This window comes from Anolis sagrei, chromosome 4 (assembly GCF_037176765.1).
Source record: "Anolis sagrei isolate rAnoSag1 chromosome 4, rAnoSag1.mat, whole genome shotgun sequence".
Lineage (NCBI taxonomy): Eukaryota > Metazoa > Chordata > Lepidosauria > Squamata > Dactyloidae > Anolis > Anolis sagrei.
In genome coordinates, this window is record NC_090024.1 from 244,483,710 (window position 1) to 244,555,798 (window position 72,089).

The following is a 72,089-nucleotide window of genomic DNA, read 5'->3' on the forward strand; positions in this document are numbered from 1 at the left end:
TCAATACACAACTGAAGTGGCAAAGTGTCAACCTAATATAGGCCCATTTCAGTCTCCTTGAGGCCAAAAGGTGATATGGATGAGTGGAAGGGCCCTGGGTTACCTGAGTCCACACTGCCATATAACCCATTTCAAAGGTATTATATAGGTATTGTTATTATTATAGATGTATAGGTATTATTATAGGCATATGGATATTATTATAGACACAAATATTATCATTAAAGGCATATAGGTATTATTATTATAGATGTTATTTATTTATGTATTTCGTATCAAAAAGATTGCATAAATTAGTATAAAACTGATAAAAAATAGAAGGAGCACAGGGCTAAATATCTTTCGAGCAAAAACGGGCCACATATGTTTGGGTATTATTACAGACCTATAGATATTATTATTGGCATATCGCTATTATTATTATAGATGTATAATTATACGTATAGACATTATTATTATTATTATTATTATTATAGACATAGATGTTATTATACGTATATATTAGGGCTGGGTGGTTTCGTTTCGTTAATTCGTAATTCGTTAATAATTCATTATTTTTTTCAATTACAAAACGATAATGAACCATTCTGGAGCAATTTTTTTAAAAAACGAATTTTTAAACACGTTTTGTAAATGCTTCGTATTTCGTTATTGTATTCGTTTCGTTATTGTTCTGAGGTCGTTTCGTTATTATTTCCGAATGTCTGGGGCAAGTTTTTTGTTTAATTAGTGAAAAAAAATTATAATATCACACCAACAGTCAACAACAGAGGGAGAGGGAAGCTTCAGAAGGTTTTGGAGGTTTTTTAGCGTATTTCGCGGTCGCGTCCGCCATTAACGAATCAATTTGTTATTGTTTCGGAAATCGATTCGTTAATGTTTTGTAATTTTTTTCACATTTACGAAATTTCGTAAATACCGAACTTTTTTAAGGGAAAATTTTGTAATTATTTTAAATATCGAAACCAAAAAAAACCCCAAATACAAATCGTTTTTAGAAATAAATTTTTCCGTTGTTATCCAGGCCTAGTATATATATATTATTTTTATAGATGTATAGATGTTATTGATAGACAGATATTCTTATAGCCATGTAGATATTATTGTTATAGACATATAGATATTATGTGTATTATGTATATTATATATATAGACTTATAGATATTATTATTTTAGATATTATAGCCCAGAGTTGCTACAAAGTAAAAATGGATGGCCATCTTTCAGGAGTGTTTTGATTGTGCCTTCCTGTTTTTACCCTTTTTTTGAATACTGTACTTCATTTCCCAGATTTCCTTCCCATAACTCAATATGGGTGAGCTTTGTGTGGTTTACCTACTTTGCACGTGCAAAGCATTCAGTATCTCAATCTACGCCACATGATTCTAATTACCGTCCTTGTGCTTTGTTGATTGTGATCATAAAAACCAGTTGAATAAGGAATTGAAGTCTGCTGAATTAAAATGTCATATCTGTAGGAATCACTGGGATGCATGGGATGAGGATGTCTTCTTTGAATGGTCCCGGCAGGACTGTTGCTTCGATTACATTGTTCGGTAATGGTTTCACTGCAAGTCATGTGACATTGAATAATTTTGGCTGGTTGATGTTTCTCAGCATGATATTAGGTTTGGGAGGGTATGGACAATGGATGATGGGATCTGCAGTACCTGCAACTGAATCAGCTATGACTTCCACAGACCACTGAGACCCTGAAAAATGACAAATCTGGACCAAACTTGGTACACAGAGCCCCCATGACAAACAGAAAATACTGGAGGGGTTTGAGAGGAATAGGAAGGGATCTCTGAAGGCCATCCAGTCCAACCCCCTTTTTCTGCCCTCATGCTGGAACGGCACAGTCAAAGCACTCCTGACAGATGGCCATTCAGCCTCTGTTTGATAATAATAGGATCCTAGAGTTGGGAGGGATCCCCAAAGGCCTTCCACAGCAGCACCCTTCTGCCATAATGGAGCACAAATAAAGCCCTCCCATGAAATGACCACCTAGCCTCTGCTTAATAATCTCTTTCATCTCTTCCTTCCTTCCTTCTTTCCCTTCTTCCTCTCTCTCTCATCTTTCTCTCCCTTCCTCCTCTCTTTCCCCATTTATTACCTTCATGCCTTCCCTTCCTCTCCTCCCTCTTTCCTCTCTCCCTCATCCTTCCCCTCTTTCCTTCTCTCTTTCCTCTTTCCTTTCTTCCTCTCCTTCCCTTCTATCGTTCCTCCTTCCCTTCTGCCTCCCTCTTCAGCTCTAGCCTTGGGTGCTGCCATCGTGGGACTCCAGTAAGCACTGCCCCTAATGAGGACGAGGAGGAGAAGTTGTTCATCTGGAGAGCACTGTGAACCCAAAAACAGATGGATCTGGACCAAACTTGGGATGAATACTCAATATGCCCAAATGTCAACTCTGGTGAAGTTTAGGGAAAATAGACCTTGACATTTAGGTGTTGTTTGAATGTACAACTCATTTGCAATCAAGGAGGAATCTGAACTCGGCTCACCCCTACCTTCCTCCCCTGCACACTCTGCTTCATTAGAGGCAAGGCTTACTGGAGCCCCATGATGGGGAAGGAGGGAGGGAGGAGAGGAAGAAGGGAAGGGATGAAGGGGGGAAATGGCGGAAGAGAGAAGGGAGGGAGAGAAGGATGAGGGAGAGAGGAAGAAGGGATAGAAGGAAGGAAGGAAGGAAGGAAGGAAGGAAGGAAGGGAGGGAGGGAGGGAATGAGAGAGGAAAGGTAAAGAGTTTGGTGATAGTATGATAGCTGGGTCCGGAAGCTCCGAGTGTTATGCACATTCTGCAACGGCGGTTGTAAATAAGGAAAAGAGGGAGCAGCACACTGAGGGCGGGAATATACTTTGTAATTTGGTGGAAGGATAGAAAGAAGAGGAGGGTTAGGAAAAGGTTTAGGGTTTGGGGGTAGGGTTAGGGTTAGGGTAAGGGGTTAGGCTTATGTTTAGGGTAACAGTTAGACTTCGGGTTAGGGTAAAGTTTAGGGTAAGGGTTCGGGTTAGGGTTTTATCATTACAGAACTCTTACATTCCTTCTATAATATCTGTGTTCTGTTCTGCATTTTACAAACAGCGCTGCCGAAGGAGCAAAGCGGAAACAGCGTAACGCTCAGAGCTTCCGGACCCAGCTTTCATACTATTACTAAGTGTTGGAACTACAATTTGAATAGCAGAGCATTCAAATGGAAGTTCCTTTCCCTTCCGTTCCATTCCCTTCCTCCCTTCCTGCTGCTAAATTCTACCTCCTCCTCCTCCTCTTTCTCTTCCGGCATGCTGATTCCCAATCTCTACTCCCAAGGGAACGAGGGAGAAGGAGTAAGAAGAGGCCCCTTTGCCTCCACCTCCATTGCTCAGGCTGCTGCATGTCTTTCCTCCCCAGGACAACCGCGAGGAGCCAGGGCTGGCTCACACGCACCCCCCACCCACCCCTCATCCCTTTATGCATGCCCAGTGGCATCTTCTCCTTTTTTAGGATTTGTAAGTTTTTTTAGTTCTTTTTCATTTGCATTGTGAGACATTTTGTTGCCAAACTTGGCATGTTTTGGCCTAGTTGTTTTTTTGTTTTGTTTTTAATGTACTCACGATGCACTGACCATTTTTATTCTGAATATTTCAACTGACCACCTTGATTAGCATATAATGGCCTGACAGTGCCTAGAGCAAACTTTTGTTGAGAGGTTATTAAATGTCCTTGTTTGTTTCCTCTCTGTTGTTGTGCTGTTGTAATTTTAGAGTTTTTTAATACTGGTAGCCAGTATACTGGTCAGTTGAAACATTCACACCTAGCTCCAGCAGACAAGAGTCCTTTGTCCCACCCTGGTCATTCCACAGATATGTAAACCCTTTTTCCTAGTTCCAACAGACCTGACTACCTCTGAGGATGCTTGCCATAGATGCAGGTGAAACGTCAGGAGAGAATGCCTCTAGACCACAGCCATATAGTCCGAAAAAACCTACAACAACCCATTTTTATATAGAGAGAAGATGTAGGGGAACCGTGCAGTAAGGTAATTGCGAGGTAGACTCCAGCAATACATGTAGCGAGAGTTGCCAGACTTACAAGATGGGTTCAGAAAAGTCAGAGGAACGAGAGACCAAATTGCCAATATCCGCTGGATAATGGAGAAAGGCAGGGAGTTTAAGAAAAACATTTATTTCTGTCTTATTGGCTATTCTAAAGCCTTTGACTGTGTGGATCATAATAAATTGTGCCAAGTTCTTGTTGGGATGGGGATACCAAGCCACCTTGTCTGTCTCTTGAAGAATCTGTTTCTCTTCCTTAGGACCACGAGGCAGAACATACGTATCATTCCCTCCAGTCCCTTCAAGGGCCTCCGTCCTGGTGTGGTACGTTCTCCGGAGATCTGGGTTCTCCAGGGCTATTGGTCACTATTTCTTTATTTATTTATTTAGAATATTTATAGCCTGCCTTTCTAAGCCATATGGAGACTCAAGGCGGGTTACAGGTGGGCATCATTCAATGCCATTCATTCATAAAGTGCAGTTAAAACAATCAACATAACAATATAAAACATATATAAAAACCATTAGAACATATAGTCATGGGTGTCATCCTGTTAAAATGTTTTGCAATGCCATCATCTGGCCATTCCATGTTCAGCATTCATAGTTTCATAGAATCATAGAATCCTAGAATCAAAGAGTTGGAAGAGACCTCATGGGCCATCCAGTCCAACCCCATTCTGCCAAGAAGCAGGAATATTGCATTCAAATCACCCCTGACAGATGGCCATGTTATCTATTCTGCTGCATCCTCAAAAGCTACCTCAAAAAGTTAAGTTTTTACTTTTTTACGGAAAGTCAGGAGGTAGGGAGATGATCTAATATCCCTGAGGAGTGAGTTCCATAGCCAGGGGGCCACCACTGAGAAGGCCCTGTCTCTCGTCCCTGCCAATGCTGCCTGAATAAGAGCAGGACCTCCTCCAATGATCTTAAGCTCCTAGATAGTTCATAGGAGGAGATACGTTTGGACAGCTTAGCTGGGCCAGAACCATTTAGGGCTTTATAGGCTAAAGCCGGCACCTTAGCCTCGCAGTGTGTGGAATCCCTATCAACTCCCATCAGAATCCTAGGATTATGGGGAAACCCAGTTAAGAAACCCTGATTTATGAACTTTTCAGATAATTGCCAACATCTAGCTGAATTCTTTCCCTGCTAAAACAGTTTGTAGCAAGCCATAAGGAATATGTGCTGGACAACCTCTCCTTGGTACTGGTCAAGACAGAGCTCCAGTCTAATTGCTAGTCCTAATGTCTGAATCTCTGGACATTTAGACTTCAATCCACCTGCAAACTAAAATAGACCCGTTGGCTGATTTAGCTGGACCCATAAGATAACACTTGCATCAATCCCATTATTTCAGGGGTTGTTATTCTATTAGAGTAGAAATTAGAATTTAGCTTCAAAGGAGGGTGCTTTATTAAATGTGATAGTAAATACAAATAAACGAGGAATGAAGCTCTGTTCCCTCCCACTGATCACCTTCCTTTCTTTTGCAGCAGTCTGAAGCTGTAGACCTTGAAGAAGGTTCAAGTTAGACCAGATCTCCTTTCTGGCTGCTTCACCTGCCATCTTGGCTCCAGGTCTGAACCATGGAAGAAGCCTCCATTGTTTCCTCCTTTCAGTTCCTCCTTGAGCTGTAGACCTGCTGTGGTCCAGGGAAGAAACAAGGCTTGCCTATCCTCTATTTTTTCAGGGAGGGATGTCAACCGTCTCTTCTCCAGTCAATAAAGTATATCATTTTCCAGCATTTACTGTATGTGTATATGCTTTCCCTCTACTTTAATGCATTTTGAACAAGTCCAATCGCAGCATATGTAGTCAGCCCTTCACATTCGCTGGGTCTAAGGGTTAAAGGTGCACGTAGTCATGTCCAACTCTGGGGTTGGTGCTCATCTCCATTTCTAAGCCAAAGAGCCAGCGCCGTTACCTTCCTGCCAAAGCAGTATCTATTGCTCTACTCACATTTGAATGTTTCCGAACTGCTACCTTGGAAGAAGCTGGGTCTAATAGTGGGAGCTCAGCCTGCTCCCCAGAGTTGAACTGCCAACCATTCAGTCAGCAAGTTCAGCAACTCAGCAGTTTCACCTGTTGTGCCACCGGGGTGCAGGACTACCCCCAAAAGTAGGGAAATGCCATTTAAAAGCTCCTCTGTTTTTTTTATCTGTGAGAATCCTTCTTTGGGAATCTGTTGATTTTCCAGCATGAGTCCATGGTCAACATCCCCCAAATTACACCAGGAGAACTAGACTTTCCTAGAGTTTCCTGCAGCAGCAGCACCTCCAGGAGATAAAATAAAAAGTAGTGTACGTTTGCTTCTCTGTATCTTTCTTCACTCGTTTTTCTCCTTTCTTTCTCCACCCCCATGGCCCAAGGCTTGTCCAACCAACCCCATTCTGCCAGGCAGGAAGACACCATCCAAGCCCTCCTAACAGATGTCAATTCAGACTATTTGAAAACCTCCAGAGAAGGGGACTCTACCTGACTCACAGGAAGGATGCACCTCTGTTGAAGTTCTCCTTCCTGTTCAGGTTGCGACTCTATTTCTGGAGTTTGAACCCATTGTGCCATGTCTTTGTTTTTGCTCAGTCTTCAAGATGACAGCCTCTTAGATGTTTAAACATGGCTCTCATGCCCACTCTTCACCTTCTCATCTCCAAGTCAAACACACCTATTTCCAGAAACCTCTTCTCAAAGGGATTCATGGCTTCCAGGCCTTTGCTTTCCTCGAAAAAGATAGTAAAGGAAAACATCCACTGATATCCCCATACCAAGAAAAGGAAACGCTAAAGAATGCTCAAACTTTCATACAGTGGCCCTTATTTCACATGCCATTAAGGTAATGCTCATGATCCTGCAAGGTAGGCTCCAGCAAGACATGGAGCAAGAGTTGCCAGATGTTCAAGCTGGGTTCAGAAAAGGCAGAGGAACGAGAGACCAAATTGCCAATATCCGCTGGATAATGGAGAAAGGCAGGGAGTTTCAGAAAAACATCTATTTCTGTCTTATTGACTATTCTAAAGCCTTTGACTGTGTGGATCATAATAAATTGTGGCAAGCTCTTAGTGGTATGGTGATATCAAGTCACCTTGCCTGTCTCCTGAGGAATCTGTATAAAGACCAAGTAGTAATAGTCAAAACAGACCACGGAAGAACAGACTGGGAAAGGAGTATGGCAGGGCTATCTATTCTCACCATCTCTATTCAACTTGGATGCAGAACACTTCATGCGATGTGCAGGGCTTGATGAATCCAAGGCTGGAGTTAAAATTTCTGGAAGAAACATTAACACCCTTAGATGTGCAGATGATCCCATTTTGATGGCTGAAAGCATGGAGTTGCTGGGGAGGCTTCCAATGTTGTGAAAACCAGCCACCAGGACAAAAGGCCTCTGTGGGCTGTGTGTCTAATTGTTTCTTTGATTGTTGTACATTGCCACAAAATAACTCCATGTCCGATCACTTCAAACCACTCTTGGATCCCAAAATCTTCTTTCCAATGCTGTGAAAAGCCCCAAGGTTGCAGCAGGTGTCTCTGGGCTCTGTGTCTGTCTGTTTGTTTGCTTGTTTGCTGTACATTGCCACAAAAGAACTATATCTCCCATCACCTCAAGCTACTCCTTGACCAAATAATCTCATTTTCAAAGTTGTGAAGCATTACCTGGCTGTCCCATGATTGTTCAGACCCTCATTGTTAATGTTTGGGTCATTCTTAAAAGAAAATGATGCAACCCGGGCCCAGTCCTTTCTTGGCTCCTCCTTTCTCCTCCCTTAGCAAGGACTGCTGTAATTCCCGTGGATTGAAGTGCAGTTTATCGTACTGCTGTTTGTAATACGCTTCACAAGACATCGGATACTTTCACAAGAAATTCATTAAATTTCAGCTATAACCTCCCTCATTCTCTCCTCTCCTGGAGGGGTGCCTCTTTGGCTGCCCTGTAGACCAGTTATCCATGCAGGGTTTCCTTCCCTTCTGCTGTGGCAGAATGTGGTTCCTTTACATGAGGCAGGACTTGACTCCTTGCGGTGGGGCAGGGATTGGTAACTGGAGGGGCATGGTAGAATTTATTTTATTTATTTATTTATTTATTTATTTATTTATTTAGTACACTTGTATACCGCTAATATCTCAGCCTAAAACGGCGACTCATTGCGGTTTACAACAATTAAAACAACAATATTCCGAATATAAAAATATAAAAACACATACATATACAATACACAGTATTGGGCCACCAATACAGGCCAATGCATCTCTTAAATTGGGTCATTCAATGGGCAGTCTAGCAGTCAGTCCTCTGGGGATTCCTCAACATTGTTCCTTTAAATTAGGCTGGTCATGGTTCCTTGCTGTGTGTTCCATTCAATTTCAGCAATAATCTCCCCTCATGGAAGAGTGCCAGATTGTCTGCCCTGTGGAGGCCTGCATTTCTTCTGTAGGTTTCCTCCTGTTGGTGCCGCAAGCCCCATTCCATGTCGCTGGGGAATCCTTCAGGGGCAAGACTTGTTGGAGGTCCTGGTTGGTACGTGTCAAAGGAAACATCTACATTGCATGCACACCTTCGATGTCTTGGAGGGGTGCCCGTTTGTCTGCTCTGTGTAGTGTGAACATCACTTCTCCTCCATCTGGGGGTTTCTTGTGGTATATCAGGACTTTGTTCCTGTGTTTGAGTCCTCCAGTACTTCCAGCATTCCCATCCTTCCACCTTACATTTCTTTCATTATTTACAGCCAACATTTTCTCGAGGACACTTCCTCCTCTCTTGGAGGGGTGCATTTTCAGCCGCCCTGCAGAGGGCAGAGTTTTGTTTTCCCGGACACTTACTGGGTGAACTCCATCATAGTGGGTGGCCAGTAGGCCTGTTTGATCAAGAAAAAATTTGTTTCTAAAATCGATTTGTAATTGGGGTGTTTTTTTGTTTCGATATTTAAAATATTTACAAAACTTTCCAAAAAAATGTTTTGTTATTTACGAAATTTCGTAAATATTTACAAAACATTTTAGAAACAAATTTTTTCTTGATCAAACAGGGAGCCAAGAGGCATGTCGAGAATGCCAAGCAACCGCATACCTTCCTCGCCTCAGCAAGGCTTTCCAACGCGTGCGCGCTCGGATAAAGAGGAACTTTTCCCAACTTTGTACGCGACACACACGAGATCAAACACGAGTGTCAGAGCTGATAAGCGTTGGGGGCAATGCTCACTCCACACCCGATCCATTTCCCATTCACAGGCTCCTTCCACGGTGCCAGGAAAGCCGTGCCAAAAACAAGTTCCCAAACTCCGTGCGTAAAAGCGCACGGCGAGGGCGCAACGGCAAAGGCGCACGGTACCCAACATCCAAGCCCGAAAAGCACCGCTCTTTGCCGGTGGATTGGCTCACCCATCGCCTGAAGTGTAGATCCAACCCAGGACGACCCTCTCCACGGCTCCCATCCGACTCCAAGCCCTTCCCTGCCCTGACTGAGCAAGAAACGGAGCGGCTCCCCGCAGCGCCTGGGTTGGGCTGAGCCCTCCTGATTCTCAAGCCTCCAAAGCCCGGCGCGCTCTTCCCATTCGTGGAGAAGCACGTCGCTCAAAAGGAAGAGGATTTGCCCCGCCCTGGAAGACTGAGGCATGCTGGGAGGTGTAGTTCCTCTAAGAGACCAATGCATGCCTCTTCCTTTTGAGCGACGTGCTTCTCCACGAATGGGAAGAGCGCGCCGGGCTTTGGAGGCTTGAGAATCAGGAGGGCTCAGCCCAACCCAGGCGCTGCGGGGAGCCGCTCCGTTTCTTGCTCAGTCGGGGCAGGGAAGGGCTTGGAGTCGGATGGGAGCCGTGGAGAGGGTCGTCCTGGGTTGGATCTACACTTCAGGCGATGGGTGAGCCAATCCACCGGCAAAGAGCGGTGCTTTTCGGGCTTGGATGTTGGGTACCGTGCGCCTTTGCCGTTGCGCCCTCGCCGTGCGCTTTTACGCACGGAGTTTGGGAACTTGTTTTTGGCACGGCTTTCCTGGCACCGTGGAAGGAGCCTGTGAACGGGAAATGGATCGGGTGTGGAGTGAGCATTGCCCCCAACGCTTATCAGCTCTGACACTCGTGTTTGATCTCGTGTGTGTCGCGTACAAAGTTGGGAAAAGTTCCTCTTTATCCGAGCGCGCGCGCGTTGGAAAGCCTTGCTGAGGCGAGGAAGGTATGCGGTTGCTTGGCATTCTCGACATGCCTCTTGGCTCCCTTCTTTAGGTATCTACAGCGCGCGCCATCCAATCGGCTCCGGCTGCTGCGCCCTCCTCCCAGCTGTGTTGCTCGCGCCGCCCCTTCGCCCCGCCCGCCCCATTTACTGCTGGGGTGCTTGGGAGCGCCGGATTGGCTCCCAGGCACCAGCAGCAAAGCAGCCTCCATCCCATTAACGAGCGGAGCTGAAGCTCGTTAAAAAAATGGGGCTGCTGTTTCGATATTTTTAAACCCTTCCGGGTTTGAAAATATGTTTTGATATCGCGTCGGATATGGTAAAAATAACGATTTAATAACGAAATAACGAATTAACGAACTAAAACCGACAGGCCTAGTGGCCAGCCTTCTTTTTCCTTTTGCACTGTAAGAAGGGGTTGATTTAAGTCAGTTAACTATAATATTTTAACATGGGATTCAAACAATAAACTTATAAATTCAATCAATTTTAACTGCGGTCTCCCTCGTTCTCACCTTTCCTGGAAGGGTGCATTTTTGGCCAACCTTCATAGGGCAGCGTTTTTCCCCCCGACACTTGCTGTGTGATCTCCATCGATGTGGGGTGCCGGCCTTGTTTTTTTTCTTTGTGGGCGATAAGCAGGGGTTGATTTAACTCAGTCAACAGAAAATCAGCTCAGCAGGCTTGACGTAAAAATGGTAACAATAATCTTTTCTCATGTGATTCAATCAATAAACATATTGAGTCAATCAGTTTTAGCTGCACATGCAGACAGTGGTTCCTTTCAGTGAGGCAGAACTTGGTTTCTTTTACTGAGGTAGGACTTGGTTCCTTCTGTTGAGGCCGGACTGGCATGCTACTTTGGGGCCAGGTCTTAGTCTTGGAGGACAGGAGTGTAACACATCAAAAATGAACTCTAAGGAGACATCCACAATCTCAACTGCAGGGGTGCCTGTTTGGCTGCCCTATGTATGCCAATTGTCCTCCATGCAGGGCTTCCATTCATTCTGTTGCAGGACTTTTTCCTTTACCTTGTAGGTATGTGACCTTTCATCTTCTGCAATTTTTGGAACACACAGGAACCTGCTGAACCACACTTTGTGTTATATGCTTTGTCTACTTTTGTGTGAAAACTAGGTTGTTAGGTTGAATCTGAGGCTGGGACTGCATTGCTTTTTTTCGGAAAAATTCAGAACTGAATTTCGAATTGAATCACCAGTGCCTCCTAAATACGAAACGGGTTTTGAACATTATTTTTTTAATCAACCAAGCCCAGTATTGATGGTTGATTGGTACAAATGGTGCCTTCATACAGAACTTCACCAACTGGTCTAACAAAGATCCAGAGATTCACACACCTTTCATAAAGATCTCATAAACTTCCTGAGAAACCAATGCAAATATATCCACACCTTTAATGATAATAATAAAACTTTATTTATATTCTACCCTCTCTCCTCATGGGGATTCCAATACAGTCATTATTTGCTGAATTGTTGCCAATTCCGTTTTGTTTATCTTTTGTTTTGTAACGTTACAGACATCTGACATTTTATCTTCTGTACTTTTTGGAACACCCGGGAACCTGCTGAACCATATTTTGTGTAATAAGCTTTGTCTATTTTGGGTGAAAATTGGGTTGCTAGGTTGAAACTGAGGCTGGAACCACATTCCTTTATATCCCAGGATCAGATCCCAGATTATCTTCTACACTATTATCTGGCAGTGTAGACTCATACCATCCAGTTCAAAGCAGATAACCTGTGATCAGATCCTGGGATATAGGGCAGTGTAGATCCAGACTGGAATGTTCTGTGGCTTTGATATTTAGTAAATCCTTGATCAAGAAGTTGTGTTAAGTTGAACTATGGAACTTTTCCTCCGTCGTCCCTCAGAGTGCTGATCAGTGGACTGTGGTGAACGGCCTTTCCCAAGCCCAGGTCATTGAGTATCCTCTTGCAACGATTCAGGTCCCTCTGGCCTCCCTGTTCAACTCCCTTCTGCTCCCTCATCCCCAAATTCACCAGACCCTGGCCCAGGAACGGAATCAACATCCCTATTCTCTTCATGAACATCAACATGAACATCATCTCCAAACCTATGGATTGTCTGAACATGTTGAAATTTGGTATGCCGACAGAGGAGGATGTTTTCTACCACTGTAGCAAGTTTCATCAGGATTGGTCTAAAAATGAGAGCGAGAGAGAATCCCCTGAAATTTGCCCAGTGCCATTTGCTGTTTTTCGTGTATTGCGCAATCACATCAGCAATTAACGAAGCGATTTGGAAATTTTGGAACATTCGGAATGTTCTGAAAATTTTGTTTTGAAAAACGAGTTTTGAACCATTTTGTTTATTGATCAACCAAGCCTAGTATTGATGGTTGATTGGTACAAATGGTGCCTTCATGCAGAAGTTCACCAACTGGTCAAACAAAGATCCACCGATTCACACACCTTTCATAAAGATCTCAGAAACTTCCTGAGATACCAAAGCAAACATTTCTACAACTTTAATAATAATAGTAATAAAACTTTATTTATATTCCACCCTCTTTCCTCAAGGAGATTCTAATACAGTCATTATTTGCTGAATTGTTGCCAATTCCGTTTTGTTTAGCTTTTGTTTTGTAACATTGTAGGCAGGTGACCTGTCATCTTCTGCACTTTTTGGAACACCCGGGAACCTGCTGAACAATATTTTGTATAATTTGCTTTGTCTATTTTTGTGTGAAATTTTGGTTGCTAGGTTGAATCTGAGGCTGGAACCGTATTCCTTTATATCCCAAGATCAGATCCCAGAGTATCTTCTACACTATTATCTGACAGTGTAGACTCATACCATCCAGTTCAAAGCAGATAATCCGTGATCAGATCCTGGGATATAGGGCAGTGTAGACCCAACCTGGAATGTTCAGTGGCTTTGATAGTTAGCAAATCCTGGATCAAAAAGTTGTGTTAAGTTGAACAAAGGAACTTCTCCTCCATTGTCCCTCAAATCCACCTTTTCTTGGGGATGCCTGGTTGAGGAAGCACCCACCTCCACTTTTAAATTCCTTAACATGACAAATGGCCCAATGACTCCCCTGGTTGTAGGTCTGTTTCCCGTCTAAATACAAAGCGCTCATTATTACCTATAAAGCCCCAAATGGTTTGAGTCCAGGCTACTTGAGAAACCACATCTCCCTTTATAAACCAGCTTGGCCACTGCAATCAGCAGAGGAGGCCATGTTCTTGGTCTCACCTCCGTCTCAAGTGTGGTTGGTGGGAACGAGAGAGGGGGCCTTCTCCATGATCACCTTTGCCTCTGGAACTGTTGCACTCCAGAGCAGAATCACCTCTGTCTTTAAACACCACACCATCTGGGTAATATCAGCAAGCAGTTTATTTAAGAATATATGTAGCCAAAGCTGTAAAAAGTAATCCAAAGTTTAAAAATATGCAGTTTAGTTCATCAGATACAATGGAAGACAGGAACAAAGACTCCAAGAAAATCCATGAACACTTGAATCCATGAACAATACAGCAGCATATCCCATTGACAGAACATGAGCTAGGCAAACCGTTGTGCATGAAACTTGGTGTTGTCCCAACGTTGTCCTGATGATGCCTCAACTGAAGCAATCATCTCTCACACATAATTATAAACTCTTCCCTGACTCGAAAACTACTAGGAATGAATTCTTTCTAAGTTTCAGTTTACTGTCTAACTTCTGTTGAATCTGAGCTGAGTGTCTTAATTGCTGCTTTGACTACCTCTTTTACTAAAACTTCTTTTCCTGTTTAAGGTTTCTGTTAGGTTTTACTATGCACTGAGTCATGCACTGCTAATGAGCTAATGGGTTTCTGTTGGGAATGCTGTGTATGCATTGATTGTATGTGGAGAATCATTTGGGAAGTGTGTTTTTGCCTACTCAGAGTGATTGTCTATGACGCAATCCTGGGTTTGGGTTGGGTCAATTAGTTGGTAACCAATCAAGGAGTAAATGTATTGTAAATGTATTGTATATAAGGAAACCATGTACAATGTATATTCCCCTTTTCCTTTGATGTTGTGCTATTGTGATGTTATTCGTCAAAGACTATAAAAGAACCTGTCTACTTGGACAAGATACTGTGTACTGTGGTGAGTCTGTGAGTCTGTAATATCATCTAAACTGGGGGAAAGACAATGGTAAAAACTGGATAATGGCCGGGCATGTGCTCAAGTGTCTACTTTAGAAGCAGAAGACTGAAAAGTGCTGAGCAGGAGGAAAGCTGCTGGAACGCGCTGAGGCTGTGCGAGTGTGAAGTTAACTCTGGCCATAACAGTTTCATTAACTCCTGAATCTGGTCCGTCCAAGCTACCTTCATTCTCATATAGCTGACCAGGGAACTGTGGTGAAAGGCCTTTCCCAAGCCCAGGACCTTGGGAATCCTCTTGTAACAATTCAGGCCTCTCTGGCCTCTCTGTTCAACTCCATTCAGGTCCCTCGTCCCCAAATTCTCCAGACCCTGGTCCAGGAAACGAATCAACATCCCTATTCTCTTCATGAACATCATCCCCATTCTCATCATGACTATCAACATGAACATCAGACATAATCACAGGATAAACAGGCTGATATGCAACAGGATTTCCCTTCCCAAAGAAATAAAAACGGTTGCTTTCCTCCTCTCCTTTAAAAAAAACTTTTAAAAGTGTACCTCTGCACTTCGGCTTATGGAGAGGAGGAGGCAGGCCTGTAGCGAGGGGGTGGTTTTAGGGGTTCAACCCCCCCCCCCCGAAATGTTTCAGATTTTTTTAAAAAACCTGGTTTACTCATGAATTTTAACTGGTTAACCAAATCCCCATGCTAAGTCTATGAGATGCAAAAAATTAAGAGTCCCTCCAGAACTGTAAGCACTATCTCAAGCAAATATTGACAATTTATTCACACTGTCATTACTTGCAGCAATAGCTGATGTAGTGAAGCAACCAAGTTGGGTGTGTGTGTGTTGAATGCTCTCATTAAGGAGGCCAGACTTGGTGGAGGTGGTTGACAGGGGCGGAGCTACAGGCTATTGAAGGCTGCTCTGCCCCTGCTGTGCTCTTTGCTTCAGCGTGAGCTAGGAGGCAGGTTTCAACCCCACCGCACCCCCAAATTTTCAACCCTCCCCAAAATTTTCAAGCCCCCCCCCCCCGAAATTGTCAACCCTCCCCGAAATTTTTTTCTGGCTACAGCCCTGGGAGGAGGACTAGATCATCTTAAGATCCCACCTCACCTGGAAGCTAGTAATCCACCCTGGCTTGGCAGGCTTTTATAACTTAAATGCATTTTACCTGTTTAAATATTTATTATGGTGTCAAAACTTATTTAATGTGTGTATTAATATGTGCATTTAATAATACTATCACTGTTTGGATGTTTTATGAGTTGTTTTATATATTGTTTGATTTGGCGTGCTTGTATTATTTTTATGGCATTGACTATTTGCCTTCCTTGTTTGGAAGCTGCCCTCAGTCCCTTAGCGGAGATAGGGCGGGTTCTTAATAAAGTTATTTATTTATTTTATCTAAAAGAATGGGCAATACAGTTTTCAAGCCATTGGCTTGGTAAGACTTCAGGTGCATCTCCTCTGCAGAATGAATGTAGTTCTTTACGGGATTTCTATGCTGCCATTCTCAGCCTGAAGGCGATTCAAGGCAGCTTTCAGATTGGCAGCAATTTGATGCCATGACGGACATAAACACAATTAAAAACATTTAACATTTAATATAAAAATCATTAAAAAACATATAAAATCAAGTAGTCACCAGTAACTTCCTGCTAACCCAATTTCCAAAGCATTAGAAATGTATACCTGCAAAGGAGTGAGAGTATGTCTGTCTGTGCCAATAGTCCAAATAGTTCAAATAGTTCAATACGTTCATCATTTGTCTCAAGTCTCATCAGCAATTTTTAATTACAGTCCATGAGTTCTTCACCTCTTTCTTGTAGAACATGGATAAACTGCAACTATCATCATCATCATCTGTATTCATGTGTAAAGATGTGAGAGGAAGCCACAGGGAGGAGGGAGCAAGCTTGTTTTCTGCTTCCTTGGAGACTAGGACACGGAACAATGGTTTCAAACTACAAGAGAGGAGATTCCACCTGAACATGACGAAGAACTTCCTGACTGTGAGAGCCATTCAGCAGTGGAACTCTCTGCCCCGGAGTGTGGTGGAGGAGCCTTCTTTGGAAGCTTTTAAACAGATGCTGGATGGCCATCTGTCAGGGGTGATTTGAATGCAATATTCCTGCTTCTTGGCAGGGGGTTGGACTGGATGGCCCAGGAGGTCTCTTCCAACTCTTTGATTCTATGATTCCATGATTCTATGATCACTATTCAAAGTTGGCCATGTTGGGTATGTACCAACTGTTGTTCTGATCCATTGTTGGTTGAGTTCACAGTGTTATTTGATTGTAGGTGAATTACAGTTTTCTAATTCGTGAGCCAACTCTTCCAAACTTTACTAATATTCAGAGTTGGCCATGTTGGGTCTGCGTGCCAACTTTGGTCCAGATCTCAGTGCTCTCTGAAAGAGGGTGAATGACAACACCCAGAATTGAAGGTGAATTCCCCCTAAACTCTGACCAATATTCAAAGTTGGGTATGTGTGCCAAGTTTAGTCCAGATTAATCATTGGTTACAATTAGTGTTCTTTGATTGTGGGTGAACTAAAATGTCTAAATTTATGGGTCAATCACCCACACACCTCACCAGTATTCAAAGTTGGCCATGTTGGGTATATGTGTCATGTTTGGTACAGTTCTATAGTCAGTTGGGTTCACAGTGGTGAGTTTAGGTAAATTACAATTCCAAGAATTCAAGGTATTCCAAGTTGGGCATGTAGGGTATGTGTGCCAAGTCTGGCTGAGATCTACCATTGGCAGGTTCAGTGTGGTCTCTGGATGTTGTTTAACTATAACTCAGAGAATCTGTCCAAAACCTCTCCAGTGTGTTTTCTTTGTCATGGGGATGGGGGGGGGGGGGGAGTTGTGTGCCAAATTTGGTCAAGATCCATTGTTGTGGAGAGTTACAGTGGTCTCAGAAATTTGGAGCATCTTGGAAAATAATTACATAGAAAGATTTGATGAACACGCGGGGTATGAATTTGTGATTTACCTTGACGACTTGGCTTTATGTAATTATTTAATCTGTATTTTAATGTATATATTAACGTAGTATGATATTAATATGTTTTAGCTTATTGTGTATGAATTCCCTGTTGTCAACCGGCCTGAGTCCCTCTTCAGAGGTCGAGAAGGCCGGGTTATAAAAACTCAAAATAAATAAATAATAAATAAATATTATGGGATAGAGAGGGGGCAGAATCATGCAAATTGAGCACCAACGGAAAGAGTAGAAAACACTGAAATATCCATGGTGGATAAAATATATAAAATCTAGGATTACATTGTCCAGATATGGAAGCATTCACTTGGGTGGTGGGAAGTATTGTGTTTATGGAGCCCACTGGTAGGGATTGCCAATCAAATAGTTTAAAAACCTATCAGGGTGTTTTGACAACGTTCTCTGTCACCTGGAATGTCATTGGAGGGAGGGCCTTTGGTGGATCCAGCAAGATTAAGTCACAGCAAGATTAAGTCACAGTGGCCAGGAAATCAGAAGACGCTTCCTTCTTGGGAGGAGAGCAATGACCCATCTCGATAAAATAGTAAAGAGTAGAGACATCAGACTGGCAACAAAGATCCATTGCCTAGTCAAAGCCATGGTATTCCCTGTAGCCACCTACGGATGTGAGAGCTGGACCTTAGGGAAGGCTGAGCCAAGGAAGAGAGATGCTTTTGAGCTGTGGTGTTGGAGGAAAGTGCTGAGAGTGCCTTGGACTGCGAGAAGATCCAACCAGTCCATCCTCCAGGAAAGAAAGCCCGGCTGCTCACTGGAGGGAAGGAGACTAGAGACAAAGTTGAAGTGCTTTGGCCACATCGTGAGGAGACAGCAAAGCCTGGAGAAGACAATGATGCTGGGGAAAGTAGAAGGCAAAAGGAAGAGGGGCCAACCAAGGGCAAGATGGATGGATGGCATCCTTGAAGTGACTGGACTGACCTTGAAGTAGCTGGGGCTGACAGGGAGCTCTGGCGTGGGCTGGTCCATGAGGTCATGAAGAGTCGGAGACGACTGAACGAATGAACAACAACAACAACAACGTGTGTGGACGTGGGAGCTGATAGGAAATCAGCCAATTGACTACATACATACATACATACATACATACATACATACATACTAGGGATGTGTGATCAATAAAATAAATGTTTCAGAAGTTTTACAAAAGTATTCTTACTGAGGGAGGCAAGGAAAGAAGGGTTTAGGTGGCAAGGGAGGTGAGGAGAAAAGGCTTTTCGTACGAGGGAGGCAAGGAGAAAAGATTTTTGGCAGTGAGGAAGGTGAGGAAAAAAAGACTTTTGGCAGAGAGGGAGATGAGGATAAAAGGCTCTCCTGGCAAGGGAGGTGAGAAAAAAGGGCATTTGGCAGTGAGGGAGGCAAGGGGGAAAGGCTATGGTGGAGAAGGAGGCAAGGAGAAAAGGCATTTGGCAGTAATGGAGGCAAGAAGAAAAGGCTTTGGGTGGTGAGGGCGGTGAGGATGGTGAGGGAGGTTAGGAAAAACATGTTTTTGATAGTGATGGAGGTGGGGATAAAGAGCTATTGGTGGCAAGGGAGGCTAGGATAAAAGGCTTTTGGCAGGGAAGGAGGCAACGGAAAAAGGCTTTCCACAGAGAGGGAGGCAAGGAAAAAAGAAAATATGCCTCTAGAACAGTGTTTCTCAACCTGAGGGTCGGGACCCCTGGAGGGGTCACAAGGGGATGTCAGAGGGGTCACCAAAGACCATCAGAAAAAACAATATTTTCTGTTGGTCATGGGGTTTCTGTGTGTGAAGTTTAGCCCAATTCTATAGTTGGTAGGGTTCAGAATCCTCTTTGATTGTAGGTGAACTATACATCCCAACAACTACAACTCCCAAATGTCAAGTTCTATTTCCCCCAAACCCCACCAGTGTTCCCTTTTGGGTATATTGAGTATTCGTGCCAAGTTTGGTCCTGATCCATCATTGTTTGAGTCCACAATGCTCTCCAGATGTAAGTGAATTACATCTCCCAAACTCAAGGTCAATGCCCACCAAACCCTTCCAGTTTTTTTCCTGTTGCTCATTGAAGTTCTGAGTGCTAAGTTTGGTTCAATTCCATCATTGGTGGAGTTCAGAATGCTCCTTGATTGTAAGTGAACTATAAATCCCAGCAACTACAACTCCCAAATGACAAAATCAACCCCCCCCCCCAACTCCACCGGTATTCAAATTTGTGTGTATTGGATATTTGTGCCAAATTTGGTCCAGTGAATACACATCTTTGCATTACAATTGATAACAGTGGCAAAATTACAGCAACAAAAATGATTTTATGTTTGGGGGTCACCACAACATGAGGAACTGTATTAAGGGGTCGTGGCATTAAGAAGGTTGAGAAACACTGCTCTAGAACATGGCCCTATAGCCCGGAAAAACCTACAACAACCCAAAAAAGATTTTGACGGTGAAAGAAGTGAGGATGGTGATGTTGTTGTTCATTCGTTCAGTCGTCTCCGACTCCTCGTGACCTCATGGACCAGCCCACGCCAGAGCTCCCTGTCGGCCGTTACCACCCCCAGCTCCCTCAAGGTCAGTCCAGTCACTTCAAGGATGCCATCCATCCATCTTGCCCTTGGTCGGCCCCTCTTCGTTTTTCCTTCCACTTTCCCCAGCATCATTCCCTTCTCTAGGCTTTCCTGTCTCCTCATGATGTGGCCAAAGTACTTCAACTTTGTCTCTAGTATCTTTCTCTCCAGTGAGCAGTCGGGCTTTATTTCCTGGAGGATGGACTGGTTGGATCTTCTCGCAGTCCAAGGCACTCTCAGCACTTTCCTCCAACACCACAGCTCAAAAGCATCTCTCTTCCTTCTCTCAGCCTTCCCTAATGTCCATCTCTCACATCCGTAGGTTACTACAGGGAAGACCATGGCCTTGACTAGGCGGATCTTTGTTGCAAGTCTGATGTCTCTACTCTTCACTATTTTATCGAGACTGGACATTGCTCTCCTCCCAAGAAGTAAGCGTCTTCTGATTTCCTGGCCACAGTCTGCATCTGCACTCATCTTTGCACCTAGAAATACAAAGTCTGTCACAGCCTCCACGGTTTCTCCCTCTATTTTCCAGTTGTCAATCATTCTTGTTGCCATAATCTTGGTTTTTTTGATGTTTAGCTGCAACCCGGCTTTTGCGCTTTCTTCTTTCACCTTGATTAGAAGGCTCCTCAGCTCCTCCTCGCTTTCGGCCATCAGAGTGGTGTCATCTGCATATCTGAGGTTGTTAATGTTTCTTCCAGCAATTTTCACCCCAGCTTTGAATTCCTCAAGCCCCGCACATCCTTGCATGATGATAGAGATAGAGGATGGTGATAGAGATAAGTAAAAAAGGGGGATGAGGAGAAAAGGCTTTTGGCAGTGGGGGAGGAGAAACGAAAAGGTTTTTGGTGGTGAGGGAAGTAAAGAGAAAAGGCTTTTGGTGGCCTTTTGAGACTCATACATAATATGCTTCGCAGAACCCCAAGGGCTCCGCAGAGCACACTTTAAGAACCACTGATCCATTGGGTCCACTCTGGGAATAACAATTAGATGTGGGATCCTCTGTGTGAATGTTGCATTACGGATCTGATGGGTTTGATGTGAGTGAACATGATATCAATGGCCAACGTCCATTTCTATACTGAAACTTATCTGCATTAATTCTATCTCTGTTCCAGTCACTGACTGAAGAAAAGCCAAGATCTTGATATTGTTCTGCTTTGTCAATGTCATTGACACTCTCCACTGGAAACTGGCATCCCAGATCAATCCTGGATCAAGTGCCCCTGCTGAGGTGTGTTCCATATGTTCTTGCATAACAATTGGCCAACCTTTTCAAATGTATAAATATTTGCATTGCAGACAGTAATTGCTATTTTATAGCCAAGCAAATGTCATGGGTTTCCCACAAAGAGGGTTTTCCTCATTGCTGATGTATAGATTTACTATATAAGGGACATAGGCTCTTGGCTCTCAATACCTTCCTCCACAGAGGAGAACACCTTGGGGACACCTTGCAAAGCCAACAGGTGAGTAAGGTAAGGATCCAAAGGGACAGGCATGTAGCCAGGGGGGGGGGGGCTCGGGGGGCTTCAGCCCCCCCCCCCGAAATTCTCATGGTGGTTCGCGAAAAGGCCTTACTGGTGCATTATTTAAACTGTTATGTTTATTCATATCATGATCTGATCACCATACTCAATATATCCCATATATATGGGGGTATTGGGGTAATGATACAAAAGGTTTGCTAGGCTAGACCCTCTTTCACTCAGACTCAGCCCCCCCCCCGAAACTCACCCCCCCCAAAACCCCCCCTGAAAATTTTTTAGCCCCCCCCCCCCCCCCCCGAAATGAAATCCTGGCTACGGGCCTGCAAAGGGAGCTCAGGTTGCTTCTCCCAAAACGAACCAATCAGTCTGATTTCCCAACTCTATACTTATCTTTCAAGGGCTAGGTATTAATTTGTGTATATGTTATATTCAACATAATTTGCGTTCAATCTCTTGCTAGATGGTTAAGCAGGAATGGATTTGGATATGAAAATCTGGCTTTGGGTGATCCGGTATAAAATATAATCACAACGGGAGTGAAAATGAACATTTGTGGGATTTTCTTCTCATGTAAATTGCTGGTTCAATGTTGAAAACCCTCATTGTCTCCATGAAATTTACATTTAGGCTTCCTTTACATGGCATAATTCATGCAGATTGACATCGCTTAAACTTGGCTCAATGCTGTGGTATTCTGAGAGTTACTCGCCACAGAATAAAACTCCTTGCAGGATATATTGATCAACCAAGAATAGCTCCACTATCTATGTCCCCTTAGGATCCACCCTTCCAGAAGACGGTTGGTGAATTTCTCACCTTAAAAGTTGAGCTTTTTTTGATGATTTGAACCCAGCCGCCTGACGAAGGCTCTTGTGAGTCGAAACCGGTTGCAGGTTGGAGTCAATTCATGTGACTACTGGAGTTTACTCATATGTAATAAAGAACAGGACATTTTCTCAACAACCACCATGTCAGACTACACAGAGAAGCCATTGAAATCCACAAGCATGTGGACAATTTCAACAGAAAGGAAGAGACCATGAAAATGAACAAAATCTGGCTACCAGTATTAAAAAACTCTAAAATTATAACAGCTAAACAGCAGAGAGGAAAAAACCAGGCACAGATTAACACCTCCCAGCAACAGATTTTCCCAGGCTCAGGCAAGCCTTCAAATGCTAATGAAGGTGATCAGCTAAACATTCACACCTAACTGCAGCAGGGAAGAGCTCCTTGCCCCACCCCAGCCATTCCACAGATATATAAACCCATTTTTCCTAGTTCCAACAGACCTCACACCTCTGAGGATGCTTGCCATAGATGCAGGCGAAACGTCAGGAGAAATGCCTCTAGAACATGGCTCTATAGCCCGAAAAAACCCACAAGAACCTAATGATTCCAGCCATGAAAGCCTTCGACAATACGAAGACTTTGTTGTATACTTCAAGAGAAGAACCAGTTGTTTCTACTTAATGTGAATGTGACAGTTTTTTTGATATGTGTATTTGTAATATATACATGGAGTTAATTTAGTTATTTTTGTATTCTGAGAGTTGACATTTGTTGAAAAACCAGAGATCCTTGGCAGAGAAAGTCCTTGTAAAACTACAGCTTCCATGGTGTTGAGCTACTGCAATTACAGTGGTATCCAACTGCATTTATTCTGCAGTGTAGACACCCCATCTAGTCAGACTGCAGGAAAAAAATCCCAATTGAATATTAGGAAGAGCTTCCTGAGGGTCCAAGGTGTTCTCCAGGGGAATCTAGTCCCTGGGAGCTTGGTGGAGCCTCCTTCCTTCTCTGGAGGTTCATAAGAAGAGGCTGGATAATGGCCATCTGTCGGGAGGGTTGCACTGTGGAATCCTGCCTGGCAGAAGGAGATGGGCTAGGTGGGCCTGGGTACCATTACAACTCCAGGATGCATATTTCCTCAGGTCAAGATGCTCAAGGTTTGGACCGTCTTTCTTCTGTGCAGCCTCCATCACTACCAACAAGCTGTGGCGCAAAAAGCACGCCCCGCGACGGACGAGCTTCGTTACAACCATTTAGCACGTCAGTATTTGTATTTCTTTCATTTTTTATATTGGGAGATGATAGATAGATAGATAGATAGATAGATAGATAGATAGGGTACTCTCTTTCATTAACAAAAATGAAATGTTCATAAAATAATCTTGACATTTTAAAAAAATAATCTCAAGGCAATTGACTATATTTCCAGTGGATGTCTCAGGATCGATCTACACCATAGATTTAATACAACTTGATACCACTTCATCTGCCATGACTCAATCCATGATATCTGCAATTTGGTGAGACGCCCACATTCTTTGTCAGGGAAGGCTAAAGGCCTTCTAAAACTACAACTGCCGTGACTCCATAAGACTGAACCATGGCAGGAAATGTTTTGTTAATCTGCATTCATTCTACAGTATAGATGCACCAAAGCTGTGTGCGTGTTGTGAAATTCCATTTATGACTTACTCAAGCTGCCTTTCAGATCCTCATAGAGATTTCAATGGATCTGCTGTCCAAATGCCCGGGTTGCCATGGCCCGTATCCTATTATGGGTCCCAAGTAGACTTTGTCTTACCAAAATAGGTCTCCTCTAGTTTGCACTCACATTACTTGGACCCATTACAATGTTGATGCTTCTCCTTATGCGTCATGCAGGGAATGCCGTGGATGTAGCGTCCCTGGATTTCAGGAAGGCCTTCTTTGACAAGGTCCCCCATGACCTTCTGGCAAGGAAACTAGTCCAATGTGGGCTAGGCAAAACTACGGTGAGGTGGATCTGGAATTGGTTAAATGGACGAACCCAGAGGGTGCTCACCAATGCTTCTCTTCATCCTGGAAAGAAGTGACGAGCGGAGTGCCATCAGGAGGGTCCCGTCCTGGGCCCGGTCCTGTTCAGGATCTTTATTAATGACTTAGATGAAGGGCTAGAAGGCAGGATCAGACGACACCAAATTGAGAGGGAGAGCCAATAGTCCAGAGGACAGGAGCAGGATTCAAAACGATCTTGACAGATTAGACAGATGGGCCAAAATTAACAAAATGAAGTTCAACAGTGACAAATGCAAGATACTCCACTTTAGCAGGAAAAACGAAATGCAAAGATACAGAATGGGGGATGCCTGGCTTGAGAGCAGTACGTGTGAAAAAGATCTTGGAGTCCTCGTGGACAAAAAGTTGAACATGAGCCAACAATGTGATGTGGCGGCAAAAAAAGCCAATGGGATTTTGGCCTGCATCAATAGGAGCATAGTGTCTAGATCTAGGGAAGTCATGCTACCCCTCTATTCTGCTTTGGTTAGACCACATCTGGAATATTGTGTCCAATTCTGGGCACCACAATTCAAGAGAGATATTGACAAGCTGGAATGTGTCCAGAGGAGAGCGACTAAAATGATAAAAGGTCTGGAGAACAAGCCCTATGAGGAGTGGCTAAAGGAGCTGGGCATGTTTAGCCTGAAGAAGAGAAGGCTGAGAGGGGATATGATAGCCATGGATAAATATGTGAGAGGAAGTCACAGAGAGGAGGGAGTAAGCTTGTTTTCTGCTTCCCTGGAGACTAGGACGCGGAACAATGGCTTCAAACTACAAGAGAGGAGATTCCATCTGAACATGAGGAAGAACTTCCTGACTGTGAGAGCCATTCAGCAGTGGAACTCTCTGCCCCAGAGTGTGGTGGAGGCTCCTTCTTTGGAAGCTTTTAAGCAGAGGCTGGATGGCCATCTGTCAGGGGTGATTTGAATGCAATATTCCTGATTCTTGGCAGAATGGGGTTGGACTGGATGGCCCATGAGGTCTCTTCCAACTCTTTGATTCTATGATTCTATGATTCTATGATTCTATGTGTATTTGCAATATATACATTGAGTTAATTTAGTTATTTTTGTATTCTGAGAGTTGACATTTGGTGAAAAACCAAAGATCCTTGGCAGAGAAAGTGAAAGACCTTGTAAAACTACAGCTTCCATGGTGTTGAGCTACTGCAATTACAGTGGTGTCCAACTGCATTTATTCTACAGTGTAGACACCCCATATAGTCAGACTCCAGGAAAAGAAATCCCAATTGAATATTAGGAAGATCTTCCTGAGGGTCCAAGGTGTTCTCCAGGGGAATCTGGTGCCTGGGAGCTTTGTGGAGCCTCCTTCCTTCTCTGGAGGTTCAGAAGAAGAGGCTGAATTATGGCCATCTGTCGGGAGGGTTGCACTGTGGAATCCTGCCTGGCAGAAGGAGATGGGCTAGATGGGCCTGGGTACCATTACAACTCCAGGATGCATATTTCCTCAGGTCAAGATGCTCAAGGTTTGGACCGTCCTTCTTCTGTGCAGCCTCCAGCCCTTCCAACAAGCTGTGGCGCAAAGAGCACGCCCCGCGACAGACGAGCTTCGTTACAACCATTTAGCACGTCAGTATTTGTATTTCTTTCATTTTTTATATTGGGAGATGATAGATAGATAGATAGATAGATAGATAGATAGATAGATAGATAGATAGATAGATAGATAGATAGATAGATGATAGGGTACTCTCTTTCATTAACAAAAATGAAATGTTCATAAAATAATCTTGACATTTAAAAAAAATAATCTCAAGGCAATTGACTATATTTCCAGTGGATGTCTCAGGATCGATCTACACCATAGATTTAATACAACTTGATACCACTTCATCTGGCATGACCCAATCCATGATATCTGCAATTTGGTGAGACGCCCACATTCTTTGGCAGGGAAGGCTAAAGGCCTTCTAAAACTACAACTGCCGTGACTCCATAAGACTGAACCATGGCAGGAAATGTTTTGTTAATCTGCATTCATTCTACAGTATAGATGCACCAAAGCTGTGTACGTGTTGTGAAATTCCATTTATGACTTACTCAAGCTGCCTTTCAGATCCTCATAGAGATTTCAATGGATCTGCTGTCCAAATGCCCGGGTTGCCATGGCCCGTATCCTATTATGGGTCCCAAGTAGACTTTGTCTTACCAAAATAGGTCTCCTCTAGTTTGCACTCACATTACTTGGGCCCATCACAATGTTGACGCTTCTCCTGAATTCCTGAACCTACTTGTACTAATCTACATTTCACACCATACATTCATTCCATTTTGAGTCATCCTTAACTGCCCTGGCTCCATCCTACAGAATCCTGGGATTAATAGTTCTGTGAAGGACTTGCAATTCATTGGCCTCCCCAAACAGCAAATCCCTGGAATGTGTTGGTTGCACCCATAGTCGTGAATATGGCATTGAACTGGTATGTGTAGTGTGTAAGTCTGTGATGTTTCAGACAAACCACTTATGACATACTGTTCAATCCCATATCCACAAAATATGTTCTTGTGTTTTTTTGTGAGCTGCAATTGAAAAAATACATTCTCCCTAGGAATTTTCTAGTCCCTCCAGTGAGATCCTATGAGATGCTTCCACTGGAGGTTGACTATTGAAGGTCAGTAAATCCTAATGAGATGTTCCCTCTAGATATTTTCTAAGCCCTTCAGCATGAGTCCATGGCCCCACCTACACTACCATTTAATCCTGTTTCAGATTAACTGCAATGGACTGGATTATAGCGCAGTATCGAGTCATATAATTCAGTTCAATGAGATTCAATCTGCATTATTATAGGCAATCCCTCCCTATAGCCAATCCCCCCACATGGCTCATGAGTCTGATTGTATTCCAGAGTTAGAGTTTTGCCGATGGGTCCATAAGTTAATATAGATACCTATTCTGGGTATTCATAGTCTTTCTTTCACAGTGACCATATACATTTTAAGATGGAAAAAGATCATTACCAGGGTTTGATTCAGACTCCTTCTTTCTCTTGACACATTTCTCCCTTTCGTCATCCATTTGTTTGTTTTCAAAATCCAGAGTCATGCTGGAGGACCTGGAATGCTGGACCAAAGTTCAAAACACCTGGAGAATCAAAAATTAAGAACCGATGAAATTCTAGACATTTACTAAGTCATCCACATGTTTCTTCTTCAGTAGAAGAGCTAGAAATTCTAGAGAGGTATTCTCATTAGGCATTTTCTAGGTACTCCAGCATGAGTCCATGATTCGCTTCTACTGTACGTTCTCATGCTGGAGAACCTAGAAATGCTAGAGATATTTTTCCGCTAGGCATTTCCTAGATCCTACAGCATTAGTCTATCTCCAGAGGTCATTCATTTCAATAGTTGTTGTTTCTATCTGTAGTTTCACATTCCTATGGTAAGTTCAAGAAGATATGTAGGTTGTACCCTATCTGAATTAAGTAATCCTCCTTATTTCCTATGAGATCTAAAATCTGAAAAAGACATGTCTGAAGAATGAAAGGCACATATTATTGGTAAAATCAAGGAAAAGTCAAAACTCAGGTGAAGCCTTGTTTACTCAGTAGAAGAGGAGTGATTGGTCCAGAGAAGGAACAGAGTCTTTATCTGCAGTGTGTTGGAACCTTCCATGTCTTTTCTTGGCACTATGAACAGTGCCAATCATCATCATTCATTGCAAGGGAATACCTGTGCCATTAACCTGGCAATGCCAAGCTTCAAGTCCTGCCTCTATGCCACTAAATATATGCCCTTGTTGTACAGACCTCATGTCCCATTTACATATAATTGATGATGGGACAGAAATGGAGTAAGGTTTGGCTATAAAGTCAGGAGTCAGTTTAGCCAAAGGCAACACAGCATTGGGGAGGAAAAGGGGGTAACAGTAGTCATGGTGGTGAATAATGGTAGGACATAGTTTTACTTTGTTGACTTTCCATCTCAAAATGGGATCAACTTTCTACAGTATTCCCTTCGGTCTCCAGCTACGATGGGCCTCTCACAGAACTCTTGGGAGACAACCAAGGAGGTCTGTTTAGTAATCTCTTAGGGCAGAAAAGAAGAGATCTGCTTGGAGGTGCCTTGGGAGGCAAGAAAGGTCTGCCTGGAAATGCCTTGGAAGACAAGAAAGGTCTGCTTGAACATCTCCCGAATCGGCTTAAGTAAGTTATACTGGGAACAAGGTGGAGCACCAGTTCAATGGATGAATAAAATATATAAAACTATGTAGGGGAGCTGGCCAGTAAGGAAATGCTCAAGATCCTGTGAGGTAGACTCCAGCAATACATGGAGGGAGAGTTGCCAGATGTACAAGCTGGGTTCAAGGGCAAGATGGGTGGATGGTATCCTTGAAGTGACTGGCTTGACTTTGAAGGAACTGGGAAAGGCCACGAAGGACAGGGAGCTCTGGCATGGGCGGGTCCATGAGATCACAAAGAGTCAGAAGCAAGTGAACGAAGAGGTGACGGCAAAATGGCACTCTATCCAGGGAAGGAGATGATTCCCTTTGTGGGTGAAATTTAAGATTCTTGGAATAGAGTCGAAGGCAGCTTTTAGATCTATAAACGCGGTAAATAGTCCTTTGTAGGGAGGGGCTTGGTATTTTTCTGCTAGGTGGCTTAACACAATACAATGGTCTACGGTAGACCTCCCTTTTCTAAAGCCTGCCTGTTCCTCACCTATTACTTTTTCTGAGTCTAACCAGTCTAGAAACTTGCTATATAAATGGCGAGCATAGAGTTTGCCCACCACCGAGAGTAAACTGATAGGGCGGTAGTTCGCTGGATCGTTTTTATCCCCCTTTTTAAATATCGGGATTAAAGTAGATTTTGACCATGAGGCAGGAATTAAGGCTGTGTGGTTGATGTGTGTGAAGAGGGGGGCTAGGAAGGCCGTCCACCACGAGATGTTATTTTGTAGAAATCCGGGGGGTATTTGATCTGGCCCTGGGGCCTTACCATTTTTAAGTGATGAGATCCGAGTTTTTATCTCCCCACTGATCACCAGGGGCCATTGTGGTGTGTCTATGGTACCAATGGAGATGACTGCATTTTCTTTCCCCTCCCTTCTGACTGTTTCTCTATTAATCCCCTTATACACTGTCCATATATCCCAGTACAACTCCATGGTCAACTTTGTCCATTCTCATGGAAGGACCTAGAGATTTCTAGAGAGAACACCTTGGCCTTTCAATGCTATGATCAACTTCCAGCAGAGCTTGTCCCCAGAGTCATGCTGGAAAGCCTAGAATTTCCTAGGGAGGTGTTCGTCCTCTTATTGTTTCACCTCCATGGGGTCCTATGCCCCTAACCCCAGTGAAGGTGGAGGGTGGACTGTACCTCCTTTGTGTGGTTCATAGCAGAGCATTTATGCGCATAAAACTTCCCGCCACAGTTTCCAATTCTGACTCTGCCCAAACTCTCTCTCACTTTCTAGATGGAAGATTGTGAATGCCGACGTGTCTGGACTCAAGCTGGAACCCCTGCCAGGTGGTGTGCTCCAACTGACCTTCCCTTGCAAAATGGAACTCCTGGGCAATAGTCCAGGTGCTGCACCCGAGAAGGCCAGGTGAGCAGAAAGGAATGGTTTGGGATTCCTCTTCCTCGGGATCCACAATTACCTATCCCTATGTTATTAAATGTTTAGGCAGTAGCTGAAAGCAAGCAAGCAAACCTAGGGGAAATCCTGTGATGTTGATATAGGCCAACTGTGGTGCTCATAAACATCACAAAATCAACAGTAAGTCACTCCATCAGCTATTTATTGTCTCTTCCGCAGCAGTGGACCAAGCTGGGGGTTCTCCTCCTAATCCAGTCTGGCAGAATATTCCATTTTAAACAGCAGGTTCATACTGTCAGAACATCAATTTACTAACATCATAAGCTATGATTGGATACATGATATACTTCAAGTAAGCATAAAAAATAGAGATATGTGTGCACGAGTATCAAAAATATGATAGTAAAAAAAGATTTAAATCTTATTAACAAGAAGGTGCGAAAAGTTCTGTGTAAATAAAGAACTATATTACCTACTTTCCATTTTTTGTCTAACTTATTGGCATCTCCTGGTTCTCAGGCTCTTTCTTCTTGCTATCCCTTAATCACTGGACCCCACTCAATTAGACAACTATCGACCAGTTTCCAATCTTCCCTACTTGGGCAAAGTCATGGAACGTGTGGTGGCAACACAACTCCAGGGATTTCTGGTAGACACTGATTATCTAGATCCGGCACAGTCTGGCTTTAGACCGGGACATGGAACTGAGACAGCCTTGGTCGCCTTGGTAGATGATCTTCGCCGGGAGCTGGACAGGGGGAGTGTGTCCCTGTTAGTTCTGCTGGACCTCTCAGCGGCCTTCGATACTGTCGATCATGGTATTCTTCTGGGACGCCTCACAGATATGGGACTTGGGGGTACTGCTTTGCAGTGGCTCCAGTCCTTTCTTGAGGGACGGTCCCAGAAGGTGTTGCTGGGTGACACCTGTTCGGCTCCACAGCCGTTGTCATGTGGAGTCCCTCAGGCTTCAATTCTGTCCCCAATGTTTTTTAACATCTACATGAAGCCGCTGGGGGAGATTATTTGGAGTTTCGGACTGAAATGTTATCTCTGTCACTCCTTCTCACCTGTCACCAAGGAGGCTGTCCAGACCTTGAATCGGTGTTTTGCTGCTGTGTCGGACTGGATGAGAGCTAACAAATTGAAACTGAATCCAGACAAGACAGAGGTCCTATTGGTCAGTCATAAGGCCGAACAGAGTATAGGGTTACAGCCTGTGCTAGACGGGGTTACACTCCCCCTGAAGTCGCAGGTTCGCAGCTTGGGAGTGATCCTGGACTCATCGCTGAGCCTGGAGCCTCAGGTTTCAGCGGTGGCCGGGAGAGCTTTTGCGCAATTAAAACTTGTGCACCAGTTGCACCCGTACCTCGGGAAGTCTGATCTAGCCACAGTGGTCCACGCTCTTGTTACATCCCGTATAGACTACTGCAACGCACTCTACGTGGGGTTGCCCTTGAAGACTGTTCGGAAACTTCAACTGGTCCAACGAGCGGCAGCCAGACTGCTCACCGGAGCGACATACAGGGAACACACAACTCCCTTGTTGTGTCAGCTCCACTGGCTGTCAATCCAGTTCCGAGCACAATTCAAGGTGCTGGTTTTGACCTACAAAACCCTTTACTGTTCCGGTCCAGTGTATCTGTCTGAACGTATCTCCCTCTACGTCCCACCCCGGAATTTGAGATCATCTGGGGGGGCCCTGCTCTCGATCCCACCACTATCACAAGTGAGGCTGGTGGGGACGAGGAGCAGGGCCTTCTCAGTGGTGGCCCCCCACCTGTGGAACTCACTCCCGGGGGAAATCAGGACATCAACATCCCTCCTTGCCTTCAGGAGAAAGGTAAAGACATGGCTATGGGACCAGGCCTTTGGGCATCCTGACAATTAGATATGGAATCCAGATGGATAGGACTGACAATGTGCGGAAAGTAGAACCTAAACTATGAGTCTGTTAAACGCTGACGAGCAATGAGGTTTGTATTGCTTTTATTGTTTTAATTGTTTTAATTGCTTTTATGGGTTTTTTGGATGTTTTGCCGATAATAATGATTGCTTATGTTAATTGTTATCATTGCTATAATTGCTATTGTTACTGATGTTATGTTTTTGTTGTCATGTAATGTGGGCATCGAATTGTGCCTTGTTTGTGTAAGCCGCCCTGAGGCCCCCCCCCCCCCGGGGTGAGAAAGGCGGGGTATAAGCGACCGTAATAATAAATAAATAAATAAATAAATGCCTCTCTCAGGTCCATTCTACACTGACATATAAAATCTACATTATCTCCTTTGAATTAGATTATCTGTGTCCACACTGCCATTTAATCCAGTTCAAAGCGGAAAATATGGATTCTATATTGTGATGTAGTAGGGGCATCTGTTTTTCTGAAGTAAAAGGGAACCTAAAAGGCATCTTCATGAGCCAACCTTTGTGAAAAAAATAAAAAAATCAACATACCATTCTATGAAAATGAACAGATTGCCTGGGAGTGTGGTGGAGTCTACTTCTCCGAAGGTTTTTGGACAGAGCTTTGGACAGAGATTGCCCTGGAGTATCTTGATTCCCATTCTGGTCTTCTAAAGCAATGCCCCTCCCTTTTCTATTCCAGGTCTTCTGGGGCTCCGACTGATTTTCTGCGTCTTCGTGTGGACGTCTACATCAATGTCCTTCTTCGGATGGCGCAAGATGAGTTCGGAGCGCCCAAGCTTGTGGTTGAGAACAGCATGGCCAATGTAACTCACTCCGAGCTCTCACCTGGGTGAGTGTCCAGAGAACTTTGCAGAGAGTGGTTTGGGTAGCGATGGAGAGGGGAGCGTGTGGCCTTCCCATTTTTATACAGACACGCTCTTTCCGCTCTCCTGCATGACTGGTCAAGGGACCATCCCTTGGCCCAGAGAGGAGGATGCTTCTGCAGTCAACATTTTAAGGATGAAGCCTTTCTCTTCCTTAGGACCATGATGCAGAAGATGGGTGTCAGCCTCTCCAACCTCTTCAAGGGCCTCCTTCCTGGTGGTGTGGTACGTTCTCCAGGGATCTGGGTTCTCCAGGCCTATTGGTCGCTATTAATTTACTTATTTCTTTACAATATTTATAGCCCGCCTTTTTCAACCATATGGTGACTCAAGGGGGTTTACAGGCTGGCACAATTCTATCTCCTGCATTCATAAAGTGCAGTTAAAACAATCAACATAATATTATAAAACATATATAAAAACCATTAAAACATATAGTCATCGTTGTCATCCTGTTAAAACGTTTTCCAATCCCATCATCTGGCCATTCCATGTTCATCATTCTTAGCTTCATGTTTTCTATTCTGCTGCAATCTCAAAAGCTTGCTCAAAGAGCCAAGTTTTTACCTTTTTACGGTAAGTCGGGAGGGAGGGAGACAATCTAATATCCCTGGGGAGTGAGTTCCATAGCCTAAGGGGGCCACCACTGAGAAGGCCCTGTCTCTCGTCCTCACCAATCAGTCCTATGATGCAGGCAGGATTGAGAGGAGAGTTTCCACTGATGATTTCAAGCTCCTAGATCAGTGGTTCTCAATCTAGGGTCCCCCTATAACTCCCAGTTATCCTAACAGCTGATAAACTGGCTGAGATTTCTGGGAGTTGTAGGCCAAAAACATCAGGGGACCCCAGGTTGAGAACCACTGTCCTAGATGGTTCATGGTGTTATGAATACCTTTCCCACATTGGAGAGGAATATCCCACTTCTGACACCAATTATGTCATGAATGACTTTTCAATAACTTTAAAGCATTGGTTCTTTTTATTGCAATTTCCAGTGTGAGAGGGTAGATCAGAATACAGAAAAACATTTAGACAAAGAATGACATTGGACCTACAGACATACCGATTCTATGCAACTACAATGGATTTACAATTACATTGGTTTACAAACAAACAAAGGGGAATTACATTTTCACTCAACATTCACGCCACATGTACACGCATTCATCCTCAGGCATCCAAGTATTACCATATCCTTTTCTCCCTCCTTGGAGAAGCACCTCTTAGGCCAGACCCAGATTTCCTGCAGCCTGCCAACACATAGTTCCAAAACTTCCATAACGCCAAAACTTCAAAACACCGAAATGCTAAAACTTCTTTCTCTAAGAACAATGCCAAGGACCAGATCTCTGTTTTCCATACAGCAGAACCTGACTCCCTGCACAAAATCTAGGACTCCAAAAGCGCACTTCTTCCTCTTCCCTTGAGAAAGAAGCCCCAAAGTGACCAGAATCATGCTTTTCCATAGCATATCTGTCACTCTCCTTAAGTACACTATCTCTCTCCTTCCCATGGAGAAGAGCATAGCGGGTGTAACAGACTCCTCAGGTCTGCCACACTTTGAGCGTTATTAGACTGAGTCTTTTATAGAAATATTCTGCTGGTGTAGTCCCAAAGTTGTAAATTAATGATAGACGTCTTCCATCCTGGCTCCATCTCAGTTTATTGGCCAAATGTTGATCTTCTTGACTGGTGTTGACCTTATGTTGACTTCTTTCTTAACATAAGGAAGGTTGCAAACATTTCCTTTTTCACTGTCCGAGTTCTTATCAATTCTCATTAGCAGGTTTTGATCACAGTTCCAGCAAGCAGGCCTTAATATTATACTGGTGATTCCAAAATTATTAACTCCAACCGCACATCCTTCCATCCTTCCATTCATTCCCACACATCATATTAAATTCACATTTGTCAAATCTGCACATTGAATTTCTTGTGACAATAGCAGGAGGTACATTTGGACGGCTTAGCTGGGCCTGACCCGTTTAGGGATTTATAAGCTAAAGGCAGCACCTTAGCCTCTCAGTGTGTGGCATCCCTATCAACTCCAATCAGAATCCTAGGATTAGAGGGAAACCCAGTTAAGAAACCTTGATTTACAAACTTTTCAGATAATTGCCAACATCTAGCTGAATTCTCTCCCTACTAAAACAGTTTGTAGCAAGCCATAAGGAATACATGCTGGACAACCTCTCCTTGGTACTGGTCAAGACAAAGCTCCAGCCTACAGCCTTATATCTGAATTTCTGGACATTTCAACTTCAATCCACCTGCAAAATAAAATAGACCCATTGACTGATTTAGCTGGACCCATATGATAACACTTGCATCAATCCCATTATTTCAGGGGTTGTTACTCTATTAGAGTAGCAATTAGGATTTAGCTTCAAAGGAGGGTGCTTTATTAAATGTGATAGCAAATACAAATAAATGAAGAATGAAGCTCTGTTCCCTCCCATTGATCGCCTTCCTTTCTTTTGCAGCAGCCTGAAGCTGTAGACCTTGAAGAAGGTTCAGGTTAGACCAGATCTCCTTTCTGGCTGCTTCATCTGCCATCTTGGCTCCAGGTCTGAACCATGGAAGAAGCCTCAATTGTTTCCTCATTTCAGTTTCTCCTTGAGCTGTAGACCTGCTCTGGTCCAGGGAAGAAACCATGCTTGTCTTTCTTCTATTTTGACAAGGAGTGATATCAACCTTCTCTTCTCCAGTCAATAAAATATATCATTTCCCAGCATTTACTGTGTGTTTATATGCTTTCCCTCTACTTTAATGCATTTTGAAAAAGTCCAATCTCAGCATATGTAGTCAGCCCTTCATATTTTCTGCGTCTAACGATTAAAGGTGCAGGTAGGTAAAGGATAAAAGGTAGCAAAGGAAAAAAATCCACTGATATCCCCATACCGAGAAAGAGAAATGCTAAAGAATGCTCAAACTTTCATACAGTGGCCCTTATTTCACATGCCATTAAGGTAATGCTCATGGTCCTGCAAGGTAGGCTCCAGCAATACGTGGAGAGAGAGTTGCCAAATGTACAAGCTGGGTTCAGAAAAGGCAGAGGAAGGAGAGACCAAATTGCCAATATCCACTGGATAAAGGGGAAAGGCAAGGGGTTTCAGAAAAACATCTCTTTCTGTCTTACTGACTATTCTAAAGCCTTTGACTGTGTGGATCATAATAATTGTGGCAAGTTCTTGGTGGTCTGGGGAACAAAGTCACCTGGTCTGTCTCCTGAGGAATCTGCATAATGACCAAGTAGCAACAGTCAGAACACAACATGGAAACACAGACTGGTTCAAGACTGGGAAAAGCGTATGGCAAGGCTGTCTATTCTTACCATCCCTATTCAACTTGTATGCAGAACACATGCGGGGCTTGACAAATCCAGGGCTAGAGTTAAAATTGCTTGGAGAAACATTGATAACTGTAGATATGCAAGCAACTCTTCAAGCAGTTCTTCCAGGAGGGCCAGCTCCATGTCCTGGAGGTGCTGTCTCCTCCTCAAACCACCGAGATCAGCCCAAGCAGGCACAGCAAAAGCCAGAGCGGTGATGAAGAGAGGCCCCTCAGTGACAAGTGCAGCCCCAAGACCCTCGTCTACCTGAACTCTAGATATGCAGATGATACCACTTTGACAGCTGATTCCGAGGAGGAGCTGAGGAGCCTTCTCACCAAGATGAAAGAAGAAAGGGCAACAGCTGGGTTGCAGCTAAACATAAAAAAACAACATTATTGCAACTAGACTGGTTGATAACTGGCAAATAGAGGGAGAAAAGGTGGAGGCAGTGACAAACTTTGTATTCTAGGCACAAAGATTATTGCAGACGCAGACTGCAGCCAGGAAATCAGAAGTCGTTTACTTCTAGAAAGGAGAGCAATGTCCAATCTTCATAGAATAGTGAAGAGTAGAGACATCACACTGGCAACGAAGGTCCACATAGTTAAAGCAATGGTACTTACTTACTTACTTAGGCAATCCCTCGTTGGACGAGTAAGATGGTCTTCCATTATGGATTTCCTTGTGGGTCCGTATGTGGCTGTGGAGCCCTATTCTTGCTCTGCATCTTCTTCCGCAGTGAGGGCATTGGTTTCCAGGTGGAAGGCGGTCCCGGTCGGGGTTGGCTTGACGCGCCTTCCTCCTGGCACGTTTCTCTCTTTCACCCTCCACTCGTGCCTCCTCAAATTCTGCAGCACTGCTGGTCACAGCTGACCTCCAACTGGAGCGCTCAAGGGCCAGGGCTTCCCAGTTCTCAGTGTCTATGCCAGAGTATTTAAGGTTGGCTTTGAGCCCATCTTTAAATCTCTTTTCCTGTCCACCAACGTTCCGTTTTCCGTTCTTAAGTTCGGAGTAGAGCAACTGCTTTGGGAGACGGTGGTCAGGCATCCGGACAACGTGGCCGGCCCAGCGGAGTTGATGTTGGAGGACCAAAAGCAATGGTATTCCCTGTAGTAAACTATGGATGCGAGGGCTGGACCATAAGGACGGCTGAGCGAAGGAAGATAGATGCTTTTGAACTGTGGTGCTGATGACTGCTGGACAGACCACAAGTTAATCTCTGATCCATGATGTCTATCAAGATTGCCCCAGACACAAACTCCAAGGAAGAAAGATAAGGCACAAAATGAACACCAAAGCTCCTAGAAGCCCTCCAAATGAGCCCTTCTCCAAACAGCACTCAAGGATCATCTACTAGAGATGGATAGGTTTGACTCGGATGTGACATAACCCATTATAAAGTCGGATAAATTATCTTTCTGAAGGGATTTCCGACGTATTTTTTGCAGCTTCGAAGCACTAACCATTAAAATCGAGTTAAAACATGTAACATGAAACACACACGTACACACCAGCACAACCAATCCTCCCATCAGGCTGCCCATTTGCTTATGCACCTGCTTCAAAGGGCACCTGCAAAATATGGTCCCTGCAGATTGAATCTCTGCAGCTATGGAGAAAAGCCTCTCACAGGCTGCCAGCCAGGTATGGGACGCAGGTGTGCCTACCTGGCCAAGGCAAGTACACAACTGCAACTCTAGAGAGCAAGGTTAGCCTAGCGCTCATCAAGGTTGAGATACTAGCAGGATTCGTCCTCTCTCACACAACTGATTCACCTGCTAGGAAAAGAGTGTTACACCTGGCAAAACTACAGCAGAAAGAACTTTGGAAGCTCAGGGGTGAGTCAGAAACAGGTGGACTTGGAGGAGGGACGCACTTGTTTGGGGCTGTTTGTGCATCTATACTGTAGAATCAATGCAGTTTGATACCACTTCAACTGTGATGGCTCAATGCTATGGAATCCTAGGATTTGTAGTTTTGCTAGAATGCTGGTGCTCCCCAAAACTACAAATCCCAGTATCCTATAGCATTGAGCCGTGGCAGTTAAAATGGAGTCAAACTGCATTCATTCTACACAGTGTACTTTGTATTGTCGAAGGCTTTCATGGCCAGAATCTCTGGGTTGTTGTAGGTTTTTTCGGGCTATATGGCCATGGTCTAGAGGCATTCCCTCCTGACATTTCGCCTGCATCTATGGCAAGCATCCTCAGAGGTAGTGAGGTCTGTTTGGAAGTAGGAAAATGGGTTTATATATTTGTGGAAGGGCCAGGGTGGGACAAAGGACTCTTTTCTGCTGGAGCTAGGTGTGAATGTTTCAACTGACCACCTTGATTAGCATTTGATGGCCTGGCAGTGCCTGGAGCAATCTTTTGTTGAGAGGTGATTAGATGTCCCTGATTGTTTTCCCTCTGCTGTTTTGCTGTTGTAATTTTAGAGTTTTTTTAATACTGGTAGCCAGATTTTGTTCATTTTCATGGTTTCCTCTTATCTGTTGAAATTGTCCACATGCTTATGGATTTCAATGGCTTCTCTGTGTAGCCTGACATGGTGGTTGTTAGAATAGTCCAGCATTTCTGTGTTCTCAAATAAAATGCTGTGTCCAGGTTGGTTCATCAGGTGCTCTGCTATGGCTGATTTCTCAGGTTGAAGTAGTCTGCAGTGCCTTTCATGTTCCTTGATTCTTGTTTGGGCTACTGTATACCATGCAGCTGTGGACAAGGCTACAGAGGGACCACCAAACACAGCATTGCCCAAACACGAATCAAGGAACATGCAGACTCCTTTACCATAGAAGTCAGCCAGAGCAGAGCACCTGAGGAACCAACCTGGACACAGCATTTTATCTGAGAACACAGAAATGCTGGACCACTCTCACAACCACCATGTCAGACGACATGATGCCTTACTGCAATTCAAGATGCCTTAATGCATTCAGATAAAGAACATTGGCACAGATATTGAGAAGCAACAAGAATTTTCTCCCCATCCTCCTCTTCTTCCTCTTCTTCTTCCTCATGCCAGAAATATTTACTTGCAGCTACCAAACCAAACATGAAGATGTTCCAGGGATGGGAGTTTCTCTTCTTCTCCAGTTTGCTGAGTCTATCCTTCGGGCAGGGAAATCGGGGAGTTTTCCTCAGAGTCAGGAAGAAATATTTTGAGAAAGGTAATAATTGGAAAAGCAAAATGTTGTTGTCTTCTGTGGAAAACACTCTATGTTTTGACTTCCCTTCGAGGGAGATAAAGAGGGGTATAAATAATAATAATAATCATGTTGTTGTTCATTCGTTCAGTCGTCTCCGACTCTTCGTGACCTCATGGACCAGCCCACGCCAGAGCCCCCTGTCGGCCGTCACCACCCCCAGCTCCTTCAAGGTCAGTCCAGTCACTTCAAGGATGCCATCCATCCATCTTGCCCTTGGTCGGCCCCTCTTCCTTTTGCCTTCCACTTTCCCCAGCATAATTGTCTTCTCAATAATAATAATAATAATAATAATAATAATAATAATCGCGATTCCAGGCCAATAATAATAGTAATCATCATCATCATCATCATCATCATCATTGCGTGTGGATAGGCGACACTTCTCCCGCCCACCGAACCAGGAATGGCACGGACACATAGATGGAGTAAAAATGCCCACAACTTAATTTATTGATTACAGGAACAAGGGTTGGCTGCCAGGCATGGGTTCTGGATCAAGATCGATCAGCCCGCTGCTGACCGATACCTAAAGAGTCCAAGAAGGGGCCCACCGACACAATACCGGGCCACAAAACACGGCACCCCTAGGAACCACCGGATGTTCCCGACCAGTAGGAGAGGGGCAGTAACCAGATCCAGGGCCCATGCCAAATGCCAACTGAAGTTGTGACGAACAAATAAGAAACAACAACTGCAAAACTGTACCAAAACATAAATCATGCAGGGTGGGTGGGAGGACAACTTGAAGCGAAAGGTGCAGCCGGCCCCTGGCCAATGCCAGGTGCTGGGTGGGGCTGGCCGCTGATTGGCCCACTGACCCAGCAGTGGGAAAACTTCATGCCATTCAGGGGGCTTCTGGGAAGGAGAAGCCCCCTGCTACTAACATGTCTGGCAGAGGGTGCCCCCCGCCGCAACAGGCCTTGCCCGGTAAGTTGGGCAATGAATTAATAATAATCTTTATTTATACCCCGCCACCATCTCCCCCAACGGGGACTCAGGGCGGCTTACATGAGGCCATGCCCAGACAATATATTACAGTAAAATAAAACCAAAAACATGGACAGTCGTAAGGCCGAACAGGGCATAGGGTTACAGCCTGTGCTGGACGGGGTTACACTCCCCCTGAGGACGCAGGTTTGCGGTGACCAGGGCAGCATTCGCACAGTTAAAACTTGTGCGCCAGCTACGCCCGTACCTTGAGAAGTCTGACTTGGCCATGGTAGTCCACACTCTGGTTTACATCCCGTATAGACTACTGCAACGCTCTCTACGTGGGGTTGCCTTTGAAGACTGCTTGGAAGCTTCAAATGGTCCAGCGCTCAGCAGCCAGGTTGCTAACAGGAGCGGCACTCAGGGAGCATACGACTCCTCTGTTGCGCCAGCTCCACTGGCTGCCAGTTTGCTACCAGGCGCAATTCAAAGTGCTGGCGTTAGCCTATAAAGCCCTAAACAGTCCTGGCCCTACTTAACTCTCCGAACGCATCTCCTCCTATGAACCTGCTAGGACACTAAGATCATCTGGGGAGGCCCTGCTCTCAGTCCCGCCTGCATCACAGGCGCGCTTGGCGGGGACGAGAGACAGGGCCTTCTCAGTGGTGGCCCCTCGGCTGTGGAACGCCCTGCCTGCAGATATCAGATCGGCCCCCTCCCTGCTGGCGTTCCGGAGGAAAGTGAAGACTTGGCTGTTCGAACAAGCATTTGATTAAACAGTGTAATTGAACATAGAAATGCGGAAGAATGGATGATGAGACTGGATTCTGATTTTACTGTTGAGGCGCTAATGATTGTTATACGGATGTTTAATGATTTATGTTACAATTGTTTTTAATTGCCCTATACTTGTCTCGTGATGTTTTGTATTGATGTTGTTCACCGCTTTGAGTCACCTGGGGGCTGAGAAAAGCGGTATATAAATAAAGTAAATAAAATAAATAAATAAACAAGCAAGAACATCATAATTACATAAAAACATATGAATACATTAACAATATAACATTACAATAAACACAATCATAGTGACAATAGGAGAGCCACATGTACAAGATAAAATGTTAAAAAATTCGCGTGAGATAAGAAGAGGAGCAAGTTATTTGCAAGAGGGAGCTCATAAAAACAGGGTTGTGGAACCAAGCTTTCCCATGAAGCGGGGGGGGGGGGAGCGTGTACACCAGCGGCAGAAGTGTTGAGGAGAGCAGTAATGTCATATTGTGTACCTACTCGCAGCAGAAGAGCCAGGTTTTAAGGTTCTTTTTAAAGGTTTCTAGAGTAGGGGCTTTCCTGATCTCACCAGGTAATGAGTTCCAGAGTCGGGGGGCCACAGAGGAGAAGGCTCTTTCCCTTGTGCCCACAAGACCAGCTTGTGAGACTGGCAGGGACGAAAGGAGGGCCTCTCCCAAAGATCGAAGGGACCAGGTTGGCTCATGGAGAGGCGGGTCCCAAACTGTTTAGGGCAGTGTTTCTCAACCTTCTTAATGTCGCGATCCCTTAATACACTTCTTCATGTTGTGGGAACCCCAACCATAACATTACTTTCATTGCTGCTTCATAACTGTAATTTTGCTACTGTTATGAACTGTAATGTAAATATCCAATATGCAGGATGTAGTTTCATTCACTGGACCAAATTTGGCACAAATACCCAAAATATCCAAATTTGAATAATACTACTGGGATTAGGCAAGGGATTGATTATGTCATTCGGGAGTTGTAGTTGCTTTCATTTATAGTTCACTTACAATCAAGGAGCATTCTGAACTCTGCCAATGATACAATTGAACCAAAGTTGTCACACAGAACTCCCATGATCAAATACTGGAAGGATTTGGTGGGCATTGACCTTGAGTTTTTGAGTTGTAGTTCACTTACAACCAGAGAGCACTGGGGTCTCAAACAATGATGGAACTGGACAAAATTTGGCAAGAATACTCAGTATGCCCAAATGTGAACACTGGTGGCATTTGGGGAAAATAGAAATTGATAGCTGGGAGTTGTAGTTGCTGGGATTTATAGTTCATCTACAACCAAAGAGCATTCTGAACCCCACCGATAGAATTTGCCCAAACTTCCCATGCAGAACCCCCATGACCAACAGAAAATACTGTGTTTTCTGATGGTCTTTGGTGACCCTCTGACACCCCCTTGTGACGCCCCTCTCAGGGGTCCCGACCCTCTGATTGACAACCACTGGTTTAGAGCTTTATAGGTGATGACCTGCACCTTGAATTGGGTCCAGAAAAGAAACAACTGGAAAAGCTGGCACGATATGCGGATTTAAAGATTGAACTGCAAAGACTCTGGCACAAGCCAGTCAAGGGGGTCCCTGTGGTGGTCGGCACACTGGGTGCAGTGCCTAAAGGCCTTAGCCTGCACTTAAACACAATCGGCGCTGACAAAATTACCATCTGCCATCTGCAAAAGGCCACCCTACTGGGATCTGCACATCTCATTTGCCAATACATCACAAGTCTAGACACTTGGGAATTATCCGACGTGTGATCCATACAACAGCCAGCAGAGTGACCTTATGTGCTGTGGACTTATTACAGTTGGTGACCCCCAACCATAAAATTAATTTTGTTGCTACTTCATAACTGTGAAAAGGTGGGTATTTTATAGTGTAGATTAGTGTTTCTCAACCTTCCTGATGCCACGACCCCTTAATGCAGTTCCTCCAACCATACAATTATTTTCGTTGCTACTTCATAACTGTCCTTTTGCTACTGTTATGAATCGTAATGTTAATATCTGATACACAGGATGTATTGTCATTCACTGTCTGCCACATGGACATTCTTTCAACCAATGGGATTCCCATTCTTTCAGACATTGGAAAGCACCTGATCAATTCCAGCCTGGGAGAACAGGTAACCCACCTGGTGAATGCACGCATCAAGAGGCCACACAATGACCCTGAGAGATCTTTCTTTGGATACTATCTCTTAATGCCACCCAGGTGAGATTTTGACACATTTGGCGATATCTTTGCATTTATTTATTTACCCTATTTGTATAAAACCTCAATAATAATAATAATAATAATAATAATAATTTATTTATATTCCACCCTTCTCCACAAGGAGACTCAGAGCGTATTACAACATATAAACAGACACAGACAAACATTTCGTGCCTTGTTACAATGAAATACAAGGAGACACAAATACACAAAGTTTCAAACTGCATTATATGGCAGTGTAGATGGAGCCATATGTTGCAACTCAGGGTAGTTCTCACCTTGCTCCCAAACACCACCACACCAAAGCTGTAGATTTTGTAGCTTATTGAAGAAAAGGCAAAGTCAAAACATAGTATGAGAAATGCAAAGGTCCAAAAAGGCTTAAATGCAAAGACACAGTTCCCAAAATCCAAAGGCAAAAACATGAAACATAATCCTTTAAGCAATGGTCAAACAATAGTCCATGTAAAACAGTTGAACACAAGAACCCAAAATCCCAGACTCAAGAAGCCAGAAGCGTGCTACTTAAGGCTAAGGTTAATCCATAGAAGTTTGCATGGAAAGAGCCACGTTGAACTGACAACGCCTGTGTGCCAGTGGGAAGACGAAATACCCTTTGCAGACATGTACACATTGCGATGACCTTTGGCACACTTGGCTTCTCGCTTGCTTGCCAAGCGAGAGCTTCTCTGGAACCTTAATTGCAGACGATCTTGCCTGCTCATTAATTCGTTATCTTCAAGGCTCTCTAACCCCTTAGCAGCTTGGTCCAGCAGCTGGACCGGATCACCGTGAGGAGGCAAAGACATCTCCATCTGGCTGTGTGGGAATTCACTCTCATTATCATTCTCACTGACATTCTTTCCCCCTGAGAACTGACTTGCTGTTTCCCCTTCTGCAGCCTCTCCTTCAACCCTGTTTGAAGCATGAACAGAAATCTGTAACCCATCATCTTCCTCATCATCTTGTAGGAACTCTAGCTCACAAAGCCCACAGAGGTCAGCTTCAGACTCAGAGTCAAGCTGAGTCACAACACCATAGTCTGAAAAGCAACATCACCAAGATGGGAACAAAGCCCTGATTCAAGAGGGGTGCTTTCTGTCTTAAGAATGACCACCAACTGAGGCTGGATGTGCACTGCCAGATAATCCAGATTATATGATTTAAACTAGATTAGATTAGATTATAATTATTTTCTCCCGGATCGGAACTCAAAGAACTGAACAACATGTAAATAAAACATTACCTACCATAAAAAATAATCATCAAACCACAACATAGCTAATAAAAAAATTATAAACCATGCGACACAAGTAATAAATAGTTAGCAAAACACAGTTTAAACGTTCAAAAGGTTAAAACCCATCTAATATCTATTCCTTTAGGCCATGGTCAGTGTAATAGTGTAGACTAATATAATCCAGACCAGATAATCTGGATTTTACAAGGCAGTGTAGATGGGGCCCGAGACTGAATCTACAGTATGATATAAAATCCAGATTATTTACTTTGAACTGGATTATATGACAGCCTGAATTGCTTTTGGTTCTCTTTGCAGGATGAACGTGAAGACTCCATACCCTCCGGCTGTCGAAATAAGAAACCTAGCCAATGATTCACTGGAAATCCATTTAAGTGTGGTGTTTGGCATCCATTTCAAATTGTAAGTCCTTTTTAAGCCCCTACCATCTATATAAATAAAAATGTAATGCTCATTTGTGGGTTTAACATAACTCAAAAACCACTGAACAAATTGACACGAAATTTGGAGACAATACACCTAACAGTCCAACGAGTGTCCATCACCCCTAAACACACACACACAAAACCCCAGTGGAATAGACTTAAAATTCCCCCAAAATACATCATATATACAGATGCACATACACTCATATACATATACACATGCATACATTCATACACACATGTGTATATCATATATATGTGTGTGTGTGTGTGCAAAAACACACAAATATATATACACACACACATATATACATACACACATTTTACATATACACATGCACACACACATATACACAATATGCATGTACACATATAAACACACAAATGCACACACATAAACACATAAATACACACACAAAACACATGTAAACAGACATGGCCATAGCAACACGTAGCAGGGGACGGTTAGTTATAGAATATAAATACTGTAAATAAGAATCCATGATGCTCCCTGCTCTTGGTTTCATCTACACCAGGCATGGACAAACTTGGGTCCTCCAGGTGTTTTGGACTTCAACTCGCACAATTCCTAAAAACCGGAATTGTGGGAGTTGAAATTCAAAACACCTGGAGGACCCAAGTTTGCCCATGCCTGATTGACACTGCAGAGTGTAGCTTGACACTACTTTAACTTCCATGGCTCAATGCCATGGGATCCTGGGATTAATGGTGCAGAGGAGGCTGAAGGGCCTTGGAAAACTACAGATCCCAGGATTCCATAGCATTGAGCCATGACAGATCAAGTGGTTTGTCATTGTAGATTTGTTATGTATCTTTTCCAAAACATCTATATTAACCTATAGTTTTTTCATAATATAAAGCAACATTTAAGGACAAAAATACAAACAACAACATCTGCATTGTAGAATAAATGCAGTTTGACCCCTAGGCACGGGCAATCCATGGTTCTAAATGGTTCTAATGTACTCACAAAACTAAAGTTCTGGTGGTGAAAACTAGGGGGCTCTGGTGCTTTGCTTCTGGTGTTGCTAAAGTTCTGATGGTGAAAATTTCAAAACTCTAACAAAACTTTCAAAATTTCATGATTATTTCCTTTTTGGTTATTTTTGTGACAGAACTAATTAGGAACTGCCATTTATGACGAAATTTTGAAAGTTTTTTTAGAGTTCTGAAATTTTCACCACCAGAACTTTAGCAACACTCTAGAAGCAAAGCACCAGCACCCCCTAGTTTTCGCCCCCAGAACTTTAGTTTTATAAGTACTTTAGAACCATTTAGAACCATGGATTGTCGGTGCCATTAACTACCTTGGCTTAATGCTATGAAATCCTGGGAGTTGTCGTTTTGCAAGGTCTTGAGCCTTCCTTGCCAAAGAATGCTGGAGCTTCACCAAATCACAGCTCCCATGATTCCATAGCCCTGAGCCACAGCTGTTCAAGCAGTATCGTACTATGGTTAGGTGGATCTGGAATTGGTTAAGCGGACGAACTCAGAGGGTACTCCCCAAGGCTTCCTCTTCATCCTGGAAAGAAGTGACAAGTGGAATGCCATCAGGAGGGTTCCTTCCTGGGCCCGGTCCTGTTCAACATTTTTATTAATGACTTAGATGAAGAGCTAGAAGGAAGGATCATCAAGTTTGCAGACGACACCAAATTGGGGAGAGAGAGCCAATACTTCAGACGAGAGAAGCAGAATTCTAAACAATCTGAACAGATTAGAGAGATGATGGGCCAGAACTCACAAAATGAAGTTCAACAGAGACAAATGCAAGATACTCCACTTAGGCAGAAAAAATGAAATGCAAAGATACAGAATGGGTGACGCCTGGCTCGAGAGCAGTACGTGTAAAAAAGATCTTGGGGTCCTCCGGGACAACAAGTTAAACATGAGCCAGGAATGTGGTGGGGCGGAAAAAAAGACCAATGGGATTTTGGCCTACATCAAGAAAAGTCTAGTGTCTAGATCTAGGGAAGTCATGCTCCCCATGCTCTATTCTGCCTTGGCTAGACCACACCTGGAATAAAGTGTCCAATTCTGGGTACCACAGTTGAAGGGAGATGTTGATAAGCTGGAATGTGTCCAGAGGAGGGTGACTAAAATGATCAAGGGTCTGGGGAACAAGCCCTATGAGGAACGACTTAAAGAGCGGGGCATGTTTAGCCTGAAGAAGAGAAGACTGAGAGGAGACATGATAGCCATGTAGAAATATGTGAGAGGAAGCCACAGGGAGGAGGAGGGAGCAAGCTTGTTTTCTGCTTCCTTGGGAGACTAGGACGCAATGGAACAATGGCTTCAAACTACAAGAGAGGAGATTCCACCTGAACATGAGGAAGAACTTCCTGACCGTGAGAGCCGTTCAGCAGTGGAACTCTCTGCCCCGGAGTGTGGTGGAGGCTCCTTCTTTGGAAGCTTTTAAGCAGAGGCTGGATGGCCATCTGTCAGGGGTGCTTTGAATGCAATATTCCTGCTTCTTGGCAGAATGGGGTTGGATTGGATGGCCCAGGAGGTCTCTTCCAACTCTATTATTCTATGACTCTATGACTACTACATTATTTCTACACTGCAGATGCACTCTGATTCTTCTGACTTTGAGGTTCCTTCTTTCCTTTCTTGTTTCCTTTCTTTCTAGTTCCTCTGAAAGGCTGAGTAACTCAGTTGAGATTCAAGCAGCAAAGAACTTCTCGCTGTCCCTCTCCAGGAGCAGCCAAGGCTTCAAGTTTGAGAGTTGCAATTCTGGCAAAGGATTTCTGATTGTTCAAACCCTGGACAAGTAAATATGTTTGTTATCATTATTGTTGTTGTTGGTGGTGGTAGTGGTGTTATTGTTGTTGAATCATCAACATTCATGGTCCAAGAACTTTGTCAAATCTGTTTTAAAAAGGCAATTTGTGGTCAGGAAGGGAACACAGGCTGTATATTCCTTAAACAAAATGGTTAGGGGCAGAAGTGTTTTGAGTTTTGAATTTTCCAGATTTTGGAATACAGGTTGAGCATTCCTTATCCAGAATTCCAATAAGTATTCTGAATCCAAAATTGTCCCCATTGTTGACTGAGATTGTTGCCAAAATCAACTATCTGCCACAAGGAGGCAGTGTGGGTCCATTGCCTGGCATGCCATGCCACCTTGAAAGCCAAGAAAAATGTATTGTTGGCTGGAGTCACTGGGTTGCTGTAGGCTTTATAGGCTGTATGGCCATGTTCTAGAAGTATTCTCTCCTGACGTTTCGCCTGCATCTATGGCAGGCATCCTCAGTGTTTGTGAGTTTTAGTCATCTGGCCAGTTGGATGTCCGAACAGTGTAATCACTAAAATAACTGAGATAATACACAGTACAGTGCAAAGCATTTTATCCCATTTGGCAGCCATTCGTAAGACCCACTCCCTCCCATGATTGGCTCAGGAATGGTTGAGCTAGGATCAGAGCTGTCATTGGCTGGGGACTCCCTGTGATGTCAGAGGTTAACATAGTCCCTTGTGGTGGGAAAAATGGAAAGCTGCTAACAGCATCCACCCAAACATCCAGTTCACCATGGAAAAAGAAAATGAAGGAAGACTGCCTTTTCTAGATGTCCCAGGCATCCGCAAACCAGATCAACAATTGGGTCACACCGTCTACAGAAAACCCACACACAGAGATAGATATCTACATCAAAACTCCAACCATCACCCAAGTAAAAAAAAAAAAGGACCATTAAAGCCTTGGCAGACCGTGCAAAAAGAATCTGCGAAGCCCACCAAGATGAACTGAACCACCTCAACTGGGCTCTCCAGGCCAAGGGAGACTCCACCTCAGACATCAGAAGAGCTGCAAGACAACCGAGAAGCCACAAGAGTCAAGACAAAGACCCACCCAGAGGAAAAGGGTTCTTGCCAGACATCAAGACCACATACCATAGACCGCAGAGGGAAGCTGATGAGGAAACACAACATGCAAACTATCTACAGACCCACCAAGAAAATCCAACAAATGCTCCATTCAGCAAAGGACAAGAGGGATCCTCTCACCTCCGCAGGAGTCTACCGTGTACCATGCAGTTGTGGACAAGTCTACATAGGGACCACCAAACGCATCAACATTGCCCAAACACAAATGAAGGAACATGAAAGGCACTGCAGAGTCCTCCAACCGGAGAAGTCAGCCATAACAGAGCACCTGAGGAACCAACCTGGACACAGCATTTTATCTGAGAACACAAAAATGCTGGACCACTCTCACAACCACCATGTCAGACTACACAGAGAAGCCATTGAAATACACAAGCATGTGGACAATTTCAACAGAAAGGGGGAAACCATGAAAATGAACAAAATCTGGCTACCAGTATTAAAATACTCTAAAATTACAACAGCACAACAGCAGAGAGGAAACAAACAAGGACATCTAATCACCTCTCAACAAAAGTTTGCTCTAGGCACTGTCAAGCCATTATATGCTAATCAAGGTGGTCAGTTGAAACATTCATACCTAGTTCCAGCAGACAAGAGTTCTTTGTCCCACCCTGGTCATTCCACAGATATATAAACCCTTTTTCCTAGTTTCAACAGACCTCACTACCTCTGAGGATGCTTGCCATAGATGCAGGCGAAACATCAGGAGAGAATGCCTCTAGACCATGGCCATATAGCCCGAAAAAACCTACAACAACCCAAGCTGCTATTTGTCTATTTGAAGCTGGAGCCATATGGAAGGTCCCCCCAAGAGGAAAAGCGCAAAACATGGGAAATTATTTGAAAAAGTCTAGAATGAGATTATAGGGTTTACAGTAGGTATCAGTCCCAGAAACAATGACAAAGTTTATGCAAATATACACAACTGATTAGGAAACATATAGCACAATACAGATGTCATTAAGGCATATCTATCTGATATTTGTGAAACACTTGGATGGCTTTCTTGGAACCTGATTATAACTACACCTCTAATGAGAGCATGCTTCACTGAGGGGATACTCTCTCAGCTAGATATCAGACTGGTTTCCTGGATGTTACTCCCCCCCCCCCCCATTTTAAAAACACATATATTCATATTGTTGAAGGCTTTCATGGCCAGAATCACTGGGTTTTTGTAGGGTTTTTCGGGCTATATGGCCATGTTCTAGAGGCATTTTCTCCTGGCATTTCACCTGCATCTATGGCAAGCATCCTCAGAAGCTGTGAGACCTCACAACCTCTGAGGATGCTTTCCATAGATGCAGGCGAAATGTCAGGAGGGAATGCCTCTAGAACATGGCCATATAGCCCGAAAAATCCTACAACAACACATATATTCATATATTATATCAAATTTCTATGGGTGCCCAGGAATACGACTATGTTCGACCCCAGTTTCTCTCTATATATATGTGAGTCTTCTCCCCTCCTCCTGTTAATAAAGCATAAATCTGAATCTAGACACAGGAGAATCCTTTTCTCAAGGCAAACCTCTACAAGGGATGTGGGGCTATTGTCTTCTTTTGATAGGCATTGTCTCTGGCCTGAGGGGAGTCTCCTGGCAAACCAATTTTAGGCTTGGTAAATGATTAGATTAATCCTCCCAGGAATGTTTGGGGCTGGGCTGGGGCTTGAAATCCATCTAAGATATGTAAAATATGTTATAAATGTATATTTGCTATTATTAGAGGAGGGTTTTTTTTATTTTTGATGCAATAAACAAAACAAAACAAGACAAATATTCCTAGTACCCTTAGGCTAGAATCCTGTCTGAATAACTTGAAATTCCTTTGTCTTTTACTATAGCTACAATAATTTAATGTGAAATATTAACAATTTTATATTTTATAGTTTCAGTTCTTTATTTACTTTATGTATTTACTTTATTTTTATCCTACCTTTCTTCCAATATTGAGATTCACATAAAATACTGAAAAATCAAAACTAAAAATGTGGAGGATCAATTATATTGAGTTCGGACGGCATATTTATGCTGTAGGCTTATGCTAACTTTTCCAATCCTTTCCCATATTCTTCTTTTCTTCCTTACTCCTCAGAGGGGCCAACATTTCCAAGGAGGGGGCCACACCAATGGTACGAACAACCTTGAAGAACAACTTGGCTCCGGTGCTGGATGAACATGTAAGTCTTTCCTTGGAGTTTTCATTCGTGGTATTGTCCTTGAGATCCATTTTCTGATTTTGGGGCAGTTTTGTCCAATTAATTATTAAAAGTCTGGTTGAGCAACATGCTCTTTGCTAGCCAGCCAAAGGAATACAAGTGCATCCTAGGATGGATCTACACTGCCATATAATCCAGATTATATCAAATTAAATTAGCTTTGAACTGAATTATATGCATCTATGGATTTTTTTTTTTTTGTCATGCCAGGAGCATCCTGTTGTGAGAGAATTGGCCGTCTGCAAGGACGTTGCCCAGGGGACACCGGATGATTTTTGATGTTTTATCATCCTTGTGGGAGGCTTCTCTCATGTTCCCGCACGTGGAGCTGGAGCTGATAGAGGGAGCTCATCCACCTCTCCCTGGATTCGAACCTGCGACCTGTCTTCAGTCCTGCCGGCACAGGGGTTTAACCCACTGCACCACCCGGGGCTCCTATGGATGAATCTACATTGCCCTATGTCCCAGAATCCGATCCCAGATTATCTGGTAGTGTAGACTCATATAATCCAGTTTAAAGCAGATAATCTGGGACTAGATCCTGGAATATGGGGCAGTGAAGATCCATTTACACTGCCATATAATCCAGATGAAATCAGATAATCTGAATGTTATATGGCAGTGTGGTTTACATTGAAAGTGTGGTCTAATGCTCAAAGGAGCTAACAAGAAAACCTGATATGTTTAGTAAGACCTGCCAGTTAGTTTTCCCTGGCTAGAAATAGACCAGGAACTGGGCCTGCCTTAAATATTGGCCATATTGTGGCTCTCATTCAGAGTTGACAGTACTAGGTAAGGTAGACTCACCCAGTGGTTTACAATCAGTTTTAACTGTAACTGTGTTCTCCTCTACCTTTTGGTGTTTTTGTTTTTGGTTGCCTTCATGTCATTTCCAACACATGGCTACCAAAAGGCAAACCTAACACAGGGTTTTCTTGGCAAGATTTTTCAGAGGAGAACTTCTAGGGCTGAGAGAGTGTGTGGTTTCATGGCTGGATGGACATTCGAAGCCTGGTCTCCAGAGCCACTTGTCCAGCGCTCGAACCACGACATCTTGCAGTCTCCCCTTATATCCCTCAACCAGTTCTAAACAATTTAAAACATTCAAACACATGAAAATGAAATCTATTTGATTACAAATGATGCCTTCATGCAGAAGTTGACCAACTGGTCACACAAAGATCCACCGACTCACACACCTTTCATAAAGATCTCATGAACTTCCTGAGACACCAAAGCAAATATTTCCACAACTTTGTCAACCTTCGGTGACATTCCTTTTACAGTCATTATTTGGTGGATTGTTGTCAACTTGAGTTTTTGTTTTGTAACGTTATAGGCATGTGACCTCTTATCTTCTGCACTTTTTGGACCATCCGGGAACCTGCTGAACCACACTTTGGGTAAGTTGCTTTTGGATCATGACCCTGTCCTTTGGGGCATTACCCCTCTCTCCCAATTTGGAGTCATCTGCAAACTTGATCTGCATGCCTTCTATTCCATCATCTAAGTCTATATAAATAAAAATATAATGTTCGTTTGTGGGATTAACAGAACTCAAAAACCACTGGACGAATTGACACCAAATTTGGACACAAGACACCTAACAACCCAATGTATGTCCTTCATTAAAAAAAATTGATTTTGTCATTTGGGAGTTGGAGTTGCTGGGATTTATAGTTCACCTACAATCAAAGAGCATTCTGAACCCTGCCAAAGATGGAATTGAACTAAACCGGGCATACAGTTCTCCCATGACCAACAGAAAATACTGGAAGGGTTTGGTGGGCAGTGTCCTTTGGTTTTGGAGTTGTAGTTCACCTACATCCAGAGATCACTGTGGACTCAAACAATGATGAATCTGGACCAAACTCTACACGAATACTCAATATGCCCAAATGGGAACACTGGTGGAGTTTTGGGGAAAATAGAATCTTGACATTTGGGAGTTGTAGTTGCTGGGATTTATAGTTCACCCACAATCAAAGAGCATTCTGAATCCCACCAACGATAGAATTGGGCCAAACCTCCCACACAGAACCCCATGTGGGCCACAGCAACGCATGGCAGAGGGCGGCTAGTAACTAATAAAGAAGTTGAATAACCCAGGGCAGAAACCTCTTTATGACTCCTTCTCTCCAGGAAGAAGAAAGAGGAGCCATTGGGAAGCCCTCTTTGTCTTTGGCTGGGCAACCAATTCCTAATCTACCTCACATTAGCATTGTCCAGCCCACATTTTACTTTATTCTTTCTGAGAAGATCATTGGGGACCTTGTCAAAGGCCTTACTGAAACTGAGATAGGTTACATCCACAACCTTCCTTTAATCTACCAAGTTTGCAATTCTATCAAAAAAAATTACAGTTAATATGACATGACTTATTTTGGAGAAACACATGCTGACATTTCATGAGCACGGCATTCCTTTCAAGTCAACCTGTTCTTGATGGCCCTATCCCAGTAGTTCTCAACCTGTGGGTCCCCAGATGTTTTTGCCTTCAACTCTCAGAAATCGTAACAGCTATTAAACTGACTGGGATTTCTGGGAGTTGAAGGCCAAAACACCTGGGGTCTTGCAGACTCAGGGCAACTTTGGCTTCCTTAACTGAGTTTCTCCATCTAGAATGAGGTCTTCCCCATTTCCAATTGCCTTCTAACTAACTAGATATTCTTGTGTTTCCTAGCAATTCATGTCTTCTCATGATAGGGCCAAAGTACGGCCACTTCAGTTTAACCATCTCGGCATCTAGGGAGAATTTGGTCTTGATTTGCTCCAGGACACATTGGTCTTTTTAGATATTGTGTTGTGACTCAGCTGGAACCACAGACACAGACACAGACTGATAGTGTTGTGACTCAGATGGGATCTCAGAGTGACTCTGAAGAGGATGATGGGATTCAGGTTCACAATCAGGTTCAAAATGTTCCTGTTGTAGACAATGAGGAACAGGGTGTGCAAGTTGTTTCCCACATCAGGGAATGATATTTTTGTTGGCGTGTATCGCAGAAGCTGAGAATAATGGACTCTGCAGTTTTTCAGCTTTATTTAAGCAGCTCAAAATAGACAACATACACCAGACATGAGGAAAACAAAACGAAAGAGATAGGAACAAATGCAAACTTCAGCTGGAAGGGAGTTTATCTCTGGCACTCCCTAATCTTTCACACAGCAAGAACTCAGGGTCATATTCTCACAGCCTGTTACTTTGCTGTTTTAACCCTTCTGTGTCAAACTACATCCTGGCAATACAATTTTATTACCATCTATTACATTCACAATCCTATCACATAAAATTGCGTTTAAACATACATCATACATGAATCTTACACAGACAGTTTTTAATACTGAAACTAGCCAGGTGCAAATTGACTCAGAAAAGGAGGACAGTTCTCAGCCTGAGAGTAGGCAGGAAGGCAACCAGGCTGACACTAACGAGCAGCCTGACCTTGAGGAAACGGGAATCTTAGATCGGGCTGACCATTTGGAATTCAGAGTTCGAAGGAGTGTGAGAATAGCCAACAAGAAGGAGGTCAGAGGCCAAAGAAATGCTTTCATGCATTGCAAAGGGTATTAAGCAGTGTGTTTGAAAATAAACCTTTGTCAGAGCAACTCCTCGCTCAACCAAGCAGCTTGTGCTCACATTCCTGTATCCATGGTCTTGATATTTTGTCATGTTCTCATGGACTTTGTTTCGTTTGTGCCTTTTCGGAATTCTGCTTTACAGTGCTATGTTTTATTGATCTTTGGAACATTATTTGCTTTTTAAACTTTTCATCTTTACTTTTTAATAAACTTCAGTCTGTGTGCAGTTCTAGTGATTTCAGCAAGGAGAACCTATTCTGAGGTGCAACACATTCATGGCATTTGCAGAACTTGCCTATAGCACTACTACTCAGATTGGTTTATTTTCTTCCTCTTCCCTTTCTTCACTGTCCAGTGTTCATAACCATAGATAAAAATGGACAATTCATTGGGTACAGACCATCCTAATTTTTGGGTTGTTTTAAGTTTTTTGGGTTGTATGGCCATGCTCCAGAAGCATTCCCTCCTGATGTTTTGCCTGCATCTATGACAGGCATCCTCAGAGGTTGTGAGGTCAGACCCTTCAACCTCTGAGGGTGCCTACCATAGATGCAGGCAAAATGTCAGGAGAGAATGCTTCTGGAACATGGCCAGGCAGCCCCAAAAACTTACAACAACCCAAAAATTAGGATGGTCTGTACCCACGGAATTGCCTATTTTTATGTATGGTTATGAACACTGGACAGTGTGATGGTCAATGGATACAGACCATCCTAATTTTTGGGTTGTTTTAAGTTTTTCGGGTTGTATGGCCATGCTCCAGAAGCATTCCCTCCTGACGTTTTGCCTGCATCTATGGCAGGCATCCCCAGAGATTGTGAGGTCAGACCCTACAACCTCTGAGGGTGCCTGCCATAGATGCAGGCAAAACGTCAGAAGAGAATGCTTCTGAACATGGCCAGACAGCCCAAAACACTTACAACAACCCAGTGATTCCGGCCATGAAAGCCTTCGACAATACATGCTAATTTTAGTATTCAGGATCTTAATTAGTTCTTTCATGGGTGCCCTGGCAAGTACAAGCAAATCAGTCCCTAGGGAATCTCAGAGAAAGATGCTCAAGAGCAGACTTGTGTTCAATGGAGCATCATTGCAAGTAGTCGTTCCACAGGCTTGAGGAATCCTAGAACCATGGAATCATAGATTTGGAAAAGACCACATGGGCCATCTAGTCCAACCCATGTATTGATTCTACTATGTTTGGTTCCATGCAGTTGACCTGTCACCTCCTGGCATCCAGTACTCCGTCAAGAGCACACGCCTGGAAAAGGATGCACTGACCTTTAAGCTGAATGTAAGTACCGGCCAAACACTGGCATCTTGTGGGCACTGAAAGAGAAGCAACTGAGAGGGCTGAGACATGTTCACACCATTGCTGACTGCTCACAAGAGAATTATAAAATCATAGAATCAAAGAGTTGGAAGAGACCTCCTGGGCCATCCAGTCCAACCCCATTCTGTCAAGAAGCAGGAATATTACATTCAAATCACCCCTGACAGATGGCCATCCAGCCTCTGTTTAAAAGCTTCCAAAGAAGGAGTCTCCACCACACTCCGGGGCAGAGAGTTCCACTGCTGAACGGCTCTCACAGTCAGGAAGTTCTTCCTCATGTTCAGATGGAATCTCCTCTCTTGTAGTTTGAAGCCATTGTTCCATTGCGTCCTAGTCTCCATTGAAGCCGAAAAAAAGCTTGCTCCCTCCTCCCTGTGGCTTCCTCTCACCTATTTATACATGGCTATCATATCTCCTTTCAGCCTTCTCTTCTTCAGACTAAACATGCCCAGCTCCTTAAGCCGCTCCTCATAGGGCTTGTTCTCCAGACCCTTGATCATTTTAGTCGCCCTTCTCTGGACACATTCCAGCTTGTCAATATCTCTCTTGAATTGTGGTGCCCAGAATTGGAAACAATATTCCAGGTGTGGTCTAACCAAAGCAGAATAGAGCATGGGGAGCATGACTTCCCTGGATCTAGACACTAGGCTCCTATTGATGCAGGCCAAAATCCCATTGGCTTTTTTTGCCACCACATCACATTGTTGGCTCATGTTTAACTTGTTGTCCACGAGGACTCCAAGATCTTTTTCACATGTACTTCTCTCGAGCCAGGCCTCGTCCCCCATTCTGTATCTTTGCATTTTGTTTTTTCTGCCTAAGTGGAGTATCTTGCATTTGTCACTGTTGAACTTCATTTTGTTAGTTTTGGTCCATCTCTCTAATCTATCAAGATCGTTTTGAATCCTGCTCCTGTCCTCTGGATGTCAAATTGCATTAACTCCACAGTGTAGTGAATGGTATACCCTTAGAGGAGTCAGAGTAGGCCTGTCATTCATGACACATTGCCCTCCGAGTCAAACTCCTAGAATCCCACAAACTCCATTCAAGATTTTATCTCATTGACAGGTCTTGTCAGAAGGAGAGACAGAAGAGGAAGGAGAAGAGGAAACAGATATGGACTTCTTGACTTCCCTTCCTGCCATGCATGGCAAAGCGGTGGCGGACATTGCCTTGATGGTGAAGCAAATGAATGGGAACTTTGCCCGGCTCTTGCCTCCAATGAAGAACTTGGTTTTAGATAAAGACCATGGAATGGTGAGTAGTTCCTGTCAGGAAAGTTGAGATACATCTCCCGTTATCTCAGATGCTTCGACCTTGCAAGGAACTTCTTGACGGTACAAAGTTGAAAAACCTCCAGACTCATTCATTCAGCTTTCAACGAAAGTGGCACTCTTAACTTTTTTTACAAAATATGTTATTTATTTGTCATGTCAGGGCAACCAGTCAATTGTATTATATTTCTAACAGAACAAAACAAAACAGACAGATGAAACACAAAATTTGCGACTTTGGTAGTTGATTAAATGTCCTTTGACCAGTATCTGGCCCCTTGGAGTGCCTCTGGTGTTGCCGCAAGAAGGTCCTCCCTTGTGCATGTGGCAGGGCTCAGGGTGCATTGCAGCAGGTGGTCAGTGGTTTGCTCTTCTCCACATTCGCATGTCGTGGATTCCACTTTGTGGCCCTATTTCTGAAGGTTGTCTCGGCATTTCATGGTGCCAGAGCGCAGTCTGTTCAGCACCTTCCAAGTCACCCCGTCTTCTGTGTGCCCAGGGGGAGTCTCTCATTTAGTATCAGCCATTGGTTGAGGTTCTGGGTTTGAGCCTGCCATTTTTGGACTCTCACTTGCTGGGGTGTTCCAGCGAGTGTCTCTGTAGATCTTAGAAAACAATTTCTAGATTTAAGTCGTCGACGTGCTGGCTGATACCCAAATAGGGGATGAGCTGGAGATGTCTCCGCCTTGGTCCTTTCACTATTGGCTGCTACTTCCCGGCGGATGTCAGGTGGTGCAATACCGGCTAAGCTGTGTAATTTCTCCAGTGGTGTAGGGCGCAGACACCCCGTGATAATGCGGCATGTCTCATTCAGAGCCACATCCACTGTTTTAGTGTGGTGAGATGTGTTCCACACTGGGCATGCAGACTCAGCAGCAGAGTAGCATAGCTCAAGGGCAGATGTCTTTACTGTGTCTGATTGTGATCCCCAGGTTGTGCCAGTCAGCTTTCGTATGATGCAAAATATGTACACCACATTCTCCGGTCATGTCCGTTCACATCTTAGCACACTGCACGGAACACATTGTAACCTTCTTTTCCGGTTTGCGTAAGAAATTCCAAAAGTGGCACTCTACCAGTCCTACACATCTCTATTGTTTTAACCCATGCATTTCTGAAACCATACAGTTGAAACGATAAACTATTTTCACACCAGAAACCATTATATTCTGACCATTCCTTCTGTTGCTGGTGATTTTTCTTGCTGGCTTCATTTGCAAGAATTTAAATGAGAGTGTTGGAAAATGGGGAGTGATAGCACTGTATCTATAACATTATGTAACACAATTTTTGTTCCTGGGTTATAAATGTCATTTCCTAATTGGTTCGATCATAAAAATATGGCAAAGGGTAATTAATAGGGCTGGGTGGTTTCGTTTCGTTAATTTGTAATTTGTTAATAATTCGTTAATTTTTTCAATTACAAAATGATAACGAACCATTCTGGAGCAATTATTAAAAAATGAATTTTCAAAAACGTTTTGTAAATGCTTTGTATTTCGATATTGTATTCGTTTCGTTATTGTTTTGAGGTTGTTTCGTTATTATTTCCGCATGTCTGGGCCAGTTTTATGGTTTAATTAGTGAAAAAAAATTATAATATCACACCAATAGTCAACAACAGAGGGAGAGGGAAGCTTCAGAAGGTTTTGGAGGTTTTTTAGCGTATTTCGCAGTCGCGTCCGCCATTAACGAATCGATTCGTTATTGTTTCGGAAATCAATTCGTTAATTTTTTACCATTTACGAAATTTCGTAAATATCGAACTTTTTAAAAGGAAAATTTTGTAATTATTTTAAATATCGAAACAAAAAAAAACCCCAAATACAAATCGATTTTAGAAACAAATTTTTCCGTTGTTACCCAGGCCTAGTAATTAAACTGCCAAAAGTTTGTTTTTGAGGAAGTTGTTGGGAATCAGCCTGTGTTTGTGTTTCAGGATCCTGATGTGGGAAATGATGAGGGATCTGATGAGAGAAATGATGGTGCCGAGGCTGAGGTACAAGATGGAGATGGTTTGGTCAATGATTTTCAGGCAGACAATGACAGAGAGGCCCCAGTGCAAAGGGCAGTTTCTCATGAGAATATTCCTGCTGGGCCTAGCAATGATGGTTCTCTCTCTCTCTCTGTGAACTCTCAAGATTTGGGTTTGGAAAACAACCTGACACCTGGGAATTTTACTGAGCAGCCAGATGGGAGCTGAAGAATCGGTGGCTGGAGATTAGCCAGGATCGACAGCAAACTCAGTGTTTACGTCGCTCTGAAAGGCTTTGTCTGATAAAGGGGAAATGTGGGGGAAAGCAAAACCAATTTCTGAGTTTTGGGATGTAAGGTTTGCCTCAAGGGGAAACCTGTTAGATCAGGCATCGTTTGGAAATCAAGTTCATGGAAATCCTGTTCAAGGGGTCTTGTTCCTGTGGATTTTCTTAGCCTTTTGGATTGTGGGTTGTTGTAGGTTTTTTTTGGGCTGTATGGCCATGGTCTAGAGGTATTCTCTCCTGATGTTTCACCTGCATCTATGGCAAGCATCCTCAGAGGTAGTGAGGATTGTCTTTGCATCCTGTTGATTCCTGTCTGAATTAATACTGTCTTGGATTGCTTTTAGATCTGGTGTGGACATTGCTTTGTGTTACTACCTTTTATGGACTTATTACTTTTGGGAACTTTGTTATTTTCTTACAAGCATTTATTTCTCCTGATTATTTACTAAGCTTCAATAAAAGAAGATTTGTTTCTTCACTTTTTTTCCTGACCTGGCATGCAACAGAATGGGTATCCTGCAGCACATTTTGCTCTAGTTTTCAATGAATATCTCATCATAAAGTCTCAACCAATTTAACATAGTTTGTGGAAGCCATTTTTTTCTAGAGTAGAACAACTACTTTCAAAGTAATTACCACACAATTAATTAGAAAATAACACTTTCAAACCAGGAACATATTTTTCCCCAAATTTTGTTGCATAGTATAATCAAATCTGCAAAAAGTCAACCTCGCAAATGTGAAGTGCCAAATGAACTTACTCCATCCTCAGGCATTTATTCTTAAATTTAAATGGACTCTCTGCAGGGGATGGAAGACAACTATGTGAACATCTCGTCTCGTGAGCCACCGGGATTCTTCATGAAATACAGGCATGTTTATGTGGGTTATCCCATAATGATGGAGATGATTAACAGTCAGGAACCAGGCAGTCCCGTTTGGACTCGGATTGATGTAAGTATGACTGGTGCAATTCCCAGGGATGGAGGAAGCTCGGGGAGAGAGCAATGTATTTAAATTCCTCTGAAACTAGAAAAAATAAGCCCTCGCACAATGATTTTTCATTTCGCTCACAGTGTTAGCCCTACTTCAAAAATAAGCTCTGGTTAAAATCCTCAGCCAGTCAAATGCATTTACCGGCAGTACATCCATTGCAAAATACAAACAGACCTATTGAACTATAAAATAATAAGATTAATATCTAATTAAATATCAATAAATAATGTTATTGACATTAATGTTTAAAATAAATAACAATATAAATTATAATCAAATATCTGTAAATGTGCGGACAATGTTCCGGAAGAAGATAACATGACTGTATTTTAATGAATTTAGATTTTTGTACATGAAAACCATAAGCCATCCCCTGAAAATAAGTCCTAGTGCGTCTTTTAAAGCAAAAATTAATATAACACTCAGCCATACTTTTGAGGAAATACTATATGTGTGGTTATATAGAACATAACTCTGCTTTTTCAGGTTGCTTTGAGCAAATACACCATTATGCCATTGCGTGGGGGCTATAACTCTTAGTGAAAGAGACATAGACATGACATCTTTCCCCCAGGGGATTGCTTCTTGCCTTCCTTTAGAGAACTGGAACTCCCAAGGACCAAAACACTGTAGATAACTCAAAATAGGTTTTATTGTCCACAAAGAATTATTCCTTTAAGGCAATAAGCTGGAAGTTTCAAAGGGGTAAAGGAAATATATATTACAGTCTCTGGTTGTCTTGGGTCCAAGGAGATTTTGCAGCTGAGAAGCTTTTCCTGTTCCCTCTTTTCTCAAGGTCGGAACAAACACAACCCCCAGTCCAATGGCCTATGTTGAAGGCACAGAGTCTTCCTTTTGATGCCAAAGGACCGGTTTGAAGGCGCTTGGGTCTCCTCAATGTTGTCCAGGGCGATCTGGACATGAAGTATGAGTCCCAAGGGTAAAAACCTTAGAATTGGTGATGAGAGGTAACTTAATTAAGGGCTTTAGAGCCAAGTCTCTTTCTCACTAAGCGTCTATCTGATAGAAAGTTTGATGGTAGAATGGAAAAGGAAAAGCTCTGCCCTCCTCCAGGAAGAGGTGAAGCCAAGCAATTAGGCTGAGTTAGCAATATAACTGGTGCAAACAACATTGATTGACAGCTATAAATTTACATTTACAAACTAATATACATTTACAAACTAAGCAAGTATGGGCATGTTATACAGTTTAAACCTTTGCACTTTAAAGTTCTACACCCGGGTGGAGCCACTTGCGCCGTCACAACCATCATCATCATTTAATATATTTGTTATATGTATTATTCTATTTATATTTATACTTGCATTTATTTACATTCCGCTTTCATGAAACTCAAAGAGTCTCACTGTTGTGGAATTTAGAGCTAGGACCGCAGTTAAAGGGGATCCGTGCCTGGTGAGCCATATGCTAAGAACCAGGTAGACTGGAACATAGAAACCAATTCAACAAGTTGAAGACAAGCCACAGAAGTTTATTTCAATTTGGCCAAAAAGGATGCATGTCTGGAAACCACACAACACCCCAGGGATTCTGGTCATGAAAGCCTCTGACTATATAAAGAGTAAAGATATGTTGATGGCTTTTGATGAGCTCAAATGTCTAGTGTAAGACAAGGTTTGATCAAAGGTGTAAAACATAGATGTTGCTTGGGTGCTCAAAAGGTTTGGCTGTCAACAAAGAGGCTTAACACGTGCGCATTATAAGCTCCTGTTTTTGTAGTCATCAATCTCTCAGCTTTAAGTAAACCATATATCAAGACAAACAGGTTTGGGTTTATCTGGGTTGGCAGGAAATCACCCATCTCTGCATACACATGAACAATGGGTCTGGTTAATTGTTTTGGCTTGGAAGAAGGCCCAGTGGAATTTGGATTAGCCTTCCTGTTCTTGCAGGGTCATGTAGAGTCGGCTATCTTGATATGTTTTATAAAACAATTGATACATTTTAGATTTATGAACTATATATGGCACATAGAGAGGGTGCTCACCAATGCTTCCTCTTCATCCTGGAAAGAAGTGACGAGTGGAGTGCCGCAGGGTTCCGTCCTGGGCCTGGTCCTGCTCAGGATCTTCATTAATGACTTAGAGGAAGGGCTAGAAGGCAGGATCATCAAGTTTGCAGACGACACCAAATTGGGAGGGAGAGCCAAGACTCCAGAGGACAGGAGCAGAATTCAAAACGGTCTTGACAGATTAGAGAGATGATGGGCCAAAACTAACAAAATGAAGTTCAACAGGGACAAAGGCAAGATACTCCACTTTGGCAGGAAAAAAGAAATGCAAAGATACAGAATGGGGGACAATGATGCCTGGCTCGAGAGCAGTACGTGTGAAAAAGATCTTGGAGTCCTCGTGGACAACAAGTTAAACATGAGCCAACAATGTGATGTGGCGGCAAAAAAAGCCAATGGGATTTAGGCCTGCATCAATAGGAGCTTAGTGTCTAGATCTAGGAAAGTCATGCTCCCCATGCTCTATTCCGCTTTGGTTAGACCACACCTGGAATATTGTGTCCAATTCTGGGCATCACAATTGAAGAGAGATGTTGACAAGCTGGAATGTGTCCAGAGGAGGGCGACTAAAATGATCAAGGGTCTGGAGAACAAGCCCTATGAGGAGCGGCTTAAGGAGCTGGGCATGTTTAGCCTGAAAAAGAGAAGGCTGAGAGGAGATATCATAGCCATGTGTAAATATGTGAGAGGAAGCCACAGGGAGGAGGAGCAAGCTTGTTTTCTGCTTCCATGGAGATTAGGACAAGGAACAATGGCTTCAAACTACAAGAGAGGAGATTCCATCTGAACATGAAGAAGAACTTCCTGACTGTGAGAGCCGTTCAGCAGTGGAACTCTCTGCCCCGGAGTGTGGTAGAGGCTCCTTCTTTGGAAGTTTTTAAACAGAGGCTGAATGGCCATCTGTCAGGGGTGATCTGAATGCAATATTCCTGCTTCTTGGCAGAATGGGGTTGGACTGGATGGCCCATGAGGTCTCTTCCAACTTTTTGATTCTATGATTCTATGAAAGTTATGAAGAATAAATATAATCTTTTAGGGTTTGGTAGGATTGCTGTTGCTGGTTTGGTCTTGATCCTCTGATGCTTTGAGCTTGCACAAGTCTGGAAAGAGACTTTCTTAAAGGGAGAAAGTATATATTAATTTCTAAGCCCTTGGTGAACTATAAATCTTTGGGGAGGCATATTGTGTTCAACAACATAATGACACTAAAAACAATACAAATGGCAATGTAAAGCCTACAATATGTAAGCTGTAGCCTGTATTCGACTGAAAGCAAAGCCTAGAAAACCTTTGTTTATTCTAAATGTGATGCCCTCTCTCTCTCAATGTCTAAAGGCAGTGTTTGGAAAATGTCCTTTGGTTGTTCTTAAGTTGTAAAAACAGAGCTGAGAAAAGACTCATTTTTTCCAGTATTCAAAGCAGGACTTGGAAAAATCCCGAAAATTTGGAAAATGTAAGACAAAATCTCACAAGAGAAAGTTATGCCTCTTGATGAGACTCCTCCAAAACCTACCTTAGATGCCTCCTTCTGCTGGGATTCCCCAAAAATCCCTTTATTAGTGATGCTGTCCGGCTTTTAAGGTGGTTTTTTGAGGCCTCTCTGGTTGTTCCAATGCTGCAACACAAATCCCAAATTTACAACTTTGCAAATCCACCATGTTGCTGTTCTTGTGCACTTTTGAGTCATTGCTGATTTATGGTGACCCAATCATAGGGTTTTCTGAAGCTGAAAAGTATGACTCGTCCAAGTTCCCCAATGGGTTTCCAGCCGGATTCCCATTGCAAAACAGTGCAGGAAAACCCTATGTGGTGTTTTGAAATCAGAGAGTTATTCCTGTCCTGGAGTGCAACACTTCATCTCTGTTTCTCTTCCCAACAGGTCTACTCTCTTCTCGCTAATCACTCTGTTCTTGACAACAAGCTCAAAATCTCAGTGAATCCAAACAGGTAATCCCCTGAAATGGTTCAGATGTTGCCAAACCTCAAGTGTCCCTTGGTCTGGTTAGGATTTGGAAAGTTCAGTTTGGGAATAGGGGCGTTAAACCCTGTGATGAAAACAGGTGTGTTAACACCTATAATAAGAACAGGCGTATTAGACTCTATGTTAAGAACAAGTGTGTTGGAACCTATGATAAGAACAGGTACGTTACATCCTATGATAAGAACAGCTATGTTAGACCCTATGACAAGAACAGGTACATTAGATCCAATGTTAAAAACAAGTGTGTTAGGCCCTATCATGCGAGCAGTTGCTTTAAATCCTACAATGAAAACAGGTGCATTAGACCCTATGATGAGAACAGGTGCGTTAAATCCTATCATGAGAACAGGTGCATTAGACCCTATGATGGGAACAGGTGTGTTAGACTCTATGATAACAACAGGTATGTTAGACCCTATGTTGAGAACAGGTGCTAGAAATATTATGATGAGAACAGGTGTGTTAGACCCTATAATGGTAACAGGTGCATTAGACTCTATGATAAGAACATGTACATTCGACCCTATGTTGAGAATAGGTCCTATAAACACTATGATGAGAACAGGTGCATTAGACTCTATGGTAAGAACAGGTGTGTGAGACTCTATGATAAGAACAGGTGCATTCGACCCTATGTTGAGAATAGGTGCTATAAACACTATGATGAGAAGAGGTGTATTAGACCCTATAACGGGAACAGGTGCACTAGACTCTATGATAAGACAGGTGTGTTAGACTCTATAATGAGAACAGGTGAGTTAAATGCTATGATGAGAACAGGTGTGCTAGACCCTATGATGGGAACAGGTGCGTTAGACTCCATGGTAAGAACAGGTGCATTCGACCTATGTTGAGAATAGGTGCTATAAACACTATGATGAGAACAGGTGACCCTATAATGGGAACAGGTGCATTAGACTCTATGATAAGAACAGGTGTGTTAGACTCCATGATAAGAACAGGTGCATTTCACCCTATGTTGAGAATAGGTGCTATAAATATTATGATGATAACAGGTGTGTTAGACCCTATAATGGGAACAGGTGCGTTAGACTCTATGAGAAGAACATGTACATTCGACCCTATGTTGAGAATAGGTGCTATAAACACTATGATGACAACAGGAGTGTTAGACCCTATAATGTGAACAGGTGCACTAGACTCTATGATAAGACAGGTGTGTTAGACTCTATAATGAGAACAGGTGAGTTAAATGCTATGATGAGAACAGGTGTGCTAGACCCTATGATGGGAACAGGTGCGTTAGACTCTATGATAAGAACAGGTGCATTTGACCCTATGTTGAGAAAAGATGCATTCGACTCCATGGTAAGAACAGGTATTTATTTGTCATGTCAGGACAACCAGTCAAATTATATAAGAATTATATAAGAACAGGTGCATTCGATCTATGTTGAGAATAGGTGCTATAAACACTATGATGAGAACAGGTGTGTTAGACCCTATAATGGGAACAGGTGAGTTAGACTCTATGATAAGAACAGGTGTGTTAGACTCCATGATAAGAACAGGTGCATTCGACCCTATAATGAGAACAGACTCATTCATTTTAATGGCATTTTGTTTTATCTCGCTGTCTTGATCGTGTTGTACTCCATCTTAAGATGCAAGGAGAGAAGGGTAATGTCAGGAGTCAATTTCTGACGGCATGAAGACATCACAAATTCCCTCTGTGACATCTTGACTGAATTATCCTGGCTGAATCAATTCTCTCTCTCTGGCATTTTGAAGCCAGCAAAGGGCGCTGGAAACCTTGTATTGGAACTTGTGAAGCAACAGGTCTAATAAGGAAACTGAGAAGAGGGGGAGATGGGCAGGAAAGGTGTATAAAAGGAAGTGGTGGTGGGCAGGCCCGTCGCCAGGATTTTGATTCGGGGGGAAGCTGAGTTTGATTCGGGGGGGCGGGGGGGCTGAGTCTGAGTGAAAGAGGGTCTACCCTAGCAAACCTTTTGTATCATTACCCCAATACCCCTATGCATATGGGATATATTGAGCATGGTGATCAGATCATGATATAAATAAGCATAACAGTTTAAATAATGTACCAGTAAGGCCTTCTCGCGGACCACCATGAGAATTTCGGGGGGGGGGGCTGAAGCCCCTCAAGCCCCCCCCCCCCCCAGCTACATGCCTGGTGGTGGGAAAAAGTCAGTAATGTCTTTCTTTGCTGCAGAGATACAAGCAATATATCAATTTCAAAGCAAAACGGCTTGTGAGTGGTTATTTAATATTGCTACATAGATCCTACAGTCTGAAGATTTAAATAATGTACCAGTAAGGCCTTCTCGCGGACCACCCTGAGAATTTCAGGGGGAGGGGGCTGAAGTCCCTCAAGCCCACCCCCCTCCCCGGCTACATGCCTAGTGGTGGGGAAATCTCAGTAGTGTCTTTCTTTGTTGCAAAGATACTAGCAATATATCCATTTCAAAGCAAAATGGCTTGTGAGTGGTTATTTAAAATCTTAAAAGATGATGCTGTCAAGGTGATGCATGCCATTTGCCAGCAAATATGGAAAACACAAGAATGGCCATCAGACTGGAAAAAATCAACTTATATCCCCATACCAAAAAAGGGAAATGCGAAAGACTGCTCAAACTTCCGTACAGTGGCCCTTATTTCTCATGCCAGTAAGGTAATGCTCAAGATCCTGCAAGGAAGACTCCAGCAATACATGGAGCGAGAGTTGCCAGATGTTCAAGCTGGGTTTAGAAAAGGCAGAGGAACGAGAGACCAGACTGCCAATATCCGCTGGATAATGGAGAAAGGCAGGGAGTTTCAGAAAAACATCTACTTCTGCTTCATTGACTATTCTAAAGCCTTTGACTGTGTGGATCATAATAAATTGTGGCAAGTTCTTAGTGGGATGGGCATACCAAGCCCCCTTCCCTCTCTCCTGAGGAATCTGTACAAGGACCAAGTAGCCACAGTCAGAACTGACCATGGAACAACAGACGGGTTCCAGATTGGGAAAGGTGTCCGGCAAGGCTGCATCCTCTCACCCAACCTTTTTAACTTGTATGCAGAACACATCATGCGAGGATGTGCGGGGCTGGATGAATGCAAAGCTGGGGTGAAAATTGCTGGAAGAAACATTAACAACCTCAGATATGCAGATGACACCACTCTGATGGCCGAAAGCGAGGAGGAGCTGAGGAGCCTTCTAATCAAGGTGAAAGAAGAAAGCGCAAAAGCCGGGTTGCAGCTAAATGTAAAAAAAAAAACCAAGATTATGGCAACAAGAATGATTGACAACTGGAAAATAGAGGGAGAAACCGTGGAGGCCGTGACAGACTTTGTATTTCTAGGTGCAAAGATTACTGCAGATGCAGACTGTGGCCAGGAAATCAGAAGACGCTTACTTCTTGGGAGGAGAGCAATGTCCAATCTCGATAAAATAGTGAAGAGTAGAGACATCACACTGGCAACAAAGATCCGCCTAGTCAAAGCCATGGTATTCCCTGTAGTCACCTACGGAGGTGAGAGCTGGACCTTAGGGAAGGCTGAGCGAAGGAAGAGAGATGCTTTTGAGCTCTGGTGTTGGAGGAAAGTTCTGAGAGTGCCTTGGACTGCGAGAAGATCCAACCAGTCCATCCTCCAGGAAATAAAGCCCGACTGCTCACTGGAGGGAAAGATACTAGAGACAAAGTTGAAGTACTTTGGCCACATCATGAGGAGACAGCAAAGCCTAGAGAAGACAATTATGCTGGGGAAAGTGGGAGGCAAAAGGAAGAGGGGCCGACCAAGGGCAAGATGGATGGATGGCATCCTTGAAGTGACTGGACTGACCTTGAGGGAGCTGGGGGTGGTAACGGCCGACAGGGAGCTCTGGCGTGGGCTGGTCCATGAGGTCACGAAGAGTCGGAGACGACTGAACGAATGAACAACAACAACATAGTAGGCTTGGTTGATCAGGTTCGTTAGCTTCTAAAATCGGAATGAATTCGTATTTAAATGACTTATAAAACAATTTCGAGCCATGCTGGAATAGTGTGAGAAGTAATAATGAATTGAAACAATTTGCCCATTTTTCAGAATAATTTTTGTATGTCTGGTCAAGGTTTACATTATCTCACAGTTCCCCTGGCGACAAGCCGCGATGCGGAAGGGCGAGGTGGGCGTAGCCAAACCCAGCTCTTCCTGAAGGCCACGCCCCCAGTGACCGTCAAGTAGAGCTGGGCATAGCCACGCCCACCTGATTTCCCTGCCTGCCACCCATTGCCGTTCGCAGTCACCCACCCAGGGAAGGGAAACTGCGAGATTAGTTTTAAAATCTCAGTTTCCCTTCCCTGGGTGGGTGACTGAAAACGGAGATGGTTAGCAGGCAGGGGAATGAGGTGGGCGTGGCTATGCCCAGGTGACTGCAAAGGGCCAATGGATGGCAGAGGGAGGAGGTGGGCGTGGCCACACCCAGCTCTTCTTGACGGCCACTGGGGGAAACCGCATCGCCGCTTGTTGCCAGGGAGGCCAGGGAAACTGCGAGATTTTAAACTAATGGGGGAGGCGCACCTTCCATTAACGAAGTAAACGAAGCTATTCAGATTTTTGCTATTTCCGATCTTTTTTTCAAGAAAATTTGAGAAATAATTTTAAAATCGAAACACCAGTTTAGAACCATTTTTTTTCTTGATCAACCAAGCCTACTACATAGATCCTAAAGTCTGACATTAAGACGCTCTCTACGTGGGGTTGCCTTTGAAGACGGCCCGGAAGCTCCAATTAGTCCAACGGGCGGCAGCCATGTTATTAACAGGAGCAGGGCGCAGGGAGCATACAACTCCTCTGCTGTACCAGCTCCACTGGCTACCGATTAGCTACCGAGCCCAATTCAAAGTGCTGGTTTTGACCTTTAAAGCCCTAAACGGTTCTGGCCCTACATACCTATCCGAACGTATCTCGGCCTATCAGCCCACCAGGACCCTAAGATCTTCAGGAGAAGCCCTTCTCTCCATCCCGCCTGCTTCACAAGTGCGGCTTGCGGGAACGAGAGATAGGGCCTTTTCTGTGGTGGCCCCCCGGCTTTGGAATGCCCTCCCTGCTGAAATAAGATCAGCCACCTCGCTAATGGCATTTCGGAAAAAACTGAAAACTTGGATGTTTGAGCAAGTTTTCAACTAATCCCGATGTGATGATGTTTTGATCATGGACTAGCAATCAAGGATAACGAATTGGATTACGACTTTAACTATGAGATGTTCCGGTCTGTATTGGTGGCCCAATACTATGTATGTATATGTATGTATTTTTATATTTTATTTTATATTTTTAAAGTGAATATTGTATTTTTAAATATGCTGTAAACCGCAATGAGTCGCCGCACAGGCTAAGATATTAGCGGTATACAAGTATACCAAAACAATAAATAAATACTCACTTTTTCCCACCACTACTTCCTTTTATACACCTTTCCTGCCCATCTCCCCCCTCTTCTCAGTTTCCTTATTAGAACTTATTGCTTCACAAGTTCAATACAAGGTTTTTGGTGCCCTCTGCTGGCTTCAAAATGTCAAAGAGAGAGAATTGATTCAGTCAGGATGTCACGGAGGGAATTTGTGATGTCTTCATGCCATCAGAAATTGACTCCTGACAGGTAATAAAATCTGGTTTGTTTGTTGTTGTTGTTGTTGCTGCTGCTGTTATTGCCTAATGAGCCCTTTCTTTATTTTCAGTGGGTTTCTGAGTATGCGCCAAGCTCAGGTAAGTTCATTTCTTTGAACTCGTATATTGTGAGATGGATGGACCTTGCTTTTTGAGCCTTTCTCAGCTCTGTATAGTCCTTCCCCATAAATATCAGGGCTGATTCCTAATCCAATGTGAGGAACTGTACCAGAAAGGATAAACAGAATCACACAGTTGGAAGAGACCGCCAGTCAACTTCCAATCCAACCCACTTCTACCATCCAAGGAGGCACCATCAAACTCCTCCTGGCAGATGGCCAACCTCTAGGAAATGAGACTCCAGCGGACTCTCATTTGCTCTCTGGATGTAGGTGAACTACAACACCCAAACTTCTGTTCAACATCTTTATTAATGAGTTAGATCAGTATTTCTCAACCTGGGGGTCGGGAGCCCTGGGGGGGTCACAAGGAAGTGTCAGAGGGGTTGCAGTATTTTCTGTTGTCACGGGGGTTCTGTGTGGGACATTTGGCCCAATTCTCTTGTTGGTGGGTTTCAAAATGTTCTTTGATTATAGCTGAACTATAAATCCCTGTAACTACAGCTCTCAAATCTCAAGGTCTATTTTTTTACCAAACTCCACCAGTATTCACATTTGGGCACATTGAGTATTCATGCCAAGTTTGGTCCAGATCCATCATTGTGCTGTCTGGATGTAGGTGAACTACAACTCCAAAACTCAAGGTCAATGCCCACCAAAACCTTCCAGTATTTTCTGTTGGGTAGTGAGAGTTCTGTGTGCCAAGTTTGGTTCAATTCCATCGTTGGTGGAGTTCAGAACACTCTTTGATTGTAGCTGAGCAATAAATCCCAGCAACTACAACTCCCAAATGTCAAGGTCTATTTTTAAAGGTTTTCATGCCTTAAACTCTGCCTCCAAGATCCTCCAAGAGCTTGATTATTGTTCTGACACCATCTTTTCGATGCTACCTTTTCTAGACAGATGAACAGCCCGCCTTAGTCAATCATATGCTGGATAAAGTGCTGAATCTGGAGAATCCTCTGGCACAACTGGGTAAGGATTGCAGGATATTATCCTTCGTTACAGTTAATTGAGAGTAGACTCTCAGTTAACTGGCTTCTATGGGTTTTGGTAGGTGCTGGACAAATGTAGATATTAAAACAAGTCTAATACTATACTGCACACACCATTAACTTTGTATTGAAACACAATAATTAAAAGCAAACACTAGACTCCCGTTGATGCAGCTGAGAATGGCATTGGCCTTTTTAGCTGCTGCATCACACTGTTGACTCATGTTCAACTTGTAGTCTATGAAGACTCCTGGGCCCCTTCCACAAAGCTGGATAAAATCCCACATTGAACTGAGATATATGGCTGTGTTCCAGTTCAAAGCAGATATTGTGGATTGTTGAAAACTTTCATGGCTGGAATCACCGGGTTGTAGGGGTTTTTTCGGGCTATATGTCCATGTTCTAGAGGCATTCTCTCCTGATGTTTCACCTGCATCTATGGCAGGCATCCTCAGAGATTGTGAGACCTCACAACCTCTGAGGATGCTTGCCATAGATGCAGGTGAAACGTCAGGAGAGAATGCCTCTAGAACATGGACATATAACCTGAAAAAACCTACAACAACCCAGATATTGTGGGTTATTCTGCTTTGATATTCTGGGTTATGTTATATGGCTGTGTGGAAGGGCTTCTAGATCCCACAAATATTATTCTAAGCAAAAAAAATGGAATTCTTTTTCTCCATTTGAGATCTCTTTGGAGCCTTAATATCAACCTGGGTCTGGCATATATATATATATATATATATATATATATATATATATATATGCGCGCGCATGCACAGACACACATTTTTGTTGTTGTTCATTCATTCAGTCGCTTCCAACTTTCGTGACCTGATGGATCAGCCCATGGCAGAGCTCCCTGTTGGCTGTCACCACCCCCAGCTCCTTCAGAGTCATACATATACATATACACATATATACATATACATATACGTATACATATACATATACAGTGAACTAGTTTTGGGTTCAGCCAAACCCTCTATCACCCCCACATACATATATATACACAGACAAACAGACAAAC

The 72,089-nt window shown here is 43.5% G+C and overlaps 1 long non-coding RNA gene across 1 annotated transcript; it reads left to right on the forward strand.

Annotated features, from left to right (window-relative positions):
• Window positions 1–9,576: 9,576 nt before the first annotated feature.
• LOC137096843 (uncharacterized) lies at window positions 9,577–28,364 on the forward strand. The gene is made up of 5 exons (XR_010909777.1): window positions 9,577–9,892; window positions 21,005–21,120; window positions 23,311–23,428; window positions 25,677–25,794; window positions 28,175–28,364. It is a non-coding gene; the product is annotated as an uncharacterized lncRNA (long non-coding RNA).
• Window positions 28,365–72,089: the final 43,725 nt, after the last annotated feature.